Genomic DNA, 72,089 nt, shown 5'->3' on the forward strand with positions numbered 1-72,089 from the left:
CAATCTGAGAAGAACTGCGAATAGAATTTGGGATAGCCCATGAAACTCCGAACAATCCTAGAAAACTCACTCACACCTTTGAGGCAAACTGGGTAATGAAGGAAGAGATGATCAACTGATTCCTCATCCTGATAACACATCAAACACATATTTGGATATATGTTGTTTCTGTAAGTTATCAATTTTAAGAACCTTGTTCTTACCCACTAACCATGCAAAAAAACACTACCTTTTGGGGAGCCCCATAACACCAAACATAAGATGTATTACAGTCACGGATTCACCTATCTCGCTCATCCCCCCACTAATCATCTTATAGAAGGATTTTACCGAAAACTTGCCCGTCTTTTGTTTTAACCACACCATCAAATTTGCTTATGACTTATGAGCTTATAGGATGGACTCTAGAAAGCATTTCTAGAAGTCTGATTAGATCTTCCACCTCTTCGTCAAACAGATTCCGCCTACAAGGGGGAGCCCAAATTACTTCCTCCCCAATCATGGGAGAACAATGATCCACCGATATATTTATATCTATCGAGATGCAAGCTAATCGAGGAAACACACTACTCAAGATTGTAAACATTCTAAAGGAAATCCAAGAAATAGATTTGGAGGAACTAGTAGGGAGCTTTCAGAGAATAAGAGAGCTAAGAGGGTCAACCTTTCTAACAACTACATGAACTGATTAAAGGATTCAAATGGAGACAAAGATTCCGCACCATGCGGCCAGAGGAGGGAAATGGAACCACGGAATTCTTACACAGCATACCAAGTGCAAGGGCAAGGAATAATCAGATTTGTAATGTGATGGTGGAAGGTAAAAGAGTGAAGGAGAAATAGCGTATTTGTGAATCCATTGTGCAATTCTATAAGTTGTTGGAAGATGAACGGTGGAAGAGGCCCAGTTAGACAACCTAGAGTTTACCTAGATTTCCTCAGCAGAAGCGGTTGATATAGAGAGAGCAATTACCTTGATAGAACCTAAAGCAGGAATGGATTCCTTAGGGGAAGACAAGGCTCCGAGTCTAGACGGTTTTCCTTTTTCTTTTTACAAGGTATTCTAGGAGGTCTTAAAATCAGACCAGTTCAATTTGATCTTTGAGTTTAGTGAGAGAGGTTGGATCTCATCAGAGTTGGGTACTTCATCACTATCATTCCAAAGGTTGAAGGTGTTGGGAGTCTAGATGACTTTAGGCCTATAAGTTTGATTGGGAGCCCTTACAAGATTCTTGCTAAAATCCTAGCTACCAATCTTCTTGCAGTGATTAATGGGGTGATTTCTGAATTTTGAGTCTTAGGGTGCCTTCGTTGCCAAGAGGAAAATCTTGGAAAACGCTCTCATTGCTCACAAGTGTCTCAACACAACACAAGGAAAAGAAGAAGAAGAAGGGTATCATGTGCAAGCTGGATATTAAGAAGGCTTATGACCATGTGAGGTGGGATTTTCTTAACTATATGTTCAGAAGATTGGGATGTGGGCGCAAGTGGGGGAGAGGTAGATGTAAGAATATGTCCGATCAGAGAAATTCTTCACGCTCATTAACAGCACTCCAAAAGGTTACTTTAAGACATCAAGGGGTTTAAGGCAAGGGTATCCTCTCTCCCCTTTTCTTTTTATAGTGGTAGCTTGATGCAGGACAATTAACCACTTGCTCTAAAAGCTCGAACTATTAGAGTATGGCAAATTAATCCCTTTATCTCATAGCTCAGGCCCCACATCGCATGAGTTAGAACCTCGGCCGAACCCCCTTCGTGGGCCCCAAATCACATGGATTCCCAACCCCGAGTGTGTCCCCACATCCCATGGGCTACCCCACTCAAGTTTGGTGTGAAATGCGCATTAATCACCCCTGGTGAGGAGTCTCAAACACGAGACCTCCCCCGTGGGCCCCAAATCACATGGGTCACCCACCCCGAGAGTGTCCTTGCATCCTACAGGCGACCCCACTCGAGCCCGGTGTGAAAATGCCCCTGCATTAATCATCCCCAGTGAGGAGTCTCAAACACGAGACCTCCCGCTCTGATACTAATTTGATGCAGGACAATTAACTACTTACTTTAAAAGCTCAAACTGTTAGAGTATGGTTAATTAATCTCTTTATCTCATAGCCCAGGCCCCACATCCATGGTGTGCCAAAACGGTTACGTATCGGCCGTAACGGCCGATATGTAACGGTAACGATAGGAACCGTTACGCGTTTCGGGGTCGTATCGGCCATTACTCGATTTTGTACCCGTATCGGCCGAATAACGGTAACTTTTTTTTTCATTTTAAGCTCTGTTTTTGCTGTTTTTTTGAAACCTCTTGCTTCCAAACTGTTTCTCACTCTTTCTACTACTAATTTCGACCAACCTTGGCTAGGTATTTGAGATAAAAACATATTATATTACGGATTTTCTTAAATCAAAGCTCGGTGGGCCATTTTTCAGAAATTCATCAAAAATAGGTATTTATACTTTTTTTAATATGTTTTGTTGTTTTAATCATGTCGTATGATGTGTTAATCATAGTACAACATGTTAATGTGCATTTTATAGATTTAGGGTGCCATTTAATAATTTTTTTTATATTTTTTTCTATTTACACATGAATTTTGGCCCCTTTTTTCAAAATTTGAAAAATCAATTTTTAATGGTTGTTTTGCTATTTTAATCATGCCATTTGATGTGTTAATCATAGTAGAACATGTCAATGTGCATTTTACAGATTTGGGGTGCCATTTTATATTTTTTTCTATTTACGTATTTATTTTGGCCCTTTTTTTGAAAATTCGAAAAATCATTTTTTAATGATTCTTTTGTTGTTTTAATGATGTCATATGATGTGTTAATCATAATAGAACATGTTAGTGTACATTTTACAGATTTGGGGTGCCATTTTATATTTTTTTCTATTTACGCATTTATTTCGGCCCTTTTTTTGAAAATTCGAAAAATCATTTATCAATGATTCTTTTGCTGTTTTAATGGTGCCATTTGATGTGTTAATCATAGTAGAACATGTTAATGTACATTTTACATATTTGGGGTACCATTTTATTTTTATTTTTTTATATTTTTTTTTCTATTTACACATGAATTTTGGCCTTCAAAAATAATTGCAAACACCTAAATGTAAGATATTTTCATATTACATTCATTCTAATATATTTATCATTGATAGTAGATAGTTAGAAAATTAAATATATGAATTTTGTAGTCAAAGTCAGGTTATCTGGTTCATAAATTCATCAGACAGTTCGATACAACTTCTCACCAAAGAGTGGACCGTTACACTACCATAAACATGTTCCAATTTATAAATGAATGCATATTTGGAATGCTTAGAATATTCCGGATTTAATCCATATTTTTTCATATTTTTTTAGGGGAAAAAAATTGCACCGTTACGGGTCGTTACGCCCCCGTATCCGTATCAGTTTCGGAGGGCACCGTTACATCAACCGATACCGATACGGGACATCTTGCCCACATCGCATGGGTTAGGACATCGGCTAAACCCCTTTCGTGGGCCCCAGATCACTTGGACTGCCCACCCCGAGTGTGTCCCTGCATCCCACAGGCGACCCCGCTCGAGCCCGATGTGAAAATACTGCTGCATTATGGCTGAGGCGTTACGAAGAAGTTTTTTCAAGGTCAACCAATTGGGCTGATAAGTGGATTTAGGGCGGGTTGTGCAAGGCCCCAGATTTTGCATCTTTCAGTTTTCTTATGACACCATTTTATCTTAAGATGCTAAGATTGAAATGGTGGACAACTTGAGGAAACTAGTGATATATTTTGAAGCGGTATCTAGCCTAAAAAATGAACATTGCCAAGAGCAAAATGCAGGGAATGAATACCTCTAGGGAAGAGGTAAACAGGTTGGCAGGGGTATTTCCGTGTCGGTCTGGTTCGTTTCCGATCATTTCTCGAGCTCCTTTGCATTGGAAAACCCGCAGAGCACATGTAGGATAGAGTGATAGAAAAGGTAGAAAGGAAGTTGTCTAAGAGGAAAAGTTAGCATATATCTTTAGGAGGGAGGCTTACTATGATTAAGGTTGTTTTGTCAAACTACCTCTATAGTAGATCTCTCTTCAAATGCCCGGTGTCTATTCCAAGTAGTCTATAAAAATTGAGGGACTTTCTGTGGCAAGGGGATGAAGTACAGCAAAACTTTCATCTCCTAAAATGGGAAGAGGTGTGGAGGCTATATCACGAAGAGAGATTAGGCATTAGGAGTTCGGAAAAATTGAGTTGTGCACTTCTTGGGAAATGGTCATGGAGGTTCGCCATGGAGGAAGGTCGATTGTGGAGGGAGGTGATTGTGTGTAAATATGGAATTCAGGATGGGGATTGGTGGTAAAGAAGTCGTTGATGCACAGGGCGTCAAGTTTGTGGAGAGGGATAGCCAGGTTGATTAGTAAGGTTAAGGAGAGTGTTCGCTTCTCTTGTAGCGATGGTAAAAGGCTTTGGTTCTAGGACAATTTGTGGTTTAAGGATAAACCTCTTATGGAAGTCTTCCTAACACTAGCTAGTTTGGCCCTAGATTTAGAAGTATTCATTGACCAATGTTTTACCTCTATAGGCGAAACAGTGATATGTGCTCCTTATAGAAGGAATTTGTCAAATGTCGAAGTAGAAGAGTTTTCATAGGTGGTGGAGCTTCTTAGGGGCTTCACACCTTCTCAAGGGAGAGAGATTCAATGGTTTGGTCGTTGGACAAGTCTAGAAACTTCTCTGTTCATTGCTTATATGGCATGCTCAATAGTTTTGCATCGACTACTAGGGTGGCTTCTCGTTGTTCATGTGGTCTTTTAGGCCCTCCTAAGGTAAGCGGCCTTTGTCTGGTTGGTGGGTAGGAATAGTGTGTTAATGATCGACGATCTTCAAAAGAGATCGATGGTGCTACCTGATTGTTGCGTAATGTGCATATGGGATGCAGAGACGGTGGATCATCTATTTATTCATTGGAGGTGTGGGTGAAAGTTTTAGCTTCTTTTATTTGTCATGGGTAACGCTGGGGACCATTGCTAGTCCCTTGCTTGCATGGCATGAGAGAGAGTTTCGAATAAAGGAGAAAGTGGTGTGGAGATTAGCCCTCTTGGTGGTCATTTGGGTCATTTGGAAAGGAACAATTGGAGCTTTTGAGACAAGTGCAAGTTGGAAATGGATGTCTATAATAGAGTCAGGCTTGATGTAATTGATTGGGCATCTCGTTTTAGGGACTCTGGCCAAGATGATTGGCCTTTGCTCTCTGGGATTTAGTTCTTTAAAACTCTTTGCTCTTTGGCTCCTTTTGAATAGAATTTCGTCACCTTCCAAAAAAGAAGTAGAAGAAGAAGAAGAGGAGGAGGAGGAGGAGGAGGAGAGAAGTCTAGTGTCACATGCAAAGTTTATAAGAACAATAATGGGTTTATAAAAGACCCCTCTTCCTGCTTCGAAAAAATAACAAAGCTATCCTCTAACATGTGAGCGTGTGAAAAAATCAATTAAATGAGTGCATGTGAGCAATACTCATTCGTCATTCGTAGGGGGTGCAAATTCCAAGTTTGATAGACCCGTGTGGTCCTTAGCCTCACCCATACCCTTTCTCTTCTCATTATGTTCAATCTCCTTGCCAACATGGGCATAAAACATTGGTGTGAGTGAAAATCGGTGTAAGGAATCCTCGGCTTGTGCTTCTTTCACTCTCAATCTCCTTGTTGGTTTCCTTAGGCACTGAGAGGTGTGTTGGGTGAGAATTGGTGTTAGGATCCTCAGTTGTGCAAGCTGTGGGGTGTTGCACACTATCCCAGTGATAATGTGCTGATAACCTACACATTGACTAATTTATCAAGGGGATAAAGTGATTTCAAATATGTCAAAGGATGCAGTTGTCAAAATGTTATTCATGAACTGGGATGGATGCAAATAAGCAATAACTAGGAGGCTCATGAAAGGTCCGATTTGTTCAGCAGTACCACTGTGTATGACTCTTGGCACAAAATCAAGATGATTCAGTGTTGCCTACACTAGGTACTAGCAGCGGTATTCTTTTTTCCTGTTTTTCTTTTCTTTTTTTGGATAGTCCATTGGATCGCTAAAAAGACTCATTATACATGCATCCCAAGAGATTATCAAATGTCATTAATAAAGAGATAAATTGGGCAATTATTGAATTAAAGAAAAGTATATAAATAGAGAAATGGAATATGGACAACAATTTTCATGTTCTTCTATTTTTAGCTATATTCTTCATTCTAAGGATAGAAGAATCCTAGAAACTCATTTTTACTAGTTGCCTAATGCCATTGATGTGGTGACTAATATTTTTATTTTTTTAGCACGAGGAGAAAATGCAACTGGCCTCACTTCCTTAGTAAGTATCCTTTTCAGTAGAACAACTATTTTCATTGATAAAGAGCTAACATTAGGTGTTAGGAGTACATTAATCTCTCTCCGATTTTTATTCTAACTTCAATTGTAAATAGCTCATTGCCAAAAATGAATGGAATACTATACAAATTGAAATCACAATGGAAAATAGAATGTAGTACATACAACATGTATCCTTCAGTTTTATTTTATTTTAATATGTTCCAAGAGGCATTGCTCGTGGAAAGTGTTTGACATGACACTTGCAATTTTTTTTATTTATTTTTTTCCTTTTTTTGCCTTGTAAGAGGTCTATTTTGGCAGTCCTTTCAACTATGAACTACGCCAGCTTGACTAAGCGAAGTCATGCAGGGGTATTACTGCAAGTAATTAAGCATCACATGAGCAGAATGTGCATGGGAATGGAATCCACGTTGTCCATCAGATGCACTTCCTCATGATCACCATAGAAACATGAAACTGGATTGGTTCAAAACTCGAATAGGCAAACCATGAGGAAAAGTAGGGATAGTCCACCCACCTTTAGTTGTGTATGGGCTCATCAACTCACTGTGGTTATTATATGCCATCCAATCCATTCATATGACACTTCTAACCACGACTAAGGTACTCTCCAAAAATCATGTTATTATGACACTCAAGTGGACCACACCGCATGAATTTAGAGGTTTTCAGAAGATTTTGCAGTGTCTTGTTGTGAAGCTCACCTGAGTTTAGGATCAGTTCAGGATCAAGGCCAAACATGGGATGGCACACCCGACCTAATGGATCCGGTGGATTTCATCCATATGAAGTTGTCCATCCACATCAGCGAATTGTCATGCACAAGTTCATTCTTATGACATTATTACCTGACATGGGCCGCTTGGAGAGCACATAGAAACATACCCCAATATTTATGCATAATCAGGCAACAATTTTCCTTGAAGTACTTGTTTCTGACTTTGGCTTGATGGGGATTCACACAAATCATGTTGGGATTCAAATCATTCCAGGGTTGGTTCCCTTGATCTCTTCTAATGTGATATGGAGACTATTGCAGAGTTCGAGAACTGAACGGAGGATTTTGTTAGATCGATGGTCTAAATCCTTCAATCTTCGCTCATTCGCTATCCATGATCGCCAATTCACCTACAAGGCCAACACAACCTCCATCTCCATCACAAACAGCCCTAACCAAACCACCCCAACCTGCCAAATCCAATCCAATCTTCCTCTTTACCATCTCCTCCAAAACCAAGTAAGCATCACTTACCTTCCCACCTTCACATAACCCCACGACCAAGCTACTAAAAGTTTGTGTAAGGGGGCAATGCCCACTCACCAGCATCGCGCTCAACACCCTCAATGCTCTTTCAAACTCCCCAACTCGACAAAACCCATCAACCATCATCCTATATGTAGCTGCATTTGGCTCGCACCCTTCAAGCTGCATTTCAACCAAGACCTTATAAGCCTCCACAGCTCTGCCTTCCACACACAAGTAGTTCATCAAAATGTTATATGTAACAATATCTGGCTTATATCGCCTTCTTTTCATCTCGGCAAGCAATTCTCTCATTTCCTCAATCTTCCCTCTCTTCCCGCGATCGCTCATCAAAACACCAAAATTCACAGGACGGGGCTTACACCCTCGGTACTCCATATCAAACATCATCTTCTTTGCCACTGTATACTTCCCCATTGAACACAGACCACCCATCAGCAATGCATATGTGACCGCATTTGGATATTTTCCTTTCCTAAATATATCCTGAAGCAATTCCATCGCTTTATCCAATTCATGTTTCTTACAAAGAAACCCAATTAAGATATTGTAAGTAATGACTGATGGCTGGACTCCTCTCTCGAGCATTTCATCGAACATCTTGCATGCATCATCGAATATGCCAGCTTTGCAATACCCATTGATAACAATATTGAAGGAGACAGAATTTGGTCGGAAACCCAATTCCGAGGAGCGACGGAAGAAGTTAACAGCATCTGAAAGGCAGCCGGACTGGAAGAGAACGTCAAGGAGAGAGTTGAAAGACTGCAGAGTGCGAGTGCAATTGAAAGTAGGCATTCTATGGAAAAGATCGACTGCATCGTCGGGTGAATTCGACTTACCGTAGTGCTTGATGAGAGCGATGAACAGGGTCTCGCCACAGCGGATGTCAGCATCCCTGATGCGATCGAGAAGGCGATCTACAGCATCGAAGCGGCGGGCCCGGGCGAGCTTGTAGATGAGGGAGGAGTAGGAGGGGTAGTCGTGGCTGAATCCCATGTTTTCATGGTGGTTGAAGAGGTGTAAGGCTGCATCTGGATCGGCGGTTTGCTTGAGCTGGGTCAGGAAGGGGTGGGGCTCACGGGGCTTTGGGGGACGTTTCTGCGGACGTTGGTGGGTGGTTTGCGGAGTGGGGTTTGAAGGAAGCTTGAGGTAAGATTGAGATGGGGTTAGTTTGATGGAGTGATGAATACTGTCCCATGATTTTCGGTGGATCATCTCGTCCCTTAGTTTCTTGAGGGACGATGGTTCAGACGCGGAGGGAAGGTGTGGAATCAAACACGGAGTGCGGATCGTCCGTGTTGAAGGCAAAGGCAAATCCTGTTCCGTAGCTTCTCATTCGTCCGTGCCATCGAGAGGCAACCAGCTCACAAAACGCCGATTTTCTCACTCCCTAGTAGATTCCGTACTTTACTATACAACTTTGAACGTGTGAAACTTAATGTCGACCATGATTTACGTGTTAGATCTACATTTTTCATAAAAATTTTCATATCATTCCATACCATGATACCAAAAATAAGCCACATACATAGCTCAAGTGGACTGCATCATAAGCAACGGCGACAATTGAACAACTACATTTGAAACCTTCCTAAGTCAACTATGTGGTTTACCTGCCTTCTAACTTCTTCACAAAGTCACACAGTCCTTAGTGAAAGAAAAATATAAATATCAACTTGATTAGAGTCTTTTCCAAGCTCAAGAAGTATTTCTAATGTCACCAGTATGATCCTTAGATTTGCTTGGCTTTTTTGTCTCATGCGTGAACCAATATGGAAAAAATGGATGGACCCTGTAGATGTGATACATATATCATGATGGCCCACGGAAGTTCCACATGTTAACACTTTCCAGTTTCTTCTTTCTCTATCACACAACAAGCAACGAAATATCCTTACGTGTGAAATTTGCAATCCAGTTTTTCAAATCATTCTTTGATATGAGCTCAAAAATAAAGCAGAGCCATAGCTTAAGTGGACCACACCACAGGAAATGTTAAGAATTGAATGTCTACCATCAAAAATTTCTTAAGGCTTCTGATGATCCAATCAAGGTGATATTTATGTATTCCTTCCCTTTAGATTTGTGTTACCTTGTGAAGAGGTTAGATGACAAAGAAACCTCACCGTGGACCTAAAGAAGGTTTCAATTGTAGTCATTTAATCTCCGTTGCTTTATATGGTGTGGTCCACCTAAGTTTTGGATGTGCCTTATTTTTAGGATCATGCTCTAAAATAATTTGAAAAAATTGACATATCTTGGTGGGGCCAGCAAAGTTCAATACTTAAAAAAAGTTGTGCTATAGCATTCAATCCATTCGGTATAGAAAAAACTCATGTTTTGTGAGTGGGTGTCATCGGTAATGACGTTGTGGACGGACAAGAAGCAGCGGAACAGGAATTCCCTTGCCTTCGACATAAATGATCCAAACTCGTGATTGTATTGTGAAAAGAAAGGACATGTCAACTGCTCAGAGTTAGGTTGTTGCCACTTAACCCGGATATGCCACCAGTAATTGTACTGGGCCATTCGGGTTTAGATTCAGATGCCAAACACAAGTGCAAGATCCTTATCCAATCAGAGTAAGGGATCTCTCTAGTGTTTGATCGGGTTCTAATTTTATACAATTGGGCCCACCGTGCAGTAGCCTAGATCGTTGATAGAATGGATCGCATGTAAATTGTAAATTGCATTATTGAAATGGTTGTGCAGTGCATTGGATATAGAAATCGAAAAACCTAGACTGAAATTCGTACGTGGTTAGGATGCTATTACCGAAAACTGGATGTTGTAGTCTTCCACACCTTTTTTTTTTTTTTTTTTTAACAGATGCACGCACACCTCACACACTCACGCTAGTGGAATTTCACCACCTATGGATACTCGAACCCTTGACCGGGTGTTGAAACTCCAAAGAGTCTACCACCCGAGCAAGAGTAAGGATCCACACCTAGTCTTCCACACCTTACACCCTAATAGAAACACTGAAATGGAAATAAAAGACTTCAACATATGTAGGCTTAAGAACCCATCTCCGTTTTTATAGTTATTGAGGGTGAGGAGTTTTCAACGAAACTCCTCTTCCTCATACTCCCAACGAATTTAGCAATCCTAGTCTAACAAAAAAAATTTATGCGTGTAACAAAGTTATAGCGCACCACCCCTTACGCAATTATAAATCGATCATAACTTAAGCGAAGTCCACTGGTATGCCCGATCATTATATTCAACTCTTAGGGAGATCCAGACCATTGATCGATTAGGCCCATCTTATAGAATTCTTATATCACATTGATAACGCGTATGGTCATGCATAGAAAGTCTCTCATATGGGTAAAACTATTCAATTTGAGATGGCAATGGACAAACCCATGTAGCAATGGCTAAGGCCCAAAACTTGGCTGGAAGGTTGAATCTAGACCTAGTATTTGGATTAATGGCCCTACCTGCACTATTTTTCCAATTTGATCATCAAAGTGGGTCACTCTTATATGGAATGAATGGGCACTCATGAGATCCCATTCGACATGCATCGATAGTTTAAGGCCTATTTGTTTAAGTAATTAGGATGATAATGTAGAGAAATGTGTAATGATTACAAATTATTTTACCAGTCTCTTGACAACATTGGACCTCTGATTTGAATTTTTTTGGATTCGAGATTTTGACAAAAATGCTACGAAAAGGTGTAGTGATTATAAATTTCTTTACCTCTCTCCTTAATATATTAGTGCTCAGCCAATAATTCCCTTATTAGATTTGGTGGCGGTAAAATCATAGTGATAACACTTTAATTTTATATCATCAAGAAAATTGGAAAAGCAAACATACTCTAAAAACTCCTTGAGATTTGTGGTCATGTTTTTCTAAAATCCAATTCATTTATACAATTAACTAGCTTCATTGTAGATATGCCAAAATTTCTTAAGTCTAGGCTAGGTTCTTTATTTTGGTCCAGGTTTAAGGTCTTTTGTTGGATCAAGAACTACGTATTCTGGCCCATTGTGATTTAATAAGTAGTTAAAAAAGAAAACATAGCAACGGTTCTAATCAAGTAATATAAGGTAAAATATTTTATGGCTAGCATCTTTCAATTTAGAAGACTTTTAATCCATAGTTCCACACAATGTAAAAAGAAGTATAATAAAAGGTAGATCAATCTAACCTCCTTTTGTACAATGGTAGAGATGGGCGGGGCATGAAAAATATTGTGGATTTATTGTCTAACGGGTGTGATTGATGATATGCATCATAAAGAAATTGTACACTCACATGGATGTACTTAGATTAAACAGTTAATATAGTGATACAGGACTAAAATGAAAATGAGTAGATTATTGAGATCTCAGATTCATGAGAATTTTCTGTTAGATTACGATAGTTAAATATTTTTCATTTTAACAGTTCATTAAATATCTGCTGTCCACTGAACATATAGTTGGGATTATAATCCTGTGGTGTGTCGCACCTTAGTTTGGGATGGAGCTGACTTTCACTCTATATGGTGATGATGATGAATATAGGTGATGGCGCGGAGTGGATTTCAGAGACATCACCGTGAACCATGGAACATGAGCTCTGTGCAACCAAGGCCTGCATGCATAGGTTGTTGGTTAATCAGAAGTGTCCATCGTGTGAGAATAGTTTTAATAGATTCGATCTGATAGTAGGGATGCGGATTGCGCGGTGATCCTAGATCGAGTAGCTATGTGGTGTCGGGACTCAGTGGGACCATCGTGGCATTTGTGTTTTTTCCATGCTGTCCATTTATTTCGCCAACTCATTTTCCAGAAAAAAAAAAAAAAAAAACCTGGGACCATCACTGAGATTTATTAATGGAGTTTGACTGATGTAAAATGGGTTGTGGATGGTTTCATGGCCAAGATGGATCAGAAAAGGTCCAGTTGACAACAGAAGTGATCCGGATGAGTTATCGGATGCAAAATATATGATTTTGAGTAAAACGAGCGCAAGCCAGATTTGCAAAATACCACCAAATCGACAGTCATTTCCTTGTTTTAATTCCATTTTTACTATAAATAGTAAATTTTGATTCGATTATAACTTTTCATCATTGGGCTTTAGGAGTTGTGTCCAACATGAAAAGTACTTAGAATAATTAGGAGAACAGCGTGGTGAAGCCAAATGACACTTACTATTTTTGGCCGAAAACATTGCGCACTAGTAGGCATCAGGACCATCTATAAATAGTAAGTTTACTATTTATAGTAAATTGCGAATTCTAGGAGTTTTAGTTGTAGTTTGATTTTGAAATTTCCTCCATTACTTAGCATCCCTATTTAAAGGGTTGTGAACTTGTTTATTTCATTCATCAATCAAGTTATGAATTTTATAGAATTTATTTCTATTTTATTGCTTTATTTTCTTGTGGATTCGAGAAGTCTCTGTGAGGAGTCCAGAGAAGCTCCATGGATTCAGAGTAGTTATCCTTGAGGAAGACGATATTCTGTATACTGACCATCAAGCATTAAAGTTTATTAATAGTCAGACTAGCGTGAATCGTGTGCATGTTAGATTGGTTGCATTTCTGCAGGAATTCACATTCGTTCTGAAGCACAACTTAGGGCAGCAAAACAAGGTAGCTGATGCACTTAGCCGTCGTGCATCACTACTTGTTACAATGAGCAATGAGGTAGTTAGCTTCGACTGTTTCAAGAAGCTATACGCTAAGGACAAGGACTTTAGAGATTCTTGGATGAAGTGCCAGAAGGTCATCCTAATGACCTACATATACATGATGGTTTCCTCTTCAAAGAAAATCGATTGTGCATCCCCCAAAGTTCTTTGAGGGAGCAGATTATTCAGGAGCTACATGGAGGTGGCCTTGGTGGACACCCTTAGCGAGATAAGACGTGAGCTCTTGTGAAAAAGCGGTATTATTGGCCACAATTGGAACGTGAGGTGGAAAAAGCAGTACAATATTGTCATGTTTATCAGACCTCCAAAGAGCAATCTCAGAATACGAGTCTCTACAGCCAATTACTTGTGTTTAACGCCCCTTGGGAGGATTTATTTATGAACTTCGTACTTGGTCTCCCACAAACACAACATGGTATGGATTTGGTGTTCGTGGTGGTAGATCGTTTATTCAATATGACACACTTTATCCCATGCAAGAAGACCCTTGATGCAACACATGTGGTGAATCTATTCTTTAGAGAGGTTGTGCGGCTACACGGGGTCCCTAAGTGTAAGAACTGACCCGAGTTCCTGTGTGTGCATGTTTTTGTAGGTATACATTTCGTTTCTCTTGGTCCCGTGGTCCTACCAGTCGAAACCTGGCGACCCGCGACCCTCGGATAGTATTTGTGGTCATCCTTAAGTTTGGTCACGTTGACCCAACTCGGATCGGCCTGAAACCCATGCCATTTTGTTCGCATCGTCATTGCGGTTTCGATGACGGCCTTTCATTGTCTGACCCTTGATCATGTGGCCCACTTAGGTATAATGCATGTGGAACCCCACCCATGGCACAAGTTCAATTGCAACACCACTAAAATTTCCATAGCTAACACTACCCACCACATACACACCACCCAAAACCTACCCTAACTTATAACTTTGTGTAACATCTCGGAAAAATCCGTATAAAGACCCGAGTACCACCTTAGGCAGAAATCGCTAAAGACCGAATCCTTTAGAAATTGGACGAAAATTAATAAAGTATTAAACTAAGTTAATCGGCGAATTAGCTCGAATCACTTTCAATACGAACTGTAAGACCCAAAGCCAATAGAATCGCTAACTTTACATTACCTTAAAACTTAGGATCAATCTCAAAACTCAGTTGCTCTCGGGAGCATCTTGAAACTCCGTATCGGACCTGGACCGCGTGTCGAAAGTTCGATTACCACGAAACTATATGATTATAACCGCCTTACTGAGCTTGACAATCATCTCGGAAATCAAGTCCAAATAGTATCCAGAAATGCACAACTTGAGCCCGGTGTGAAGTGTGTGAGAAACGCAAATATCTTCAGGAAATAGACTCAAACTTAAGTGAATTGGGTTGTTCGCTTGCAGGCTAAGTTTAAGGTTTCAGACAGATTTTGACTCAACTAAACCCTTGAATTAGGAAAATTTCCCTACACATGTCAGTGCACTTATAGCTCTGATCGAGTGACGATGACCGTTGAAGTGAAACTAGTCCTCCATGGTCGATCTACAAACAACCTGGCGTAGATCTATTGCCAGGGAACTTTCACTGAACCATATGCAGAAAATGGACCTCCAGATGAGCTCCGTTGGCCCGAAACAGACGACTTTTGGCTATAACCTAAGTATACCATGGCCCTGGGGCCATTGACATCAGTTCTGGGCTTATATAAGGGCCTTAACCCACCCCTTTCTCATTCCATACGAATTTCCTAAACCCTAGGAGAGCGAAGAGAGAAAAGAGAAGGAAAGAGTGAGGTGAAGTGAGAGATAGTGAGAGAGAGTTCTTGGGATTCATTCCTACCGCTCCACGTGCCGAATCATCCTACTTGTATCGCTATACTGGCGATTTCGACTCCGTATTTCGGTAAAAAATCTTAACCCTAATCTATTTTAGGTATCCAAATATATAGATCGGCGAAATAGCTAACTTATTTCGTGATTCAGGTAGCCGTTGTGCTATAAACGAAGGTATAGTGTTCGAACTGAATTCGATACGAGTTTACTGACGGAAGGTACGGACTATAAATGTTTAGGTTATGGTTTTTAAGGCTTTCAATGTCGTTAATGATTTATGACTGACTTGATTGCAATCACATATGCTTAGATGCGATGTTTTCCACGTATTACACATATATATGAACTATGTTGAAAATAATGCATTCCATGTGTTTGTTTAAATGTTTGTATGAATATGAAATTATGATTTGTGCTTGCCATGATTGTTGTTTGGGAATACATGATTGTTGTACATGTAATAACTCCCTTGTGAAAGGATTTACTATAATATATGTTTTAACTAATTTATTACATGTATGTGATATGTGTAGTCTAAGTGTTTGATAAAATACCTGAATGAAAAAATGCTTGTTGAAATGTATTTAATGAGGGTGTTGAGATAGGATTCTCAATTCCCTTATCTATAGTTACAGTTTCCTTCATATAACCTATATTGCTACTAAGTGCTTTATGGTTAAAATGTCTATGCATGATAACATGTATACTATGTGTTTGTTAAAATGCTCAAATGAGATTTATATTTGGATTGATTGTCACATGCTGTCTTTAACTATCACATGTGAATGCTACTGTTTTGGAGTGTGATTGGGGCTACGATGTAGTCCAGGCAATCGGTAATGGTTTACAATCGGTGGTGAACTGTTTTAGCCATGATAGATATGTTCGATGAATCCGAGTCATACGGTAATTATCGGCAGTGCTTAGGCCATGAGGAGTGTGTATGCACTGCATGTCGATTAATTCAATGTGCACTCGTACTAGTCGAGCTTGTCTAGTAACTCGATTGGCTTAATGTATGTTCAGCATGTATGGACGCTACTGCTTGAATTTAAGGTACCAACTTACCAGCGCAAAGCCCATTTAACCTTGGTACCACAATCCACCAAGACTCATGAGCCAGGCATAGTGGTATGGGACACCGTGGTCGAGGTGTCGACCTACGTTGGGGTGACGAGCCTCCCCATAATGTCCAGTGAGCAAACCAAACTCGTGAACCGAATGCGATGGTATGGGACACTGTATTCAAGCTGTCGGCCTACAATCAAGTGACGAGCCTCTCGTAGTGACCTCGAGTATACACTAAGATTACGTTAAGGTGACGAGCCTTTCCGTAATGACTTCAAGTATAAACTAGGCCTGCGTTGAGGTGATGAGCCTCTCCGTAGCGACCTGAAACTGCCATCGTATGTGACTAAGTAGGATTGACAACTCTAGATGGATCATTATTTGGGTCAATGATATAAAGAGAGGTACCTTACCTTCCCAAACCTGCTGTATGAATAGGTCTAATTAAGAACTTAGCTAATCACGCTCATGCACCGCATTACATGTGCCTTTGGCGTTGGAGTTGAGCACAGCGGGAGTGTTGCATGCGTGACTGTGAGATGATGTCGCAGAGAGAGTACAGGCGAGGGCATACATCATTAATACATACCATCCTTGCATGAACCAGAGTACTTACAAATGCTTGTTGTATTGCTTTATCATTACTGCTTGACTGAATTGATAACATCTTAACCTTTGCCTTATAGCTCTACTGAGTTGATCACTCACTCCTACTCTAAGACGGTGTTTTAAAACACCAACTAGACTCTGTTGTAGTTTCAGGTGATATCGAGGCTTACGACACAGAGCCTGCCTTCTATGACGACGAGGAGGAGTTCTCCTACCTGCAACTCTCTGGAAGGTCTATGTAGACCTGGAGTTACGTCAACGGGACTACAGGGATATGGATTAGATGATATTACACTTTATCATTTTGTAAAATTTGAAATTATATATGTAATTATTTAACCTGGTGACATTCATATTCTGGGGACTTATAATTACTTATATGCTTTATATATTTATCATAGTCTTCCGCTTGCATAATTTAACTGTCTCTGGAGTATGATATGCTGATTTGGTACAATCTTACTCATCTTTAATACACTAATACAGATAACATTTAATCATCATTATCAATGTTGCATAAGTGATGCGTTGGAACTCGAGAGTTGAGCTTTTACTCGAACCCAGATTTTTAGGGCGTTACAAGTTGGTATTAGAGCATGATTTGGATTAAACTGGACCTAGGTTATGGACACACGATGCACACTGACATACTTTGACTTAGGAGGGAGCGATAAAACGTAGAAATGATCATAGGATCCCAAGTTTCGATCGTTGGTGATCATATGACCGTTGAAGCGAAACTGACCGTTGAAACAAAACCCGTACGCATCTGTGATCATGTGAGGTGATCCCAGTTCCTTTCTTGACCGTCAATTGATGGGTTTAAATGATAACTTAACATATCCCATGCTCAAATAACCCGAAAAACGTGAATGTGCGTGAGATCGGACCTAAAATAGCTTAAACAGACTCGGGGGCCTAAATGTTATAAATCGGGGGGAACCAAGGTGGACCCCGCACATTTTCGGCACCCCCGGAGGGGGATGCCATTGCCCCTGGGGCCAGCCATCTCCCCCATGTCCAGCGAACAGCGAGGCCTCGCCGTCCGCAGACAGCGGGCCTATCGGGCCGCATCGGGCCGACGGTGTGGACACATGTGGGGCCCATGAGAACGTTTAGGGACCCCTATAAGCCCTCCATTTGCTCCCTTTCCTTCATTCTTACCCCTCCAAGCTTTCCAATCTCCCAAAAAAATCTCATTTTTCTCTCTCAAATCCTTCCTCTATTCTCATATCTTCTTTATTTTCTTCATTCCATACACACCTCCCACTATTCCTTTCAAACCCACCTCCTATCTCCCTCATTTCCTCCCATTCCTTTGTGTCTCAAAGATCTCAAGGCCCAACAATCCATCTTATCCCTCCATCTTGTTTTACTCAAATGACTCTTTTCGAGCTCGTGGCAGCAATTTTTTCCCTTTCCACACTCCTTTCCCTCATGGGAAAGAAGAGGGCTTCCACGGATAAAGCCGGGCCTAGCCGCCTTACCCGTTCAAGGAGGCAAAAAGACGTCAAAGCAAGTTCAAGCATCGATCGAGAGATCAGGACGAAGCAGGATCTCGATCCCCAACTTCCACTCGAGAGGGCTTTACTGGCAGATATGACACATGGAAGATTTCAAGGCTATAAGGTTCTCTTTGAAGCACACGTGGACGAGAAACTATTTAGGATTTATCTAGCGATGGATCTCCTATTGGATGCCAGTTGGGGTCCCATATTTGAGGGTAAGTCTCGTGCGAATGAGGACATTGTCCGAGCCTTTTATGCCTATATACGAGAGTTGCTATTGGAGCCTTTATAGTTCTCTATCCCCGTGGGAAGGCGGGAAGCCATTGTCAACATGGACCTGATAGCTCGGATCATGGGGATGTCACGTGGAGAGGTTCATGCTAGCGAGAAGAACCTCAGGAGTGCATGTGAAAAAGATCGTTGCACATAATTTCTTTGTGGCCGACTGGTCCACTGGAATCTAGGCAATTGCCTCCTGGCATCCAGGATGACTCTTGACTTCCACCTACTCCACCACATCTTCACACATAACGTGTATCCTAGGTGGAGCAATCACAGCGAGTGTACGCGTCTGATGGTAGACTTCTTATACCGAGCTGGGCAAGGAGACAAGCTGTGCCTGCCTACATATGTGCTATTACAGATAGTTCAGACTACATGTTCTCCTAGGACAGACATTTCATTCCCATTCGACCGACTTATATGCAAGCTTGCTCGTGAATTCGGTTACAGACTTGGCTCAGAAAGGCTTGTGCCGATCCATTTCATCAACGACACTACTCTCAATAACATGAATATTGGGCCACGACAATGTCAACCCTGACTCGATGAGATTGAGGATGAGACGGGAAGTGAAGAGGAAGAGAGTGATGAAGAAGGCGGAGATGAGATAGAGGAAGAAAGAGAGGAAGAGGAAGAGAAAAAAGAGGAAGAAGATGAGGCCCAAGACTCTGATAGGGGCTCTCCACCTGCACCTCGATTTAGGCTGCTTCAGCGACCTATGGCACCGCAACCGAACCGTTCTCAACAAGATCGTGTGCACTCACTTTCAGCCGAGGCATCTGAGATTGCAGTTACAGCACCAATGGCTTTTGAAGTCACGACACATATCCAAGGTATACCCATCTTTTTATTGGTGGACACTAGGTCCACTGTCTCTATCATCTGATGCGCGGTGGTCAAGCGACTAGTGTTAGAAACAGCTCCTATGAAGGGGGTGAGAATCTTTATCACCACAGGGACCTTTTCGGACGTTACCAAGATTTATAAGGATTGTGCGATAGACTTAGGAAGCAGGACGGTACTCATTGACCTGATTGTTGCCCCACTATACCATTACGATGTTATCCTTGGTACAAATTGGCTTACTGAGATGAAGGCAGAGATCGATTGTGATATCAGAGTGGTGACAGCCCACGCACCAAAGGGCACAACCTTTACTTTTTCAGTTTAGGTCAGATTTCCCTATCGCATGAGTTGTTATGCTTTCTTACTAGAGAACGTTGATGGTCCGACACTTGGAAACACACATGTAGTTCAGGATTTTACGGACGTATTCAGGAAGATACCTGGATTACCTCCTTAGCGCGAGATCAATTTTACCATTGATCTTGTGCCTGGTGCGACTCCCATTTCACTACCGACTTATCGCATGCCTCCTTGTGAGATGGAGGAACTGAGGAGATAGATCGATGATCTATTAGAGGCGGGCTTTATACGACCGAGTGTATCTCCTTGGGGAGTGCCCGTGTTGTTCATGAAGAAGAAGGATGGTTTGTTGCGATTGTGTATTGATTATCGCAGGTTGAACCGAGTGACGGTGAAGAATAAGTATCCTTTGCCCAGGATAGACGATCTGTTCGACCAGTTGAAGAGGGCGCAGTATTTCACTAAGATCGACTTGCAGTCAAGGTATCACCAGTTGCGTGTCAAGGATAAGGACGTACAGAAGACAGTGTTTAGAACCAGTTTTGGGCACTACGAGTTCCTTGTGATGTCATTTGGACTTATGAATGCACCAGCCGTGTTCATGGATTTGATGAACTGGGTGTTTCGGCCGTATCTGTACCGATTCGTCATCGTATTCATAGATAACATTCTGATATACTCTAAGAGTCGGGAGGATCACGAGGAGCACCTGTGGGCAGTCTTTGATACTCTCAGGAAGAACTAGTTTTTTGCACAGTACAAGACGTGCGACTTCTGGAAAAAAGAAGTCAAGTTCTTAGGACATGTGGTGTATAAGGAAGGAATAGTCGTGGGCCTTAGTAAGGTGACCGCAGTCCAGGACTGGGAGTAACCCGGTTCAGTTACAAAAGTGAGGAGTTTTCTTGGCCTGACAGGCTATTACCGTCGATTTATTAGAGACTTTTCCAAGATAGTCAGACCGTTGTTACAGCTGACTCGGAAGATCTTAAGTTTGCCTGGCGTGAGAAGGCAGAAACAGCTTTCCAAGAACTGAAGGACAAGTTGACGTCCGCCCCTGTGCTAGTATTGTCAGAGAAAGGAGTCAAGTATACGATATACACTGACGCATCTTGTGTTGGTTTGGTTTGTATTCTGATGCAGAAGAACAGGGTTATTGCCTATGCATCATGATAGTTGAGGAAATACGAGGAAAACCACCCTACACACGACCTAGAGTTGGCAGCCGTCATATTTGCATTGAAGCTCTAGAGATATTACCTTTATGGAGAGGAGTTCGAGCTCTTTTGCGACCACAAGAGCCTTAGGTACATATTCACGCAGAGGGACCTGAATATGAGGCAGCGGCGATGGATGGAAACCTTGAAAGACTTCAAGTTCAAGGTCTCCTACCATCCTAGCAAGGATAACCTTGTGGCAGATGCGTTGGGCAACAAGAAGACTATAGCATTTGTGACTCCACTGATGATCGATGAGTGGAAGATGATTGAGTTTTTGCGAGACTTCGAGCAGAGGCTTACGGTAGAGGAGCCGTTCAAGAGCATCGCACACGTTCGTGTGTAGCCACTTATTGATGAAAGGATTATTGCGGCTCAGAAAGACGATGAACTATTGACAAAGATGAGAGAGCAGGTGAGCGACAGTGAAGACTCGGAATGGAGAGTTGGTACGAATGGGGGTTTATGTTATCGTGGCCGCCTATGCGTCCCAAATCTTCATGACTTGAGAAGGGAAGTTCTCGAAGCTGCTCACGATTCGAAGATGGCGATGCATCCTGATAGTACGAAGATGTATCGAGACATGAAGAGGTTGTACTGGTGGGACAACATGAAGACCCACATAGCAGACTATGTATCCCATTGTCTCACGTGCCAGTAGGTCAAGGCCGAACATCGCCGACCTCCTGGTTTGCTTTAGCCCATGCCCATAACAGAATGGAAATGTGATTTCATCTCTATGAACTTCATTTCGAGGTTGCCGAAGATGAGGAAGGGGCATGACTCCATTTGGGTGATCGTGGACCGATTGAGGAAATTGGCTCATTTTCTCCCTATTAGAGTTTCGAACTCTGTAAATGATTTGGCCAGGCTGTACATCAAGGAGATAGTGTGTCTGCATGGAGTTCCTATGGAGATCGTCTTAGACCGAGACACGCGATTCACATCTATCTTCTAGACTCGTATCTAGGAAGCAATGGGAGTGAAACTGAAGTTCAGTACCGCGTTCCACCCACAGACAGAACGGGTAAATCACGTGTTAAAGGATATGCTGGGAGCTTATGTGCTTGATTTCAAGGACAGTTGGGATGACTATCTTCCTTATGCTGAGTTCACTTATAACAACAGCTTTCAGGTGAGTATTAGCATGGCCCCCTACGAAGCGTTGTATGGGAGTCTGGGTAGAGCACCGCATTGCTGAGCAGAGGTTGGCGAGAAGACTTTGGTTGGCCCAGAGTTAGTACAGGTGACCTAAAAAAAGATCGACATTATCAGGCATTGGCTCCTGGCGGCACGGAGCAGACAGAAGAGTTACGTCGATACGAGGCGGCGACCGCAAGAATTTGAAGTTGGGGACCATGTATTCTTGAAGGTTTCTCCAATGAAGGGAGTCCTCCGGTTTGAAAAGAAAGGGAAGCTGTCACGCCCCAAACTCGGAAACCGGGCTCACAAAATTTTTGATCGCCGAATCCGGTGCCGACAGCCTCCGTAGAACCCCATTCTCGGCTCCCAGCGCCCATTCGCCAGGTTCCGATCCTGGGATGCTACGAGGAGGATTTTTCAACATCAGTTTGATTCGTAATAAGCATAACCAAAGGCATAACCCACAAACAACAACCAAAAACTCCATCACATTTCCATTATGATAAAAAACTTTACAGGTACAATGAGCATAAAGGAAAATACAATGATGATGAACAAAAACTCCAAAATAATCTGCCACGTGCTCAAGCCTCAGCATTGCTGCGATCCAACGTCACCTGCACGCAACGGTCGTGCATAAGCTTATAAAAAGCTTAAAGGGTGGTGAAAGTGTGTGCTCAAGGTAGTAATGCAGTTATGCAGTATTAGAGTAATGCGGAACATACTGATGAAAGCCAAGAATACCATAGCCGTACCAAGGCCATGCAGTGTAAAGTATGAATGATGTCGGCTATACCAAGACCATACAATGCGAAATGCAACTCAAGCATACAAATCCTCATCTAAGTCCACATGTCAATATGGCTCAAATTTGAAATATCACCGGGGTCTAGTACACTTCAACCAGATTGCCGCCCCATCGCGCACAATAAGGTGAGTGGAAGAGACCTCACTATCCGCCTGCCAATATCGGGCTTGACTCGTCAATAGCGGACTCATTCCTCGAGCTGGTCAGACTCAGCCTAGCATTGTCCCCTACTCTCGGGCGGGTAAGGCCGCACCCCCTTCCAATAGACCACGACACAGTGGAAAGCGCAACCGTCTGGTAATCGGCACTCGGCGCTCATGCACCCAATCGGTCTAGACGTTGGAGTAACCTCTTGGTACTATAAGGGTTTAGAGACTTTCACCTAGGGATATCTATAGCACCTCATGTAGAATAATATTTTCGATATCCAATCCTACCAACCACGATACGTCTGTGGAGGTTACGACCCTGATGTCGCTAGGGCGTACAGTAACCATATCACTCAATGCGAATGCATGAATCACACTATCCAGTCATACAGCAATCCTGCGCATATCGTGCGCTCATGTAGGGCAACACCCCCTATCCGGGAGCCCCTAAACAATCTGCCCGAAGGCATATGCTATGATCAGTCATTTCTCATATCAAGCATACGTATGATGTATATGATCATGAATCATGGAACTAAACATGTTATATGAAATAGATGATGTTCATAATGACGATGGGCCTAGACGGCCTACACATTACACGTACGAGCCTAACAATGAGCCCTAGGGAAAGTCATAATGCAGACATTTAACCAACACTATACTTGCAATGTGGACGTCAAACAACCATTACTCCTAAGGCATAGCCCGTCGTAAACATCATTACATGAACCATGTTGGGATAACACATTACAATGGACCTTAAGTACATCCCACTAGGCCTTAAATATATCAAATGGGCTAAATCACATGGGCCTTATATTCATCAAGTGGCCCACATCAATGGGCCGCACCAATAGGCCTTATGTACATTGCAATGGGCCATAACTTGTGGGCCTTAGAATGCATCAAATGGGCCTAATCTCATAGGTCTTATGTGTATCAAATGGGCCACACCAATTGGGCCCCATATGTTCATCAAATGGGCCTCAACCCATAAGCCCCAATACATCTTAATGGGCCTTAAACCATGGGCCCCTAATACATCAAATAGGCCTCACAACATGCTAAGGTGGGGTCCACTTGGACTATGGATCTGGCTCACTCTTTATGCCCATGCCATAAAATAAGCTTTTTAAAATGGATGAACAGATTGGATGCAACACCTGCCTCATGGTGGGGGGTCCACATGAAGCCCAACCATCACATATTATATATATATATATATATATATATATATATATTATAACATATAAATCTATATAATATATATATATATATATGTATATATATATACATACATATGCACACCCACCGTCCCACACGTGGGGGATGGGTCCCACCGTCCAGTGTAGACGGTGTGGATAGAACACATCACGGTGGAGCCTGACCGCTGGGCCAGGCGTGTATAAAACACACTGCAGGTGGGTTCCATCGTCCATAGCTATGGACGGCAGGAAAAAAAATACATACATCACTGTGGGCTCCACGTGGGGCCCACCATAATGTTTACTTAGCATCCAGTCCGTTGATAAGGTCCCGCGGACCCAAATGAATAGGAAGAACAAATCTCAGCTGGATCCAAAACTTCTGTGGCCCAGAAAAGGGTTCCCAAGGGCAGACGTTTATTCCCACTGTTTCCTACGGTGTGGGCCACCTGAGCTTTAGATCATGCTGATTTTTGGAGTGGACCCACTTCAGAGAGTGGGCCACCCAATGAACGGGTTAGATGACAGATATACGTCATGGTGGGGCCTACGGCTAAAGTCGTGGGTTGCTGTCGTCCGCCTGTCCGCCCGCCGTACGTGCGTAGGCAGCGCCTGCTGTCAGAAGGTAGCAGTAGCAGCTGCTGCTTATTATTATTATTTTTTTAAAAAGCATTTTCTTGCAGTTTTTCGGGTGTGCGGCCCGCATCATGTAAATCCACCCTAGCCATTGGTCTTTACTGCTCAAGACAGACCCAATGAGTCCAATATTCAATATTTTTTTGGCACATCAAAACTCCAGGATAGATTTTAATGGTAAAAACTACCATTTGCTATGGTATGGCCTGCCTGAAGGTCTGATTGGTCCCATCTTTCGGCTCAACACCTAAAATGAGCCTGGGAAAGGAATGGATGGCGTGGATCGAATACATACATCAAGGTGGGGCCTATATAAGTGGGCCACCCCACAAACTTGGAAAGAAGCTAATATTTGTGCCTTTCCTTTTTGTCCAGCGTCCAGGGACGCTAGACGGTTTGGCCCGTCACATGCATTTGAAGTGGGCCCTGCTTAGGTGGGCCACCTTATGGAGGATGGTGTGGGTACTACACACACAAAGTGGGCCCCACTTGTAGATGGTTTGGATAGAATACATGCCTCATGGTGGGGTTCATTTAAGTGGGCCATACAACCATGTTATGATCACACATAAAAAAAAAGAAAAAGAGAGGGAGAGAGAGAGATAGAGAGTGGGACACGTGTGATGGAGGGACACCGGCACTATGGGCCCTCCCTTACACTAAATCATACATCAAGTGGGTCCCATTACATATGGGCCCATTAAATCAAATCCAACGGTGGAGATCCCTTCTCCACTAGATTAGACAGTCTAGATGACCCTAAGTATGCAAGGAAAATAAACATCATGATGGGGTCCATGGAGAATGGCCCCATCATGGAATGATCATGATGATCTAAGTGGGCCATCGGCCACATCTTAGGGTTCAAAGTGAGATCCCAACCATTGATCGGTTGGCCTCACTTGATCCACCTTAAAAACATTAAAACTACCCTATCAAAGCACCCACCACTTGATCTTCTTGCTCCCTTGGCTTCCTTAGCTCCTTGTGCTTTTCTTTGATGGAGGAAGATGAGAAATGGATGGCTAGGATGGGAGATCTAGGGATGGAAAGGTGGGCTACATTTGTTGCTTGGAAGAGTTGGAGAGGCTCATACGTATGGATTTTCTCTTGCTTGGGAGAGTTTGAGAATGGGAGAGAGAGTTGTAAAGGGAGAGAGAGGGATGGGTGATGGATGTGTTAATGTGGTGAGTGATGGGTGTAAGAGCCCTTTTTTGACTTTTGTGGCTAATGGTATAAGAAAGGTATGGGCTTGTGTAAGAACTTTTTGACTTTGGTGCTTGCTTGGGAAAGGGTGAAAGGTGATGTGTACTTGACATGTACTTGATATGATGGGATTGATTGATGTGACAAGTTGTAGAGATTCTCTCAGATTTTGCAACGCGCGGCGTTTTCCTCGTACTGAACGTTGGCCCACATCTCCCGACTAAGGTATCGCCTCGGCATGCGAGTCGCGGCATCGGAACTGTGGCGACGATGCGGTCGCTATGGTAAAGGTCTTGAGTTGAGTTAACTCGGGTTGATGACATGTAAATCAGGGTCGCACGCAAATACCGGTTAAGGGTCGAAGGTTGCCGGAATTCGATTGGAAAGACCGTGGAAGTCTATGGAACGGTACGGTCTAGGATACGGGGCTTATAGAAGCTCACGCCATGATTCATTGGCCCATTCCAAATACTAGACCGAGTGGGTGTGGTAGCGTACCGCCTTGCTTTGCCCACACCACTCGTAAGCATGCACAACGTATTTTACATATCTATGTTAAAGAAATACGTTCTTGATCCTTCCCACATTATCAAATGAGAGTAGGTACAGTTGAGTAAGAATGCTACTTATGTACTATGACAGACGCGTATCCTAGATAGGAAGGAGCAGGTGTTGCGTAGTAAGGTTATCCCGCTTGTGAAGGTGCTATAGACACACCACATTGAGAAAGAGGCTACTTGGGAAATAGAAGCCGAGGTCCGTAAGAATTACCCTTAGATTCTCGAGGAGTACGAAAAAGTATTAATTTCGAGGATGAAATTTTTCTTTAAGGGTGTAGATTATAACGTCTCGAAAAAATCCGTACAAAGACCCAAGTACCACCTCAGGCAGAAATCGCTAAGGACTGAATCCTTTAGAAATTAGACGAAAATTGATTAAGTACTAAACTAAGTTAATCGGTGAATTAGCTCAAATCACTTTCAATACGAACTGTAAGACTCGAAACCAGTAGAATCACTAACTCTACATTACCTTAAAACCTAAGATCAATCTCAAAACCCAGTTGCTCTTGGGAGCATCTTGAAACTCCGTAGCGGACCTGGACCGCGTGTCGAAAGTTCGATTACCACGAAACTATACGATTATGACCGCTTTACTAGGCTTAAGAACCATCTCGAAAATCAAGTTCAAATAGTCTTCAGAAATGCACAATTTGAGCTCGGATGAAGTGTGTGAGAAACACAAATATCTTCAGGGAATAGACTCAAACTTAAGTGAATTGGGCCGTTCGCTTTCAGGCTAAGTTTAAGGTTTCAGACCGTCAAATTTTGACTCAATTAAACCTTTAGATTAGGAAAATTTTCCTACACATGTCAATGCACTTGTGGCCCTGATCGAGTGACGATGACCGTTGAAGTGAAATTGGTCCTCCACGATCGACCTACAAACCCGATCGGACCGAAAACTTAACCTGGTATAGATCTATTACCAGGAAACTTTCACCAAACCGTATGCAGGAAATGGACCTCCAGATGAGCTCCGTTGGCCCGAAACAAACGACTTTTGGCTATAACCTAAGTATACCATGGGTCTTGGGCCATTGACATCAGTTCTGGGCCTATATAAGGGCCTTAACCCACCCCTTTCTCATTCCATACGAATTCCCTAAACCCTAGGAGAGCGAAGAGAGAAAAGAGAAGGAAAGAGTGAAGTGAAGTGAGAGAAAGTGAGAGAGAGTTCCTGGGATTCATTCTCACCGCTCCATGTGCTGAATTATCCTACTTGTATCGCTATACCAGCAATTTCAACTCCATTTTTGGGTAATAAATCTTAACCCTAATCTGTTTTAAGTATCTAAATAGATAGATCGGTGAAATAGCTAACCTATTTCATAATTCAGGTAGCCTTTGTGCTGTAGACGAAGGCATAATGTTCGAACTAAGTTTGATACGAGTTTACCGACGGAAGGTGCGGATTATAAACATTTAGGTTATGGTTAAGGCTTTCAATGTCAGTTAATGATTTATGACTGACTTGATTGCCATCACATATGCTTAGATTTAATGTTTTCCACGTATTACATATATATATGAACTATGTTGAAAATAATGCATTCCATGTGTTTGTTTAAATTTTTGTATGAATATGAAATTATGATTTGTGTTTGTCATAATTGTTGTTTGGGAATACATGATTGTTGTACATGTGGTAACTCCCTTGTGAAAGGATTTTCTATAATATATGTTTTAACTAATTTATTACATATATGTGATACGTATAGTCTAAGTGTTTGATAAAATGCCTGAATGAAAAAATGCTTGTTGAAATGTATTTAATGAGGATGTTGAGATAGGATTCTCAATTCTCTTATCTATAGTTACAGTTTCCTTCATGTAACCTATATTGCTACTACATGCTTTATGGTTGAAATGCCTATGCATGATAACATGTACACTATGTGTTTGTTAAAATGCTCAAATGAGATTTATATTTAGATTCGTTGTCACATGTTATCTTTGACTATCATATGTGATTGCTACTGTCTTGGAGTGTGATTGGAGCTACGATGTAGTCCAGGCAACCGGTAATGGTTTATGATCGGTGGTCAAACTGTTTCAGCCACGACCGATACGTTCGATGAATCTGAGTCGTACGGTAATTATCGACAGTGGTTAGGCCACAAGGAGTGCATATGACATGTCAATTAATTCAACGTGAGCTCGTACCAGTCGAGCTTGTCTAATAACCCGATTGGCCTAATGTATGTTCACCATGTATGGACGCTACTACTTGAATCTGAGGTAACAACTTACCAGTGAAAACCCCGTTTAACCTTGGTACCACGATCCGCCAAGACTCATAAGTCGGCATGGTGGTATGGGATACCGTGGTCAAGATGTCGGCCTACGCTGGGGTGACGAGCTTCCCCGTAGTGTCTAGTAAGCAAACCAAACTCGTGGGCCGAATGCGATGGGATGAGACATTGTATTCAAGTTGTCGGCCTACGATTAGGTGATGAGCATCTCGTAGTGACCTCATGTATACACTAAGACTACGCTAAGGTGATGAGCCTTTCTATAGTGACTTCGAGTATAAACTAGGTCTATGCTGAGGTGACGAGTATCTTTGTAGCGACCTGAAACTGCTATTGTATACGACTAACTAGGATTGATGACCTTAGATGGATTATTGTTTGGGTCAATGATATAAAGGGAGGTACCTTAGCTTTCCAAACCTGATGTATGAATAGGTCTAATTAAGAACTTGGCTAATCATGCTCATGCACCGCATTGCATGTGCCTTTGGCATTGGAGTTGAGCACAGCGGGAGTGTTGCATGCGCGACCGTGAGATGATGTGGCAGAGGGAGTGCAGGCGAGGGCATACATCATTAATACATACCATCCTTTCATTAACCAGAGTACTTACGAATGCTTGTTGTGTTGCTTTATCATTACTGCTTGACTAAATTTAATAACATGTTAACCTTTGCCTTATAGCTCCACTAAGTTGATCACTCACTCCTACTCTAGGACAGTGTTTTAAAACACCAACTGGACTCTGTTGTAGTTTCAGGTGATGTCAAGGCTTACGAGACAGAGCCTGCCTTCTATGACGACAAGGAGTTCTCTTACCTACAATTCTCTGGTGGGTCTATGTAGACCTGGAGTTACATCACCAGGGCTATAGGGATATGGATTAGATGACATTAAACTTTATCATTTTGTAAATTTTAGAATTATACATGTAATTATTTAATCTAGTGACATTCGTACTCTGGGGACTTACAATCACTTATATGCTCTATATATTTATCACAGTCTTCTGCTTGCGTAATTTAACTATATCTGGAGTATAATATGCTGATTTGGTACAATCCCACTCATGTTTAATGCACTAATATGGACAACATTTAATCATCATTATCTATTTTGCATAAGTGATGCGTTGGAACTCGGGAGTTGAGCTTCTGCTCGACCCCCGATTTTCAGGGCGTTACACTTTGGTTTCTCCTCCCTATGGTAATCATTGCTCTCTCTCTCTCTCTATCTCTCTCCCTCCTTCTCATTTTCTCCATGCTACCAAACCCCTCTCCCAATGTCTCATATTCCTCCATTTCTCTAGCCCCTGAAAGTACCAAAATTCCTCAATCCCACCCTTAAAAACACATCCTAGCCATTAAACCCTCTTCATTGGTCCAAGATTTACATTGTGTGGAAGGTTGAGAGCTTGACTTGAATATGGGTGACTATAACTTGCTGATCTCTTTTCTATCCCTTGATCCTCTTATTTCTTTATGAATGGAACATGTGGGACCCACCAATCCATGGTGGGGATCCCATTTGATCCCTTGGATGTGGCCCTTGCCCCATTCTACATGTATGCATTGTTCCATGATAGGGCCATTCTCCATGGACCCCATCATGATGTATCTCATGATCTAATCCATTCTAAGGTCATCTAGACCTTAACATCATGTTGGGATGGCATCCCAACCATCCATTGTGATTATAGACCATGCACGTGTTAGTTTTATGTTGTAGGTACAAATCAATGAGGATGTTGGATGTGATTGTTCTTGGGAGGGCTCATTAGTGGCGGAGCCCTTTCCCTATGGCCGGATTGTTCTCATACCTTCCTTTTTCTCTTATTTTCTTTGATGATATGTGTGGTCCACTTGGTGTGCCTGGGATGTCCAGAAAATCCAGCAATGGTGGGACGCTCCCACCACCCATTTCATGATGTTGGGTGTCCTATTTACTACCTTATTTGATGCATGCAAGTGTTTTGACTTGAGTTCTTGATTTAGACATGTGTGGGGCCCGCTAAGGAAAGCTACACCTCTCTTTATTTGCTGCATTTGTCTAGTTATGGGCTGGTATGTCCAGCCATATATGGTTGTCCAGAATTCTAGGCTATTGTATGGACTATTGTAGTTGATGTTTGGCATGAGATTGGTCCATGATTTCCACTCTTTTTCTTCTTGTTGTGGGGTGAATTTTGAAGGAATGGACCCCACCTTGAAGTGTGATGGTCCACACCTCAGATTTGTCCATGCAATGACACCCAAAAAGGAGGCCCATAGGGGTGGGCAGTCCACCTTGCTGGACCATCTAGCCTTGATGAATGGAGGGGAAACACAAAAATCAGCTTGATTCTTGGAATGGTGGGCCACTTTTGTGGACCCCACCTTGCTGTATTTTATGGGAAAATATTAACCATTCATCCCTTCCCTCCTAGACAAATTTTGGGCCCACCTTATTGGGTGAACATTGTATGGACAACAACATTTTTGTACAACAGAATTTTAATTCCTACCTTACTGTCCATGAAATTCCTTCATGAATTGCTTGGGTTTATGGCTTCCCTAGTAGCCCCCATCTTGTGGCCCATCATGTTGGGACCCATCTTGGGGATGTGAGCCACCAATTTCACCTCCGAAAAATGATGAACGACTGCTGGAATGGTAGCCCATAACTGGACGTTCCAGCAGGGTTGGCGTCCAGCCATGGGCTGACCGTCCATCCTCCTAAGGCCCACTATGATGTATGTTTTATCCACGCCACCCTCCACATTGTGGACCCCATGTGTGTGGCCCATCTCCCATGTGGGACGTCCACATGTGGGACTCACTTTGATGTGCTTAACGGGCAGCCATCCCAACCCCTTGGACCATCCACCAAAGACACCCAGCTTATGGGCTGCTGCTAGACGTCCAGTCCAGTAGCTGGCGCACCTGATTTATGTATTTTATCTACTCCTTTCATCTGGTGGGACCCTCTGTGACATTTGTGAGTCACCAAGGATTAAAATAATTATATAAATTAATTATTATTGAGTTTTCAGATAGTGGGTGGACTGGAATTTTAGCAATAGGCCCAAAGTTGCTGCCCATAAATGTATGTTTTGGGGCAGCATGGCCCACCATATTTGGGGATATTTTTATACATATCTTGACCTATTTCTAATCAGGTTTTGGGCTTAATTAGTTCACTCTTAAGGCCCACTTCAATTGGGTTTTTATTGGACCACTATTCATAGTTATTTGTTGGATTTCCTAGGCCCATTGTTTTGGAACTTTGTTGATAGGCCCCTGACCTTTGGATATATATTTTACATGCTATTGTGATGGGTTTTATGGGCCAAAATACTCAAGTAGTTGGGCCCTTGGTTGCCCATTAAATTAACCCCATACTTGGGCCAAGATGTGAGGCCCAACTCACTTGTTTCAATCATATGAATTTGCCCATATGGTTAGAATAACGGGCTGCCCATTAGGCCCACCACAATATGTGGGCTCATGATCTTTATGGTTGAGCCCAAACCTTGCTTGAGGGCCAACCATGTTGCCTATGTGTTGGGCTTCGTGTATAGCCCACTAGGCCATGGATTGCTTAGCCCTTGGGCCTTGTTTCATATTTGTGTAGTAGCGGACTACCTTTTGGGACCCAGTTGAGGTTGGATGTCCTCCTTGGTGGCCCTAAGGTAGGCCTATAGGGTTGTTATAAATGGTTGAGGGCCCACTTTGGACCCTTGTTAGGATCACTTCTTCCTTGGATTTTTATGACTATCTTAACTTATGGGCTATCCCAAGGTATTGAGCCCCCACTAGAGGACTTCTCCTTAAAGTACCTGTTTATATATCTAGACCTTATCCCTCCTTGGGAAGGAGGAATATGTTCCACGTCATCATCACCGAGTAGCGCACTTACACCCTTATGACTCATATGCATCATTTGTGTGAATGGATGTAAATGAATTATATTATGTGTAGTTATTGGGTTGATATGATAAAGGGATAGAGTTTCTTCCCTTGTGCACATCGAGTGTTTAGAATTAGTGCATGATCTGTATGCGTGACTCACGCATTGACATTAAATTTTATGATAATACTGCCCTTGCTTCATCAGGGCCTTGCCTCCACATGGACATTCATCGATGGTCGTATGTGTGGACACCAGAAATGATACTTGAGCATATAGGGTGCATAGGATGCCTATTGGTGAAATTTTCAAAACTTCCATGGTACCAAGGATCTACCCCAACGCCTTGATCAAGTGAAAACTATGAGCGCACGAGGGCCTTATATCACTAGGACGTAACTGCCACTATCGTGTAGTCGGTTGGGTAGGGGTGTGGCCTTACCCCCTGGTGTAAGAAGACATTGCTAAGCTAAGTCTAACCAGCTTGTAAATGGGTCCGCTGCCGTCGAGCCTTGTTGGTGATTGACTGTCTGCATGCGGGTAGTGAGGTCTCTTATGCTCGTTTGACCATGCCGGTCTGGAGAGCGGCAGTCATCCAGCAGTGTACTTGACCCTGGTGATTTCCTTATGATGGAAATGTATTGATATATGGATTAGATATGAGGACTGACATCACTTCACATTGCATTTGTATCAGTTGTATAAGCCCCTTTATGCATCGCCTTGGTATGACACCCAATACTCATTACATTATATTCATGATAAGCCTCGGTAAGGCTAGTGATATGTCATTGATCATGTTCCCTTCGTGTATCTCCTATTATTCTTATGTGCACCATTGTCACACACTTTCACCACCCTCTAAGCTTCTATAAGCTTATGCACGATTGATGCATGCAAGAGACCCTAGGTCAGCGTCGAAGCGGCAGAGCTTGGATTAGAGTTGAGCCGAGGACCCCTAGTGTTGCAGATCTTCTTCCTTATTCTTTTGTTATCAGATGTATTTCCTTTCTGCTATGTACTTGTAAAAGTTCAAATTGATAGTGGATTTTGTAATGTGTCCCTTAGTTATTTTCGAGATTTACTTGTTATGAGCTTGGGTATGCTCTCAATTGGAATGAATATACGTTTATGAAAATCCTCCTTGTAGGATCACAAGATCGGAACCTGCTTCAGAAGCTGAGAATGGGGTACTAGGGAGGCTATTGCTGCCAGAACCAGCTATCGGGTTCCTTGTGAGTTCGATTACCGAGTCTGGGGCGTGACACTAAGACTATTACTTCTGATCGTGACATGAAGTTCATTAGCCACTTTTGGTGGACTTTGTGGACTTAATTTGATACAAAACTTTAATTCAGCAACGCCTACTACCCACAGACTGATGGGCAGACTGAGGTTGCGAATTTCATGTTAAAAAACTTCCTTCGATGTATTTCAGGAGAAAAATTGAAGTAGTGAGATTTGGCCTTGTATCAAGCAGAGTTTGCATTCAACATCATGGTAAACCGCTCGACAAGAAAATCACCGTTCCAGATTATTTAAGGATGAGTACCTCGCCACGCACTTGACTTGGTCCCTCTACTTAAGCTCCCAGGCATGAGTATTGCAACAGAACATATGGCAAACAAAATCATGGGCATCCATGCAGAGGTGCAGACCAAACTACATGCCTCGAACGAGAAGTATAAAGAGCAAGCAGACAAGCATCAGCGATAAAAAGTATTCGAGGTGGGCGACCACGTTCTGGTCCATCTGCATAAAGAGAGATTTCAGACCGAGATGTACAACAAATTGAAGAATAAGAAGATTGGACTGGTACCAATCATTCGAAAGATCAATGACAATGCTTACGTTGTTGATCTTCTAGATGACATGGCGATCTCAGGAACTTTCAAGGTCGTGAACCTGACTGAGTATCATGAACCAGAGCAGGACAAGAACTGAAGGACGAGTTCGTTTAAAGTGAAGGGGACTGATGTAAAGTGGGTTATGGACAGTTTCATGTCCAAGATGGATCAAAAAAGGCTCGGTCGATGACAGAAGTGATCCAGACCGTCAAACCTTAAATCAGGCGTATCTCGCAATCCGGAATGAGTTATCGGAACTAAAATATATGGTTTTGAGGTAGAACAAGCTACTTTAGCCACCCAACCCCACCACACTGGGTTGCACAAGTCAGATTTGTGAAATACCACCAGATCAACGGTCATTTCCCTATTTTAATTTTGTTTTTACTATAAATAGTAAGTTTTAGTTTGATTATAACTCTTCCTTTGTTGGGCTTTAGGAGTTGCATCCAACGTGAAAAGTACTTAGAATAATTAGGAGAATAGCGTGGTGAAGTGAAATAGGACACTTACTATTTTTGGCCGAAAACCTTGCACAGTAGTAGACATCATGACCGTCTATAAATAGTAAGTTTACTATTTATAGTAAGTTACGAATTCTAGGAGTTTTAGTTGTACTTTGATTCTGAAATTTCTTCCATTGCTTAGTATCCTATTTAAATGGTTCTGAACTCGTTTATTTCATTCATCAATCAAGTTACAAATTTTATAGAATTTATTTCTATTTTCTAGCTTTCTTTTCTCATGGATTCAAGAAGTCTCTATGAGGAGTCCAGAGAAGCTCCATGGATTCGAAGTAGCTATCCTTGAGGAAGATGGTGATCAACCTCATCACGCTGATCCTTGTGTCATTGACCCATCACATGCTGGCAAAGGGGTGACGGCTCAGCTGGGTCACCCTAATTCACCTTAGGGCCTGTTTGGCCAGCTGCATTAGGGAGGATTACATGGGATTAAATTAGAAAAATCAATGGTCCAAACTTCATGCATGTTTGGTTATTAGCTTTGGTGGTATTGGTTCAAGACTTTGGAAACTGAATCGGATAGAAATTTGAATTCTCCCGGTCCCACTGGATTTGCAACTACCGTAGTGAATCCCGCATGGATTTAAGGAGAAGAAAAAATTGGTATTTTGCACAGTGGTATCTCGTTGTTACCAAGTTTCATGGGGTCCACTATGATATATGTATTATATCCATACCGTTCATCCTTTTTGAGAGATCATATGCAGCCGTAAACCCAAAAATGAGATAGATACAAAGATCAAGTGGACCACACCGTATAAAGTAGCGAGGATAATGATTCCCGTCGTCGAAACCTTCCTGAGGCCCATCATGATGTTTATTTGTTATCTAAGATGTTCATAAGGGCACACAGACCTGGGTAAAGGTAAAAAAACAAATATCAGACTGATTCTAAACTTCTGTGGCCTACTAGAAGTTTTCAATGGTAGGTGTTGAATCTTACTAGTTTATGTAAGACCCGTATCCTATACTGTATCGCTTTGCAGGTTTTCGGGGTCCTTCCGGTCGAATTCCGGTGACCTGCGATCTTTTATTGGCATTTACACGCGATCTTGAGTCATAGCCAGTATATCTGAGCCGGCTCGACTCGAAACTTGTATCGTCATGACCGCATTGTCGCCGCGGTTCTAATGCCGCATCTCGTGCGTCAAAGTGACGCTTAGATCAGAAGTTGTGGCCCGCGCATTATAATGACTGTGGACCGCACATTGTGGGACCTACCTATCCCTATGACACCATTCCTTAGGTGTCATATCCTTACACAAGTAATAATGGCCCATCCTCTTAAGTCAACACCTCCCCTTACCTCCTTACCTAGGCATTTATGATGGCCATCATTATGACAAGCAATGACTCCTCTCTCTCTTATCTCTCTCTCCCTCTTTTTCTTCCCATTCCATCAAGGAGAACTCCTAAACGTCCATGGAAGCCCTCCCATTTCCATCCACAATCACCTTAGATCACCTTCAATCCAACCATTAGAAGCCCATCTCCACCATTGAAGGAGCTTCATTGGAGCTTTGGAACACTACGGAGAAAAAAAAAAGGAAAGAAGGTGGGTGCTTCTCTTTCTCCCTCTCTCTCTCTCTCTTTGAATAGGAATGATGATGAAGGGGTGAGTGTGACCCACCATGAATCATATTTTTCATGTGGGACCCATTGGATGAATGTGTTGGATCTATACCATCCAGCCCATTAGTGGACCAAGATGAAGGAAAAACATAAGTATCAGATTGATCCAAATCATGTGGGCCACGTTTATGTGGGACCCACCTTGACTAAAATGTGGGCCACGTGCATGTGGGGCCCACCATGATGCTGTGTATATCCATGTCGTCCAGCGTCCCTGGACGCTGGACGTGAGGCAGCATGGTTGGTTAACACGGAGTGTATGTACTGACATGGGTGTGTACTAATAAAGCTAACAAAACAAGTTTTGCTTTTGGGATAGGCTTTCCATGTAGGCTCCATCTTGATGTATGGGGCTGATCCACGCCGTCCATTCCATTCTTCAGCTCATTTTAGGCGTTGAGCCGAAAAATGAAGCTGATCCCATTTTCTGGTGGGCCACACCATAGGGAATAGTGGTATTACCATTGAAACTCACTTTGATCCTTCTAATCGCCAAAAATAGGCCGCATATTAGACTCATTTGGTCGGTCTTGGACCATGGAATCCAATGGTTGGAGTGGATTCATTTGATGTGAGCCTTATAGGAGAAAAACTGTAAATTTACACATTAAAAAAAAATTAAGTATCAAAGGCAGCAGCACCTGCTGCTGCCGTTGTCAGTGGGCGGGTAGACGGCCTGTCACGGTCCTCACGGTCCCAATTGTGGGCCCCACCGTGATGCTTTTCGAACATCAACACCGTGCATTTGTTGAGTCCCATTTGGGAGAGTGGGCCCTCCAAAGATCGGCCGTATACACGGCTCAGATGGCCCACATGGCAGGAAAAGGTTTGATTGAACGTCTGCCTTTGAAACCCTTATGGGTATCACCGAAGTTTTAGATCACTCTGAAATTCGTCTACCCTCTTCATCACGGTCCGTGTGACCTTGTTAATGGCTGGGATGGAAGATAAACATTATGGTAGGCCCCACATGGGACCCACTTTATGCGTGGATTGTATGTCCAATCCGTCCTCCAGAGAACGTCCAGAGCCTGGACGATTTAAAAAAAAAGTGTAACGTATATTATTATATAATATAATATAATATAATAAAGTATAATATATATATATATATATATATATATATGTGATGGTGGGTCTACGTGGGACCCACTTGTAGCCTTGAATGCAGTCCATCCAGACCGTCCATCAACGGGCGTCTAGGGCTGGGCGTTAGTATACATACATTATGTATGTATATTTATATAATAAACAATATATATGGTGGACCCACCCGACGTGGGAACCTGATTGGCTGGTGTATCCCACATCAGCCATATAGCTGACTGGATTGACGTCAGCAATGCCTGCATGCCTCCACCATGAGGTACTGTTATATCCAAACTGTCCATCATCTGGACGTTGATGTCAGCAAGCTAGGCGGGGCCTTCTTTGATAAAGGGTCCTGTCCAGCAGCTGCTAGACGGTAGGGCCACCTTAACATATGTATTGTTGGGGAATGTGTGACCCATTGGCAAATATGGTGCCCACGTTGTCCAGAAGATGGGACAGTGAGACCCACACCTTCATACGTGATCTACGTGGCTTATATCACACCGTCCAATGATACATACGGTGGGGACTACCTTGATGCATGCGTTTCATCCATATTGCCCACTGTCCAGACCTTGGATGGTGGGGCTAACCGCGATGTACATGTTTTATCCACTGTCCATGTGGATGTGTGGACACCACTGTGATGTATTTGTTATATCCACACCGTCCAGATTGTGTTGGACGGTGCTGGTAAAATGTTTGGATGGTGCTGGACAATGTTTGAATGGTGTTGATTTACATAAACAATGTTTGAATGATGTTGATTTATATAGATGATGTTTGGACGGTGCTGATTTACATGGATAATGTTTGGATGGTGCTGTTTTACCCGGGCAATGTTTGGACAGTGCTGATCACTGTTAGTGGGCCATGTGCCCCATGGAATGATAGTCTACAGTGATACACATGTTCACCTACAACTACTATTGAAATGATTTTTGGTGTGGCCCAAGCCCACTTGAGGCCCATTGGTGTAGTCCGTTGATACGGATCACTTGATGTATTTGAGGCCTGTGTGCAGGGCCCACCTATTGTGTATTTAAAGCCCATGTATTGCGGTCCATGGATGCGGCCCACCTGATGTATACGATGCCCATTGGTGCGACCCATGGATGCGGCCCACTTGATGTATACGATGCCCATTGGTGCGACCCATGGATGCGGCCCACTTGATGTATACGATGCCCATTGGTGCGACCCATGGATGCGGCCCACTTGATGTATATGATGCCCATTGGTGTGACCCATGGATGCGGCCCACCTGATGTATACGATGCCCATTGGTGTGACCCATGGATGCGGCCCACTTGATATATATGATGCCCATGGGTTGAGACCCATTGTGATGTATTAGGGCCTATTTTTAAAGCCCATTGTGATGTATATAGGGCCCATGTATTGCGGCCCATTGTGATATATTTGGGGGCCCATGTATTGCGGCCCATTGTGATGTATTAGGGCCCATTTGGTAAAGCCCATTGTGATGTATATAGGGCCCATGTATTGCGGCCCATTGTGATATATTTGGGGCCCATGGGTTGACCCATTGTGATGTATTAGGGCCCATTTGGTAAAGCCCATTGTGATGTATATAGGGCCCATGTATTGCGGCCTATTGTGATATATTTGGGGCCTATGGGTTGAGACCCATCGTGATGTATTAGGGCCCATTTGGTAGAGCCCATTATGGTGTGTTAGGGCCCGTGGGTTGAGGCTCATTGTGATATATTTAGGGCCCATGGGTTAGGCCCATTGTGATGTATAAAGGCCCATGGGCGTGGCCCATTGTGATGTATATGTAACCCATGTAATGCGATCCACTTGATGTATATGAGGCCCAATGTAACGTATCTATGGCCATCCATTAAGGCCCATCTTGATGTGATGCATAGTGGACCGTGTGAGAGGCCCATTGCGATGTACTTGAGACCCATGGGTTGTGGCCCATTGTGATGTGTGCAGGGCCCATGGGACTTGGCCCATCCGATGCATATAGGCCCATGTGATGTAGCCCATGGGATGCGTATTAGCCCCATGTGATGCGGCCCATTATGATTGTACGAGGCCCATTATGGTGCATTTGATGGCTAGGCTATGGAGCCCATTGTGATGTATGTTAGGCCCATTTGAAAGGCCCACCGTGATATGTATTAAGCTCTTAAGTGAGGCCCATAATTTTATATATTTGTCCCTTGTGTGAGGTCATGGGTCCACTATATATTAGGATCTATGTGGGGCTATTCCTTGGGGGCAATGTCGGTTAAATGTCCACATTGTCGAGGTCGATTGTCGATGCCGGTTATTGATACCGATTATGAGTATGTAAAGCATAACATCATGATACATGCCCATACGCATCATTTGCATGTTTGTTATGAGATGTGGTTGATCATTGCATATATCATTGAGCGTGTTGTTATGAGACTCCCTGATAGGCGAAGGTTATCTCGCATAAGCGCACGGTATGCGCAGGATTGATGCATGACTAGATTGTATGACGCATGCATCTTGCATTATGATTACTTGGTGCCCTAGCGACATCAGGGCTGTAGCCTCCACAGGCATATCATGGATGGCCAGATGGGACACCAAAAATGTTTGGTTCTAGCATACGGGTGCCATAGATGTCCCTGGGTGAAAATATCTAAACCTCCGAGGCCAGGAGACGCCCAACATCGAGACCGAGTGGATACATGAGTACCTGAGTGCCGAATAGCAGGAGGCCGCGTCTCCCACTGTGTCGTGGTCGGTTGGGAGGGGGTGTGGCCTTACCCGCCCGAGGGTAGGGGGCATCACTAGGCTGAGTTTGACCAGCTTGTGAATGGGTCCACTATCGACGTGCCGGATAGGTATTGGCAGACTATTGGCCAGGCGGATAGTGAGGTTTCTTACGCTCACTTGGACTGTGCTGTTGGGAGAGAGACAGTGCTATTTGGAGTGTACTAAACCCCGGTGATGATCCCAAAGAAGAACCGTACTAATTTGTGGACTTATTGAGTAGGAGTTGCATACTCATGCATTCATTTCATTCACTACCCACTTGGGCTGGTGGTGCACAACTAATCGCTGTGTACCTTTGCATGGCCAAGATTTCGGTTGGGCGCGCGACTAACCTGAGGTCAGGAGTTTACCACATTCGGTTTGACTATCCAAATTTAGGTATGAGACTGGTTTGGATAGAAGTCCCTTATGATGGACCCCATAGCCTACGATACTACGTACTATCATCCCGACTTCACACTCCAGCATGGTCGTTCCATTTGCACCGCATATGGCATTACATTCATGGCATAGGACATTTTGGGTTATCGTGCCCCTGCATTTATATGGTCTAGGTACGGCCGACGTTATTTGTGTTACTCATCAGGAATGTATATTGTATTGCATCCTCTACATCTGATATTTGGCTATCTATGATTCCTCATTCGCATAGTTGTTCTACATTGCATATTCTGACATTGATTGACTCATGGACTTGTCCATATTTTCGCTTACTCTGTTATCATATGATTTATGATCTTGTCAATATTCTGTTTACTATGATAATTCATGCTCTTATCAGTATTTCTGCTTATTTCGACATTATACAATTTATAGATTTCCAGTACTTTCAATAATGTGTGATTTATGACACTATATCCTCGGCATTTAATATTTGGCTCGCTTTGACTCCTCATTTGCATAGTTGATTTGTGTTGTGTACTCTGATATTGTATGATCCATGGACTTGTCAGTACTTCTGCTTAATTTGATTACTCTGATATGGAATACTTGGCACTTACCTTGTGCACACACTTACACCACTCTCTAAGCTTTCTATAAGCTTATGCACGATAGATGCGTGCATGTAATGTTAGGTTGCCGCAATGTTGAGCATGAAGCGTGCGGCGGTCTTCTAGAGCTTAGTTTTTATTTATATATTTCCTTCCAGCATTGTACTCAACTGATTATATTAGTGGATATGTGATGATGATGTTGCCTTTGTGAATTGGGTAATCTTGTGGTTATGCTTATTGCGAGTTAAACACAAAAAAAAATAAAAAATCCTCCTTGTAGGATCCCAGGATTGGAATCTGGCATATAGACGCTGGGGGCCAAGAATGGAGTACTACGGAGGCTGTTAGCTCCAGATTTGGCGATCGGGATTCCTGTGAATTCGATTTCCAGATTTGAGGCATGACAGTTTATGTGGTGTGGTCCACTTAAGATTCTGATATGCTTCATTTTTGGGCCTGTGCCCTAAAATGATCTCGTAAAATGGATAGACAGTGTAGATGTAATACATACATCACTATGAAACCCATAGAATGTGGTGACGTAAACATAAACGCAGTGCATCTTTGTCACCATCCATAACATCCCATCCACCGCAGTTGGTGGGTTTTCACCATTGCTAGCCAAACACGATAACCATTGTCATCCCGGGATATTCCAACTTATCCAAATAGATCGTTAAAAGTGTCCTGGGATATTGCAATACCATGGAACTCCAACCCATCCATCGACAACATCATCATTACCTTAAAACTAGTTCCATCCCTTCTAATCCCACCTAATGCAACTGGCCAAACATGCCCTTAATGTTCAGGTGAAATCCACCTTGAGAGAACTATATATGTCACTCACTAGAATTAGCAAATAAGATCTTATTAGTAGAGATACGAAATAGGCCCTTAAGTGAGATATCACGGACTTAAATTGAAAGTTCTTGATCAAGGAAAAACAAAACTCATTAGAAGGATGAACCCATCACTTTACAAATCATTCGATTTTTCACAATCAGTGGATGGATGGTTGACTGAGTTCACCTGAACTGGTCTCTCGGTCTACTTGGCGCCTAGGTTCACAAGGCTTTCGGTTCGAGTTTAGCCAATATTGGCTCTAGCAAGTGAGTGCACGTGCTCGAAAACACACACACACACACACACACACACACACACACACACATATATATATGTATATCTATATATATGTGTGTATGTGTGTGTGTGTGTGTATTTATATATGTATGTATGTATGTATATGTGTGTGTAACCGAATTCAAAACCACAGATACAACATATATTTATTTACATTTGCATACAAAATTTTCTTCCCTCTATATAATGTCCCAAACATATGACTCACGCGCGTGTTTGCACTACAAGAAAATGGCCTTTTACCGATGGCCAAAACCGCTGGTAAAGGGTCCCAAAACTACCGGCATTTCCCTTTACTGGTGCTAGCCAAGCGCCGGTAAAGAGGTATGTCGGCAAAACTTCTACTGGTGCTAAGTCTCTTTTACCGGCGCTTGGCTAAGCGCCAGTACAAGCGCTGGTAAAAGTCTTTGTAAAAATTTGAGAGGCCCTAGCGTAGGCCAGTAAATTTTTTATTGTATATAATTCAATTTCAACCTGTATTTTTTAAAAAATTTGAAACATAAAAAATGTTGCAATACAATTTTAACTGAATATTAAACAAAATTTATATTACTTCACAATAAAAAAAAATATTTATTATAATAAATTGAAAATGGTCTTTAAAAAAAATCCTCTGTATGGTCTACTCCTAGCATGAGTGGCGTCAAAAGGCTGAAGTGCTTGTAGGCCTAAATTTAGGCATATTGATTAAAATCCTGCACACAAGGGAAAAAAAAGACAAAAAGTAGCATTCAACAAAGATAGAATAAATGAATTAAAAAATAAGCCATTAATTACAAGGTTGAAACAATATTACAGAGTTATCAATGGCTAGATGGGCCATTCAACAGACAACATTCAACAATTTAACCAGCCAGTTTTTTTTTTTCCATAACAAATTGAACCGACTAGTTTTAATGCTATGAAATATTTTTTGTAGTTATTGATATGCTACAAAACTTAGAAACGACCATAAATGTCAGTGTTAAAAAACAAACAAGGTATCAAATGATAGTGTTTTGGTCAGTCGTCCATGTTTTGGCAATCCCAGACCATTGATATGATGGTCAATTGTGTATAGACCATGCTCAACGTCTCCTTCATTGGAAGGTCCTAGTCATGCATGCAATCATTGGCCTTTCTGAATTGAATGTGAACTGTTGATGTATTTTCTTAAAACCACGTCTATCTGATGATCATCAATGGAAGAATTAGCTCTCGTGGGGGAGGATTTTTTTGACATGGTCTATCCACTATGGGACTATCAGACTCTAGATGAGCAAACCGTTGTGGTGAACAAATATGGAACAGAGACAGGGTATTGTACAATTATGCTGTAATGGATAGTGAGAAAGAATCCTTGTGGTGAACAAATATTAAAACTTATGAAACTGTTCAATCCCATTTTCTTCAGAAAATGGGAAGTTCTTTGCTTAATTGTTTGGTTTAGACTTGAAATTTTCTCTGTTTCTTTTCTTTTTTCTGTCACACGTGTGCGCCATCAATAAATATGCATTTTGAATGTGATTTGTCCACAGGCACTCCTTGCCTCCATGAGTACATGCCTACATAACATTCTAACAGTAGTGTGCCACAATATTTTAAGAAAAAAGAAAATAATGTCTCAAAAGCGAAATTAATTGCATCAAATAATTAAAAGCGCAAAGTTCAATTCTAATAACGGAACAGATTGACCAGTTTAAAGTATATTTCAAAAATTGGTACACAGAGAAAGATATATATTTCAATTAGTAATCATAAAAGAGAAAAAAATCATTACTGGTAGGAAAAAAAATATATATCGTTGAACCTTACCCTCATACAGCGTGCTAGTAATCCAAGTTTTCTTTGACCACTACCTGCATTTTTAAGATAGATTTCCCAATCCAATCAGAGGTCACATGAGTCATGAAATAAAAATAAACAGAAAAGGTGGCCATCTGATGAACATGTGTTTGATGCTGCTCAGGAATCATACACAAGAAACCCATGGAACCAATGCCATGTTTTTTTTGAGTTTCATGTTTTAGTTTCCTACAACATAATTCTTCTTCATCAGTACTGTTTATCTTGCATTCTGACTTGTGGACTGTGAGATTCTCATCTAGTCTTTATCTATTTTGCTGATTACTGCATCTACATGTTGGCTGCAATTTTTGGTACAGTAGCGAGTTCCAATCCTTGGGTGCTTCAGATTGATGTTTCCAAATCTACATTGCACATGATTCTTTTGCACCTTTACACCAATTTTCAGATTGGCAATGTCGATCAACTCCGCATGCTCATCAGACTTGATCACTGTTATATTTTCATATCCGAATTCTAGCTTCTATGTTTATCTGCAATTAGAAGAATTTTCTTAGGAATTGAATTCCGGATCTACTATAAATGTCACGCCCCAAACTTAGAAAACGGGCTCACAGAATTCCCAATCGCCGAATCTGGCGCCGACAGCCTCCGTAGTGCCCTATTCTCGGATCCCAGTACTCATGTGCCAGATTCTGATCCTAGGATCCTATAAGGAGGATTTTCAGTATGATTTTTTTTTTTTTTTTTTTTGTAATAGAGCATAACTTGGGAATACCTAAGGATCACATCACATATCTACTATGAATTTAGAACGAATAGGTCCTGAGTCCGAATGACTTAGCGATTTTCTGATGTAGACCCTTAATGTTTATGCCTTCGAGAATTTTCAAGGCTGATAGACCCTTGTTCCTCCCTGTAGGACATGCTGCCTAGGAGTGTGACCCGAGCAACTCCCGCTCCCCCGTGTGAGCCTTGCATAGCGCCGTCAGCACCCGTGACCACGAGATCAGCTTCAGAAGATGCCGCAGACGATGACCGTTATCTTTCAGGGGCAGGACGGGTGCCCGTTGTTACTCCAGCCTAGGCAGAGCAGAAGCGCGCGAGCGCCCTTCTTAGAGACTTCCGATGGCATGATCCGCCGCGCTTCCAAGGCATGCCAGACCCTACTGCAGCAGAGATATGGCGCTCCGAGTTGGAGAAGATTTTTGACACTATGAGGTGTACGACCCAGCAGTGGGTCCCGTTAGCTATATTTCTTCTCCAGGGTAAGGCTCAGCACTGGTGGGCATCAGTTACCCGAGCGGCAGTGGCCGATTTCGAGTGGACCTGGGAGGACTTTGTAGACCGGTTCGACCAGAAGTTCTTTCTTGAGCACATTCAACAGCAGCGCACATCGGATTATTTTGGAGCCTTTTGATCACTTTGTATTTCCCCTTCCGCATTATACTTAAAGTTTTTGATATAGTGGATATGTGGTGATGTTGTTTTGTGACTTGGTTATGCTTGTGGTTATGCTCCATTACAAAAAAAAAATTATACTAAAAATCCTCATTGTAGGATCCCAGGATCGGAATCTGGCACATGAGTGTTGGGATCCGAGAATGGGGCACTATGGAGGCTGTCACGCCGGATTCGGCGATTGAGAATTCTGTGAGCCCGTTTTCCAAGTTTGGGGCATGACAGCAAAGAGTTCCTAATTCAGGTGTAATAAACTTTCCTGTTTCTACATACGATTCCCCATTGGAGTTTGGGTTCAGCTTCCCTGTGAACAGGATATCCAGTCTCCTGTTTCTTCTCCCTCTTTCCCTGATCTATTGTTGGGAGTGTTGGGCAAAAATATTAGGATCTCACCTCCCAAAAATACTAGAATTATGGGATATAATAAAGCAATAAAATAAATCAAAGTATAAACCACACGACACAAGAGATTTTATGTGGAAAACCCTCGAAGAGGTAAAAACCACGGGACCTAGTCCAGAGCAACAATTCATTGTGAAGTAGAACATTACGACCGATCGCAAGCACACCCTACTTGGATCAAACCTTCTTCACTCATGCAGGAGTGGACGAACAATAAGAGAATAAAAAAATGAAGTGATCTCACCGATCACGAGGACATAGAAGCGCTGAGACGTCAACTACGTAGTAGATCACCTCTACGAGCAGAATCCTCCCTTCCACAAGCTTCCTCTCTCTCTTTTCCCTCTCTCTCTCTCTCTCCCTCTCTCTTCCTCTAAAATCACTTTAGGAAGCCTTAACATATCTTAGAATAGCCCTAAGGACCCCTATTTATAGTTTAGGCAACTCTCCTCCCACACCTCTGCAAATCCGCCTCAAATTTACGCAGTCCGCATAAAATCCATGGAGAATCTACGTAACCCTCGACTAGTCGAGCTGGGTCCTCGACTGGTCGAAGGACCCCTTCGACAGGTCGAGCCTGACCCTCGACTGGTCAAGCCTAAAAAATACTGCTTGCTGGACTTTGAGTAGAGCGAGCCTCGATTGGTCGAGCAGCTCCCTTTAACCGGTCGAGCGGCCCACTTGACTGGTCAAGCAGCGCGGTAATGCCAAGATCTGAGTCATCCAATTTGCACTACCACTCCTCTGAACTGAGGAGGAAAACCCCATCATCTACTACCATCCCCCAGACATGATAAAAGCCATCCAGTTTTCTGTTTCTTTTACCTATTCCTCCCGAGACAAATTAACAGCCCCATAGACTTAGAACTAGTCCCTAATTCCCAACCATTGGATGTATTGTTGGGGCCCGACATAGAGATCCCAACATAGAGAGAGGAAATTATACAAAAGACAAGGAAGAAATAAAAAAGATGAAAGCATAAGCAAAAGGATCTAGAGAAGCAGAGCTTACCCAGGTTTAGATGAAGATACACTCCCCGGAGCAAACAAGTAAAAACAATTAAGCAGGCTTCTCAAATCCATCACAATCATCCCTCCTTCCAGAAAGACTCACACATGCTTTCAGAGGGAAATCTTCTGAAGAAACCAACTATATTATGTTAAATAGCTACATTGATCAATACAAGAAGCTATTCATATGGCATCTTATTCCTTCCATTAAAGATAAAAGGGTCTGTTAAAGTATCAAAGTTTAATTTCTCTAATCACATGGGAACATAATCCTAACTACACATACAAAAATTGGATATAGCATTATCAAAGATGGATTTCCTTACCTACGTTTGCTTTCGTAACTTCACATTTGGATTCCGTATGGGCTTGAGCCACATATCCGCCATCACCTGCGCTGAAATGCTCCAAAGGAAAACATGGGAAATAATAACAAAAATAATAGTAATCAGTTTACTGAATTTAGAATACAAAGGAAACAGTTTACTGAATTTCTTTTTCAAAAATAATAACTCAATGCACAGGTGAGATTAGAGGAACATGTATGAAACTCTTGGCGAGGTATCTATGGTTAGAACATGAGAATTCTTTCAAATGCACTAATAGTAATCAAAAAGCTCTGTACCCATCCATAGTTCCATGCTGGAAAAAATCATAGATGCCTCTGGACTATGGTCACAAGAAGTGTGAAGTGAAGCAACGAAAGATACAGGTGCAGGAGTGGCAAATTGTCCGTTTCAAAATGTTACCAAGTGTCAATAGGAGTGACCAATCGCAAGCAACAAATTGTATTCATATCATGATGTTCATATCTGTTTTCTAATTGATGGATGTGGATGGGGAACGGATGGTGAAAAAATATCATGCTTTGACTGATTTTTCTACATATTTTAGTGATTTAGTACAATGGCAAAGTACAAAGGCAAGCATCCATATCTATCTCTGAAGCCAAAAGGATGCAAAATAAAAAGAGGAAAAAATGAAAATAATAATAAGTAGCAATTAACAACTATCAAGTGGGAAAATCATGAAACGAAATAAAGAAAATTGGTAGAAATTAATACATATTTTGCATAAATCACATGCAAAAAGAAAAAAGAAAAGAAAGAAAAAGAAATTATGAATTGATCTTTGTTTGAAATTTTAGAAAAAGGTGAAATTGCGGTAATGACCGCTTTAGTTGAAGTAGGAATATGCCAATATGTCCTAGAGGGGGGTGAATAAGACTTTTTAATATTTTATGGTAATTTAAAATCCTATCACTATAATCTTAAAAGTAAGCATACATTAGGATTATTGAAGAGTAACTCTACTGGCTTCCAAGCCCGGTAGAGGATCCAACCATAAAACTATTTGAGAGATAAACAATATGCAAATCAGTTTATGATAGATATGACTGTGTGTGTGAGGCGTGATCTCAAATAATCAAGTATGAAAGTATTTAAGAAAATCACATAAGTAATGGAAGACAATAGCAATCTCAAACACAGTCATTTTTTTAGTGGTTTGACTACTTGTCTACTCCACTTCCGGTAAACGCACTCAACCCTTGAGTGTACCGGATCTCACTAAGGAGGTTTCACAACAGGTTCACCTCAAACTGGAGGTTTTAAATTAGGTTCACCTCTAACCAGTACAACCTCCACTTAGGCTAACACAATGTGTCTACACGACACTGTTTATGCTCCCATGAGCATGGGTCAACACATAACACCTGACTTTTAGGCCACACTAGCTAAGGACCTTCACAAGGACCTAAAAGTTTATGCTCTCCACAGAGCAAGGGTCAACACAAAGCACCCCTGTAAGACCCGTGTCCTAGTCCGTACCGTTCTGTTAGCTTCCGCAGTCCTTCCGGTCGAATTCCGGCAACCTTCGCACTATATCCGAGGTTTGCGTGCGAACCTAAGCCGGGTCCCGCACACCATCTCGGCACGATCCAAAACTTATATCTTAGCGATCGCGCCATCACCGCGGTTCCAACACCGCGACTCGCGCACCGAACCGATGCCCAGGCTAAGAGATGTGGGCTAGCGTTCTTTTCGAAGAAAACACCACGCGTTACTAATATCGAGGGAATCTCTACGATATGTCCCATCAATCAATGTCAAGTACACACCATGCCCTAGGTACAAGCAATCCATCCCTGCTTTTTTCAAAATTCCACTCTCTCCACCTCACCATTCCCCTTTACACAATTTCAACTACAACCATACCTTTTTACAATTTTCAAACAAACCCATCCCCTTTTTAAAAAAAAAATCAAACTCACCCATACCTCCCATTCCATTCCTTACATCATCCCATCCCTTTTATTATTTTTCCTCTCTCATTCCATCTCTTCACTCCCAACAACAAAACTTCACATGTCCAACACTTTCTCCCAAATGCCAAGTGTGGCCCACTTTCCCTACTCTCTCATCTCCCATCTCAACCATTCATCTTTCATCAACCACCATTAAAAGTAGAGGCAATGAGCTAAGGAGGCTAAGGGAGCAAGAATGAGGCCTAGAGGTGGGTTATTTACCGTTGTTTTCGATTTTAGGGCCCACTTGTTGGTGGGACCCATTTTGATGTATGTGATTTAATCAAGAGGGGCCCATAGTGGCGGAGTCCCTCATCTCACCGTGTCTCTCTCTCTCTCTGTCTCTCTTTCTCTCTTTCTTTTGTTATGGGTGTGGTCCACTAGATCCACACCGATCGTGGACCCACCATGATGGATGTATTCTATCAACGCCATCCATCTGCCTTATCCATCCCATCCAGTGGGCCTGACCTGGATGATGGAAAACACAAATATTAGACCATTAGGTGGGTCACGTTCATGTGGGACCCACCTTGATGACACGTGGGCCACCTACATGTGGGATCCACCATGATGATTGTGTTATATCCATGCTGCCCAGCATCCAGGAGAAGCTGGACAGTGGCTAACATAGAGTGTGTATACTGACGTGGGTGTATTTTAACAAAAAAAATAATATTTACTTTTGAGGTGGGCTGTCCATGTAGGCCCCACCTTGATGTATGTATACAATCCAAGTCATCCATCCTTCTGCTCAGATCATTTTAGGCGTTGAGCCAAAATTTGAAGCCAATCTGATCATCGGGCCGACCATAGTATAGTAAATTGTGTTTCTACCATTAAAATACCGCCGGATGTTTGGGTATACCAAAACCTGTCCAATATTGGACTCGTTGGGATTGTATCGAGCCATAGGGACCAATTGCTGGGTTAGATTCATTCGACGTGGGCCCCACCAATCAAAAACCACCAAATTTTTAGTTTTCAAAAAAAAAGGTAAAACAGTAGCAGCGCCTGCGGTTGTGGGTGGGCGGACGGATGAGCTGCCCTCACGGCCCTAGTTGTGGGCCCCACCGTGATGCGTTTCAAAAATCAACACCATGAATTTGATGGGTCCCCACAGACCAAGTGTTCACCCCAAAAATCAGCCTTATACGAAACTCAGGTGGGCCACACCATCTAAAATCATGTGAAGACATGCCTAAACATATAAAAACACTTGGTGGGGCCTACCTGAAATTTTGATGCGGCTAAAACTTGGTTTGAACCCTCAGCCAAGTGGGACACACCTAATGAGTGGGCTGGATTTCTGAACCACATCACGGTGGGCTCCCTGTCCACGTGATAAAAATAATAAAAATATCATGATGGGCTCCTTGACCTGACCATGTGACCCTGTTAAAGGGTTGCATGGCAAATAAACGTTAAGATGGGCCCCAGTCCCACCCTGGTCCACGTGGCCTTGTGAACAAGTTGGATGTAAATAAACAATATGGTGGGCCCTAGTCCACGTGATCTTATGTACAGGTTGGATGTAAATAAACATTATGGTGGGCCCTGGTCCATGTGTCCTTATGCAAAGATTGGATGTAAACAAACATTACTGTGGGCCAGGTCACGTATGACCTTATCAAAGGGTTGGATGGAAAATAACTATTACAGTGGGCCCAGGTTGTGTAGCAAATAAACATTACTATGGGCCCCAGGCCTGAGTGACCTTATCAATGGGTTGGATGGAAAATAAACATTATGGTAGGTCCCACATGAGACCCACTTGTGTATGTATTGTGATCCACACCCTCCATTAGTGTGGGCTCCACAATGATGCATGTGTTTCATCCAAACCATCCAATCATTTTGGAAATTATTTTAAGGCCATATGTTGAGGCCCATCTTGGTGTATTTGTGGGCCGTCCATTGAGGCCCACCTTGATTTGTATAAGGCCCATATTATGAGGTCCATTGTGATGTATGCAAGGCCCATGTGACTAGGCCCACCTTGATATATATACGAGACCCATGTATGAGGCCCATTTGATGTATTGGAGGCCCATGGGTTGAGGCCCAATGAGATGTACATGAGGCCCATTATAACGTGATTCCACCATGATTTATGTGTTGACTCTTATAGCGGCAGTGCCTTGGGAGCAATGTTGGTTAGATGCCCACATCGTACGGATGATGTCGGTTAAATGTCCGCATTGTCACTCTCCCTAGGGCCCATTAATAGGCCCATACTTATAGTGTGTAGGCCGTTTAGGCCCATCTTCGTTTTGATCAGAGCCCATCACCACATAACATGTATAGTATAGATTCATGATTCATGATCATAGGCATCATATGTATGCCTGATGTAAGGATTGACTGATCATTGTACATGCCTTCGGGTAGATGGTTTATGGACTCCCTGATAGGCGGAGTTGCCCTACATAAGCGCGCGGTACGTGCAAGATTATTGCATGTCTGATGGTATGATTCATATACTTACATTCGTGTGATTATGCTTATTGTATGCCCTAGTGACATCAGGGCCATAGCCTCCACAGAAACATTGTGGGTGGCTGGATTGAATATCGAAAATGTTTGGTTCTAGCATACAGGCGTCATAGATGTCTCTGGGTGAAAATTCCTAAACCCGATGGTACCAGAGGATGACTCCAACGTCGAGACCAAGTGGATATATGAGCGCACGAGGGCCGAATACCAGGAGGTCGCGTCTCCCACTGTGTCGTGGTCGGTTGGAAAGGGGTGTGGCCTTACTCGCTCGAGGGTAGGGGGCAATACTAGGCTGAGTTTGACCAGCTCGTGAATGGGTCCGCTATCAACATGCCAGATAGGTATTGGCAGACTATTGGCCAGGCGGATAGTGAGGTTTCTTACGCTCACTTGGACTATGCGGCTTGGAGAGCGGCAGTGCCTCTTGGAGTGTACTAAACCCCGGTGATTATCCAAAATGAGAATTGTACTGAAATCTGATGAGGATTGGCATGCTTGAGTTGCATCTCCAATCGCATGGCCGTGTTATGGCCAATAGCATTCATATCTTGCACCGCATAGCCTTAGTACGGCTGATTACATTCATGTACTCATCACCATGATTTTACATTACTCTAACCATGCATTCTGAGCATGCTTATATTATGCACACACTTACACCACCCTCTAAGCTTTCTATAAGCTTATACACGATTGATGCATGTAGGTGACGCCAGGACGCAGCCGTAGCATAGTAGTAGCAGGAGCGTGCGATGAGCTTCTAGAGTTTTGTTGCTTTCGTTATATTGTATTTCCCTTTCATACGCACTGTATCCAAAAGTTTTTTATCATAGTGGATTTTGTGATGGTGTTCTTGTAGTTATTGTTCATGGGTTATGCTTTTGGTTATGCTCATTATGAATCAGACTGATGATTATAAATCCTCCTTATAGTATCTTAGGATCAGAACCTGGTAAATGGGTGCCGGGAGCCGAGAATGGGGTTCTATGGAGGCTGTCGACGCTGGATTCGGCGATCGGAAATTTTATGAGCCCGGTTTCCAAGTTCGGGGCGTGACAACCCCCCACGTACACTCTCGCTAGAGGCCTCTTATGAGGACTTGCAATGGGTGAGAAACACCTTTGACCTAATCCTAAGAAGGAATGATCATAAGGGTCTTCTGGACTCTAATGACTAACAGATAAGTAGATGAGCCCTGTTGAGTGCGTTGTTGAAGATCGCCTCCTTTGATGAAGAAGAATCTTCTGCTTCCTTGAACCGCAACTTAGAAGATATATCAATATATGGTGACGGGTTAGGTCAAGGTTATAATGGAATCTTACTCTATTAAATGTTTTCATATAAGGGAGATAGAACGATTCCAATCATCTATGCATTCAAGGCATCCTAGCTTAATGATTTTCCATTAAGGTGGTAGCTGCAGGATCCTTGAATGCGGAAGTTCATTCCCCAATCCACTCTATTGAATGTCAATGATGAGGGTGGATTGGAGGATGAACTCCCATGAGAGAAAAAGGCTTAGGGTATATGATCTAGGGTTAAACACACAAAAGCACTCTCTCTTTTTCCCTATCTAACAACCAAGGGCAAGCTCTCATTAAATAGGCAAAAGGTTCCAACGGATATAAAATGGTCATATTTTTTACAGAGTTCAATATCATCGAGAGTATACTCTCGATAGCATCGACTTGCCGCTCGATGACACGAACTCAAATGTCAAACGCTTTTGAAACCTTTTGCCAGCTGGTCGAGGAAATAGAACATGCGTCGATGTTATCGAATTGCGAACTTTGATTTCATCGACATGAGGTTTGATTCCTCGACATTTGAAAATGTGAGAGACTTGTCTTTAAAGATTTTCAGGAAATAGATATGATCGAGCTTCACTCGATATCATCAGAATTTGAATATCGATGATATCGAGGGCAGAGTCGATTCATCGATAATTCCAAGGAATTTTCCTATAAGCTTGTTGGACAGTTTCTGTCCACTTTCGATGACATCGACCATGCCTCGATATGATCGATATTTGAATATCGATTTTATCGAGTGACCCTCGATCCGAGAAAAAATATCCTGAAAAACTTGTTAGATGTAAATGTGTCCTAATCCGATATCATCGAAGGGCTTCCAATATCATCGAGATTTGAATTCCGAGGATATCGAGAAGCTCTTCGATAAATCGAAGATTTCATGATTTGCTATAGTAGAACTTTGGACACTACAGACCTAATGTCGATTTTATTGAGTCTAGTTAATGGACTCTAGATTCAAATTTTGATGATATCGAACCCTCTATCGATACATCAATAATTCCATCCAGATATCTTTGTGGTTGCTGGACATCTTATGTCCTCATTTCAATAATATCTAGTGAGCTTCGAGGACATCGACAACAAGGTTCGATTTCATCGAACCACTTGTCGATAAATCGACAGAGGCAGAAAACTTAGAGATTTTTTTGAGTTTGAAAAAAGTTTTCTAACCATAATCCCTTAGGGTGTTCTAACCGATTTTAAAGGGTTTTAAATACTTGGTGTTTTTATTAGAAACAAAAGTTCATTGAAGGGGGGAAAATACAATCAAGTTCAAAATCATGGCCTAGACTGCTATATGCATGTTCCACATTTTTATCCAACATGAACGCAGTATAAATGTTTCTCAATCCAAACTGTCCAAATAATGGATAAAGCATATCCCAAAAATCACAAATTAGAGTATCAAATGTGTGAAGACCACCTTCCTACGTCAGACTAGAGAATTTGGACTATGCATCTAGATAAGCCAAAAGGGATTCTGTAACAAGAAAAGCATCTCTTAAATATGATAACGAATCTTTCCCTTAACCTGCAGTGAAGATTAAAAATAGAAAACAAACAAAAGTACCCTAAGACTGGAAGAGAGAAATTGGCAGTGACTTTTGATACTCTGTTGTGTCCTGCAAGGATATAGTCAATACTGAGAAACATTAGCAGATGATTCAGAGAGAAATTGCATTATTTATTCAAAGAGAAAAGCCACTTACAGAGCTCAGATGGTGAATAGAGCTTCCTCTGCTATTGACTTTGTGACGCTTAAGCCCTTCTCCCTCCTTGAATAAATTAAAAACCAAATCTTCCATGTGGTCCACTCCTAGCACCAGTGGCATCAAAAGGATACACAATATGTAGTTGGGAGATCAAACTAATATAGGCTGCCCCTTTACCATGCCAGGAAAATGACCCATAAAACCTGAACTCCAGACGAAGGAGCAGAGTAAATAGGGCCCCTGCTAAGATACACAAAAGAAAAACACACACACACACACACACACACACACACACACACACACAGAGAGTTACGCAGCACTCCAACAATGCTAATGAACCGAGATTCAATCTCCGGTCTCACCCACAAACGATAAACAAGAAGAAATAGAATCTAGAAATAGAATCGAAGCATTCTAACAAACCACAAGATAGAATATACGTGGAAAAACCTCAATAAGGGTAAAAAACCATAGGTGCAAACTTCCACTATGAAGAAAAATGAGATTACAAGCAATATACTAACCTTTTGCCCTTGGATATATAGAAAAAACCTTTTGCATATACTTTAGAATACCTTAGAATAGCCCTAAGAACCCCTATTTATTATTTAGGCAACTTCCCTTCTGCACTCTTGCGAAACTGCCTCAAATTTACGCAGTTCGCACTAAATCCGCGCAGAATCTGCGTAACCTCAACTAGTCGAGCAAGGGCCTCGACTGGTCAAGCACCATGGACCAAAAATAAATTTTACACACTGGACTTTGAGTCGAGCGAACCCTCGACTAGTCGAGTAGGCCACTCGACCGGTCAAGCAGCCCTATCCAGATGTGGCTCCACATCTCAACAATCTCTCACTTGGAGACACATCGCCATAAACCTTCGTCTTCTACATCTTGAGTGCACCACCTCCCCGTCTTCAAGCCTGAAGACCAATCAAAGCTGAACAAAGCTTCAGCTTCTCCCGTGTGACTGCCTTGGTCAGCATATCTACAGGATTCTCACTTGTATGAATCTTCTCCAAAGCAATAGATCCATCTTGTAGTAACGAACATATGAAGTGATATCTGATGTCAATATGCTTGGTCTTTGAATGAAAGACTTAGTTCTTAGCCAAGTGTATTGCACTTTGACTGTCACTGTACAGCTTGCAATCTGCTTGCTTCTTTCCCAACTTTCCATGAAACCTTGCATCCACACCATTTCCTATCACGCTTCTATAGCTGCAACATATTTCGCTTCCGTTGTACTGATAGATACTATCTCTATAACTGAGAGACCCAACTGACTGCAGCACTACTCAGAGTAAACACATCCTGTAGTGCTTCTTCTACTATCGATATCTCCTGCCAAATCTGAATCTGCGTAGCCTTGTAGCTTGATTTTTGATCCTCCATAACATAGCCTTACATCCATAGTACCTACCAAGTATCTAAGGATCCACTTCACAGCTTCTCAATGTTCCTTCTTAGGGTTGTTCATGAACATGCTAATAACTCCCACTGCTTGAGCAATGTCTGGCCTTGTGCTTAGCATAACATACATGAGACTCCCAATAGCTAACATGTATGACACTTTAGCCATGTAGTCCCGTTCCTCTTACGTCTTTGCACCTTGCTCCTTAGAAAGCTTGAAGTGGTTGGCTAATGGAGTGCTAACCGGCTTAGCACCTCTCATACTGAATCGATCAAGTAGCTTGGCTATGTACTCTTCCTGTGACAAGACTAGTTTCTTATTTTCTCTGTCATGCTTTATCCTTATGCCTAGGATTTATTTTACAGCTCCTAAATCCTTCATAGCAAATTCTCTAGACAATTGTCTTTTGAGATCTGAGATGTCCTTCACGTTTGATCCAGCCACAAGCATATCATCAACATACAGAAGAAGGATGATGTATATCAAATTTCTTCAAATAGCAACAGTGGTCTGCATGACATCTTCTAAAACCGTTTCTTGACTTGAAACTGTCGAACTTCTTATACCACTGCCTTGGGGCTTGCTTAAGGCCATATCGATTCTTCTTCAGTCTACACACCTTGTTCTCCTTTCTTGATGCCACGTACCCTATCGGCTGATGCATGTATATCTCTTCTTCAAGGTCCCTATGAAGAAAGGTTGTCTTAACATCTAGCTGCTCTATATGTAAGTCCTCTGTAGCCACTATACTCAAGACCATGCGAATCATAGACATTTTCACTACTGGTGAAAATATTTTAGTGAAGTCGATACCTGCCTTTTGTTGGAATCCTTTTACAACCAATATGGCCTTGTACCGTTTTGAACCATCATGCTCCTCCTTTAGTCTATAAACCCACTTGTTATGAAGAGGTTTCTTACCCTTAGGTAGAGTGACTAGCTCCCACGTACGATTGGACTCAAGAGAGTACATCTCATCATCTATGGCCTGCTCCCACTTAACTCGTGTATCTAACTATAATGCCTTTTCAAAACACTTTGGTTTACTATTATTTGTTAGAAGTAGATAATGTAAGGAGGGTGAGTATCGGACCTTGGGTCTCCTCTCCCGAGTAAACCTCCTCACAACCGGTGTCTGCATTTCTGCCTCATTATGCTCCTGTACATGCTCATCCTGTGGCAATGTAACACCCGTGTCTGGTAACTCTTCTAACTCTACGAATTCTTTCTCATTACCCTTATTTTGTTGCACACTGTCCTTATGCATCACTTTTTCATTAAAGACTACATCTTTCCTTCTGATGATTTTCGGTTCTTTGTATCCCAAAAACGGTAGCCAAAATCATGTTATCGTAACCTATAAACGTGCACTTCGTGGACTTCGTATCCAGCTTATTTTTATGCTCTACATCAGTGTGAACATATGAAGTGCAACCTAATACTTTGAGATGTGCAAGGTTCACTTCTTTCCTAGTTTATGTTTCTTCTGGTAGCCCACCATCTAATGGTGCTGAGGGACTTCTATTGATGAGATATGCAGCAGTATTCACAGCATCTGCCTAAAACATCTTAGGCAATCCTGCATATAACCTCATGCTCCTGGCGCACTCAAGGATGGTCCTGTTAATACACTCAGCCACATCGTTCTACTACGGTGTCCTTGGAATCATTTTCTGATGTTTGATTTCATTTGCTGCATAATACTCCTCAAACCTTTTATCACAGTATTCTCTCCCATTATCTGATCTGAGACATTTTACTGTTTTACCTGTCTCATTTTCTACCATTACTTTTCACTTCTTAAATACATCAAATACATCAGATTTGTGCTTTAAGAAATAGACCCATAGTTTTCTACTAGCATCATCAATAAAAGAAATAAAATAACGTGATCCACCAAGAGATGATACCTGTGCCGGTCCCCACACATCAGTGTGTACAAGCTCCAACAGATGTGTCTTTGGAGTGCGACCTATTTTCTTGAAGCTTACCCTCTTCTATTTGCCATACATACAGTCCTCGCATAATTTCAAGTCGATAGACTTCAACCCTGGTAGTTTTTCTTTTGTTAATAACACTTTCATCCCTTTCTCACTTATATGTCTTAACCTCTGATGCCATAGCTGCCTATTCACTCCAGTTGATGCGACTGCGAGTGAATTATACGATCCTGAAGTTACGTACATAGTGCTTTCTTTCTTGTCTCCAGATATTACTAAGGCACTTTTTATGATCTTCAAGGAATCACTAGTGAATGTCATCACATATCCGGTATCGACCAATGCCCTACTAAGATTAAGTTCTGTTTCAACATGTCTAACATCCTTCAATTTCAAAACAGTTCCGTCTTTCTGACTTATATAAACGTCTCCCTTTCCAACAATACTGCACGGCTCATCATCACCTAGGTATACTCTCCCGAAGTCACCTGACATATAATCACACAGAACTTCCTTACACGAAGTGACATGAAACGAAGCACTCGAGTTTATGACCCAAGACTCATTCCTTGCATTAAGAGATAAGATCAACGCCTCTATGTCACTCTCCTTAGATAGATTCACTGAATCCTTCCCACCTTGAGAGCTTTCTTCTTATTTCTTAAACACCCTGCAGTCGCATTTCATGTGCCCTTTCTTCTCGCAATGCCAGCACCCGTCTTTATCTTTTAGTCCCTTGGACTTCTTCCTCAACTTGGAACGTCCATGTTTATTGCCTCCTTTATTCAGTGATCTTCCTCTTCCTTTAATGTTTAGAGCATTCCCTGAATGCCCTGAAACTCCTGATGTCTTTCTTCTAGATTCTTCGCTGAGAATTAGACCGACCACATCATAAAATTTCAATTTTTTCGACCTTGAAGCATTGCTCAAGGCAATCACCAAACCATCCCAACTGTCTGGTAAACTGGACAAGATCAATAATGCCCTGACCTTGTCATCAAAAGTGATGCTAACGGATTCCAATTGGCTCGTGACTGTATTGAACTCGTTTAGATGTTCAGCCACGCTTCCACCATCTGACATCTTCATGTTGAATAGCTGTTTCATAAGATGAACCTTATTGGACGCTGAGGGTTTCTCATACATCGTAGCTAGAGCCTGCATTAATTCTTTTGTGGTCTTCACCTTGGATATATTAAAGGTGACACTCTTAAACAAAGAGAGTCGAATTGTTCCTGAAGTCTTCCGATCTAATAAAAACCATTCATCATTTGTCATCTTCTCTGGTTTCTTCTCTTTTCCTTCTAAAGGAATATAGAGGTCTTTTTAATACAGATAATCCTCCATCTATATCTTCTAGAAGGCAAAGTTTGAACCATCAAACTTCTCAATTCTAGTCTTCCCTTCTTCCTTCATCGCTCCCACTTGAACTAAACTAATATCTCTGATACCAGTTGCTGTGCATCACGCCAACAACGCTAGTGAACCGAGATTCAATCTTCGGTCTCATCCACAAACAATAAACAAGAAGAAATATAATCTAGAAATAAAATCAAAGCATTCTAACAAACCACAAGATAGAATATACGTGGAAAAACCTCAACAAGGGTAAAAAAACTACAGGTGCAAACTTCCACTATGAAGAAAAATGAGATTACAAGCAATATACTAACCTTTTGCCTTTAGATGTATAGAAAAAACCCTTTGCATACACCTTAGAATACCTTAGAATAGCCTTAGGAAACCCTATTTATAGTTTAGGCTACTTCCTTCCGCACTCTTGCGAAACCGCCTCAAATTTACGCAATCCGCACTAAATCCACACAGAATCTGCATAACCTCGACTAGTCGAGCAAGGGCCTTGACTAGTTGAGCGGCCACTCGATCGGTCAAGCAAAAGCCTTGACTGGTCGAGCACTACAGACCTAAAATAAATTTTGCATGTTGGACTTTGAGTCGAGCGAACCCTCGATTGGTCGAGTGGGCCACTCGACCGGTTGAGCAGCTCACTCGACTATTCGAACAGCACTGTCAAGATGTGGCTCCACATCTCAACACATGCACACACACCATCAAAATGCTACTGTTTGAAAACATCAACCCAAATATCTCACATAATTCAGACATGAGGAAGTCAACAGATAAATAATAAAAGGGAAATAAAAACTTCCATTCATGACCATACTCTACATCAAGTCCAGTCGCCTCACATGTGCAAGTAGCTCCTTCTCCTTTAAAACAAGAGCTTATATATGAAAATTTCTTTAATTCACATGTGCCAAGTAGCTTCTTCTCCTTTAAAACAAGAGCTTATATATGAAATTTTCTTTAATTAAGAGAGAAATTCACATGTGCCAAGTAGCTTCTACTCCTTTAAAACTCCAATTCGACAATGGATTCATTTGTCATCAATACATTACGGTGGAGCCCACACAAGTCATTTGTACCTAAGTTTGTGGTATTGAAAATGTTTGCACCTGATGAATTTCAATATACATGTGTGTAAATGATGACATCCAATCATAAGTTACCATCCACCTGATAGATAGCTTTCAACATGCGTCATAGGTGTGTGACATCCTACCTCATATATAGGCCCTACCACAAGGATCACCTTATGCAAAAATCAGCTGTCATTGCATAGACCACATTTACAATGAATTTCAGTCCTTGGCACTAAACAGAACCTAATAGCATATTCAAAATGCAGTTCAGGAAATAAGATATGACTTATAGTCAATGCTCTCCCAGCAAGAAGAAAAAGGAATGAGAAGTAACCAACAGATGCACCAACAAAGGGCTTATCTTCACACACCAAAATATAAATATCAGCTTGATCAGATCCTTATATAACCCTAAGAAGTTTTCAATAGTAGCAATAACTCTTATATCTTCAGGATAAGAATTATGTAAGGATTCTTTTCTATAGTTTTTCTAATGTGTGACATTTTCCTTTCCTCATCTACTTTTTAGTTTCCACCAATCCAAACAGGTGGCTCCTATGATTCCCTCCCAGAAAATGTTTTCTGCATCCATGGTTCGAATCATCAAATCCCTATTAGGATTAAATTTACATACTTTGCAAACTAAATACATGATGTACCAATGCTCAGCCAGAACCTTGAAACATCAGTTTCATTCAACTCATTGCCTCTTCTTGTAATGAACTCAATGACAGCCTGAATTGCACCTTCTGGTGACTGCTTCACTTTATCACATATAGCAACAGTGCATCCATGCATGGTGATTACAAGCTGCACAAAATTGATAAAAGATGTAGAGCTGCTCAAACTGAACTTCATGTAAATCAACGGAAATAAAAATAAAATAAAATAAGATAAAATGAAATAAATCCTTACTTCGTCTTTGGTTAGCAAAATGCAAACAGAAGAAACAACCCTGTTGAAGACCTCCAACTGATCAATAAAAGCATCCTACAAAAGAAATTTTGAAAGATATTTTCATGCATGATAATGTTTCTCTGTAACATTAGTAGAATAAGCTTATTCTACAACTAGGCAGACTCCTCAGTGACATTTGTAGAATAAGCTTATTCTACAATATGTGTGGAGCGCATCATGATCTGTGCAAGGTTCCACTGTCCATCATGTGTGTCCCCCTCATTTTCCTTTTGGAGGACAAAAATCAGGCTGACCTAAAACTCGGTATTAGACATGCTAAGTAACATCAAGTGCCCTACCACTTAATGCACATTGGGATAGAACTCAAGTGTCCCACAATCTGATGCACGTTGGGAAAGAATGCGTCGATCCACCACAAATCCGAAACACTCAAACACACCAATTCATAATATTTTTCTCAAAATTATATTGATTAATCGTTAAATATCATGACATTTCTTAATGATAAAGATTTTGAAAGGAAAAAGACTTACCAAAAAATGAAGAAATTCTGATTCTTCTTTCCTACTCCCTCCAAATAACGAGAACTGAAAAAAAAAAAAAAAAAAAAAAGAGGGAGTGCATATGGATCCCACACATAGATGTAAAATAAGCTTATTCTACAATAGTTGTAAAGGAACAAGCCGCAATGAAAAATGGAACTAAATCAATCAAAACATTATCTTCAAAATAGATAGTTATACTTTGTACTCAATGCCCTTGACCTACACACAAACATAGATTTATGCCTAATTGAGAAGGTAATGTCATCAATTAGTTGTAAAAACAAATCAAATCATGACAGAATAAGGACATATGCAAATATACAAAAGTAAATAAATGTTGATTTATTCAGTTCTTTTCCCTATCAAAGTCATTTAGAGAACTTTATTACCCTAATGCAGGGCCTACTATCAGATGGTAATATAATTGCAATGAAGCAGCTTTCTTCTAACACTACAAGAAATTGGCCTTTTACCGACGAACTTATTTTCGACAAAATTAATTTCGTCGGTAAACATGACTTTCCTTGAAGAAATCATATTTCGTCGGCAAAAGATTCCCACTATAACCAAATATGTTCTCCCCACCATTTACAACGACAGTCTGGAAACTTTTCCCGACAACATTATGTATCGTTGGTGAAAACTATTTTCCCGATGATTAGTTCGTCGGTAAATGTAATTTTTTCCAACGAACCAAATAGTTCGTCGGCAAAAGATCGAAGAGGCTATTTTTACCGACATTATACAATATCGTCGGTAAAAGAACTTTTTACCGATGAAAACATTCGTTAGTAAACATGACTTTCCCTGACGAAATCATATTTTGTCGGCAAAAGATTCCCGCTACGACCAAATATGTTCCCACCACCATATACAATGACGGCATGGAAACTATTCCCGATGACATTATATATCGTCGGTGAAAACTATTTTTCCGATGATTATTTCGTCAGTAAATGTAATTTTTCCCGATGAACCAAATAGTTTGTCGGTAAAAGATCGTTTGGTGTCCTTTCCGATGAAGGAGAGGCTATTTTTACTAACATTATACAATATCATCAATAAAGGTACTTTTTACCGATGAAAACATTCGTCAGTAAAGTATTTGTACCGACGTAGACAGTCGTCAGTAAAGTATTTGTACCAATGAAATAGATACATTGTCGGCAAAAATCGGCATTTTGAAATTTTTGGTAAAAATAAAATAAAATTTGATAAAATTTTTAAGATTTTGATAATAAAAATTTAGAATTTGTATTTTATTTTATTTTTAAATATTTGATAATAAATATGATATTTTGTTAAAATTTTTGAAAGAAAAATTAGGAGTAAAAAAATATACATTTTAAAAAAGGAAAATACAAATTTGTTTATTTATTTATTTTTATTTATTTTATCCACTCTGTTCATCCATGTTAATAGATAATTTGAGGTTTAGAGAACAAAAAGGAAGCATATCCAAAGCTCAAGTGGACCACACCACAGGAAATAGTGTGATTGAACCTCTACCATTGAAAGTTTCTTGGAGGCCATAAAAGTTTTGGATCAAGCCGATGTTTGTGTTTTCTCTTTATTCATATCTTTTTGATATTATGAATAACCTTTAACCATTTTTGGCAATCTGATCAGTCTAGATTGAAGACTAAATAACTTCAGATGTTTAAATCCGAATTCACTGAAATTGTTGATCAATCTTGTATGCCCAATATCTTTCTCATATGTAGCATGATCGGGGCAGGTAACTAGTTAAATTGATGGTAGTGATCAGTAAAATAGAGTGAATGGACCAGACATGTAAAATGGGCCAAATATTTTGGTCAAAATTGTGACCCAACTTATTGACCCCGTGAGAACCTAAGAATTAATGTTAGTAAGTTTTGTGGGGCCCATCATGATGTGTGTCGAACATCAACACCATGCATTTGATGTGTCCCATTTACGTTATGAGATATCTCAAAAATCATCTGTATACGAAACTCAGGTGGGCCATACCATCTAAAACTATATGAAGACATATTAAAATATATAAAAGCACTTGGTGGGGCCCACATAAGTTTTGGATGCGGCTGAAACTTGGTCTGACCCCTCATCCAAGCGGGACACACATAATGAATGGGCTAGATATGTGAATCACATCTAGGTGGGCCTAATATATGATTATGAATGAGATAGGTCCAAGGCTTAAGTGGAGCACAAAGTGGGGATTGAACATCCACCATTAAAAACTTCTTAGGAGTTGGAGAAGTTTCAAATGAAGCTGATATTTGTGTTTTCACTTCATCCACATCTACATGACATTATGAATGGTTTGGATGGTAAAAAAACATCACGGTGGCCCTTGGAAAGGTTTCAATGGTGGGTGTCATTATCACTGCAGCTTCCTTTGGTGTGGTCCATAGGAGCTGTGAACCTGCTTCATTTTTAGAAGCATACCTTAAAATGATCTAAGAAAAGTGATGAATGGAGTGGATAAAACAGTTACATTACAGTGGGCCCCACTGAGCCCTGCAACTTGTATCCAACGAACTTATTTTCGACGAAATTGATTTCGTCGATAAACATGACTTTCCCTGACGAAAATTTTCGTCGGTAATAATGTTATATTTTAAGTCGAAATGACTCCAGCGCCCAGCTCTCTCTCTCTCTCTCTCTCTCTCTCTCTCCTGCCGTTACCATCGTCCGGCCGCCACCCAAGTCAAGTCTGGCCGCATTGCCTTATGCCACACGCCGCACATTGCATGTCTAGCCGTAATCACCTCCGGTAACCCCCCTCTCTCTCTCTCTCGTTGTCCATTGCTTGTGGGGCCCACCGCTGAAATCCATTACCTAAATGTCCCACCGTCGCTGTCCATTGCTTGTGGGGCCCACTGTTGATGTCCAGTGCTTGTGGGGCCCACTGTCGATATACAATGCTAGTGGGGCCCACTGATTTAGTAAATCGCTAATTAGGGATTTTGAAATTAAAATCCTTAATTAGGGATTTTAATTTTGAAATCCCTAATTTGGGATTTTCAATTTAAAGGGCTAAAATACTTAATTGTGGGGCCCACCGTCGTTGTCCACTGCCTGTGGGGCCCACCGTTGATGTCCACTGCTTATGGGGCCCTTCCTTTATGTCTTTAAGTTGGATCGCTTGTGGTCAGATGATGCTAACCATCTGATGCATCATCGGATACATGGGTATGGATTAATTTATGTACAACATTTGGATGGTTTGGATTTTCCAATTATTTTATTTTTTTTGTACCATTGCCCAAAAGCGCCTGCTAGAAATGAATGGGCGGTCAGGATCATTGATTGGATAGTCTACGTATTAAATGTGACTAGTTAAGGGTTTAAGAATAATCATAAAAATATTTGTATATATGGGTGTATGTTATTTACCAAACATATTAATCTTCTTAATAAGTAGAAACTAAGATAAATTACTTGTGGCATAAGTAGCTTATCTTATACAAATTACAATCCAAACACCCTCTAAGTGAGAAACATTTGTAACAACTAACCTTCCCGATGAGATATGAAATAAACATTAAGATGCAAGTAAAGAAAGTCTTGTCTCTCTTCTTCTTATCTATATCTCTCTGCTTTTTTATTTTTTAGGTATTAGATCCAACAAACAAAACCATAGGTAGATTTCTTTGATTGAAATCCCATTCAAATAAGTTACTTTTTCTACTTACAACAACAAATAAGTAACTTATTTGAGATAAGTAGGTTTGGTTTATAATCAATTATAAATAATTTTTTTTATTTAAAGTTTCTTAATCACTTCAATTTAATAAATAGAAATTAAGATGAATTACTTAAGGCATAAGTAGCTTATCTTAAATAACTTACGATCCAAACGCCCCCTTAGATTTACCAAATTACCGTAATAAACAAGTGATAGGGCCTGTTTGGTAAACACTTATAAATGAGTTCATCTCATTTAGTTAATAATAATTATGATATGGAGATCTTGATCCCTAGTATATAATGAGCTCATGCAAAAACTAACAACATATTAAAGACTAAGATTTCTATTCCAGAATCATTGCTAACTAAAATAAGTGTGTAACGCCCTGAAAATCGGGGGTCGAGCATAGAATCAACTCTCGAGTTCCAACGCATCAGTTATGCAACATAAAAAAATGATGATTTAATGTTGTCCGTATTAGTGCATTAAACATGAGTGGGATTAAGCTAAAACAGCATGTCATACTCCAAAGGCATTTAAATAACGCAAGCGGAAGACTGTGATATGTATATAGATCATATAAGTGAGTGTAGGTCTCCAGAGTATGAACGTCACTAAGTTAAGTAATTACAAGTGTATTTTCAAAATAAACAAAATAATGAAGTGTCGTGTCATCTATCCATGCCCCTGTAGCCCCCTCTACGTAAATCCAGGCCTACATAAACCCGCCTGCCAGCTGCATATAGGAGAACGCCTCCTCATCATCCCCGAAGTCTGGCTCCGCCTCGTAAGTCGAGTCATCCTCTAAAACTACAACAGAGTCTGGTGGGTGTTTAAAACACCGTCCCAGAATGTGGGAGTGAGTGATCAACTCAGTGGAGCTATAAGGCAAAGGTTAACATGTTATCAATTCAATCAAGCAGTAATGATAAAGCAGTACAACAATCAAGTCCTAAATACTATTGTTAATGCAAGAATGGTATGCGATAATGATGCATGCCCTCGCCTACACTCCCTCAGCGTCTTTATCTCACTGCGCGCATGACAACCTTTCGAAAGTGCTCTTCCTTGCCAAAGCACATGCAGTGCGGTGCATGCTCATGTTAGCCAATACTTATTTAAATTGATTCATACAGCAGTGTTGGGAAGCCAAGGTACCTCCCTTGTATCATTTACCCAAACAATGATCCATTCTAGGGTCGTCAGTCCTAGTTAGTCTCATACAATATTACGGTTTCAAGTAGCTACAAAGGATTCGTCACCTTGATGCAGGCCTAGCTTATACTCTAGTTACTGCGGAAAGGCTTGTCGCCTCAACGTAAGCTCAAAGTATGCTCAAGGTCACTAGGTTGCTCACTGGTCACTATGGGTGGGCTTGTCACCCCGGCGTAGGCCGACAGCTCGACCACGGTATCCCATACCACCATGTCCGGCTCATGAGTCTTAGCGGATCGAGGTACCAAGGTTAACGGGACTTCTCACTGGTAAGCTTAGTACCTTAGATTCAAGCAGTAGCGTCCATACATGGTGAACATACATTGGGTCAATCGGGTTACTTGATGAGCTCGACTGGTACGAGTGCACATCGAGTTAATTGACATGAAGTACGTAAGCACTCCGTGTGACCTAACCACTGCCGACAACCAAAGTACGGCTTGGATTCATCGGCCACGTCTCGTGTGGTGAAGCAACCTCAGCCACCAAAACAGGACCGGTTAGCGATTGCCTGAACTATATCATAGTCCCAACCACGCTCAATTCCAACAAGTAATCATATGAGATAGTCAAGGCAGTAATGATCAAGTAATTCAAATCCTACACCCATTTGGGCATTTTATGAAATACAACATAAACATAAATTTACACATATGCATTCCATAAGTAAAACAGACAATATAATATAAATTGCATGGAGGGAATCATACACATAGTTGAGGTAGTTGAGGATCTTATCTCAACACCCCTGCAAAATACAATTTACCAACTACTTGCTCGTTCGGATGTTTGTACAAACACTTAGGCTGCATATTCCAATATACATCACGTATATTGATTTCAACATACAATAGGGCAAATCCTTTCACTGAGGAGTTGTCTAATACACATCAATCATGTTCTTACATTCAATACACATGGTAGGCACAAATCATAAATCTATATTCATACAGTCATTTCAACAAACACTTAGACTACACACTATAACAAATATGACGTATGTTGGCTATAACATGTATTAAGACAAGTCTTTTCGCCAAGGGGTTATCGCACATACAACAACCCTATATCCACAATGGATAATTATGTCAAGCACGAATCCAAATTCTATACGCATGCAATCATTTCAACTAACACATGGGATACACTATATTCAACATAGTTCATATATATCTATAAAGCGAAGGATACATTGCATTTAGCATGTGAAATAGCACCCAAATCAATTATAAATTATTAACCAACATTGAAAGCCTTGAAAGCCATAACCTAAACATTTATAGTCTGCACCTCTCGTTGGTAAACAAGTATCGAACTCAGTTTGTATACCGAGTCTTTGTCTGTGGCACAACGACAACCTACAGTATGAAATAGGTTAGCTATTTCATCACTTACACTATTTGAAACCCTGAAACAAATTAGGGTTAGGCTTTTCTTACCTAAGAACAGCGTCGAAATCGCTGGAATTGCGATACATAAGTGGCAGTTAGGTACGTGGAGCGGTGGGATTGAATTCCAAGAACGATCTCCCACTTTCTCTCTCACTCTCTCTTTCCTTCTCTTTTTCTCTCTCTCCTCTTCCTAGGGTTTAGAAATTCGTATGGGAGAGAGAGAGAGAGGTGGGTTTAAGACCCTTATATAGGCACAGAAGTGATGGGAATGGCCCCAGGGCCAAGGTATCTTAGGTTACAGCCAAATAGTGTCTGTTCTGATCCAATAGAGCACTTCTGGAGGCCCCTTTGCTGAATGCGGTTGGACTTAAGCTCCCTAACCATGGATCTAGGTCAGGCGAAGTTTTTGATCCAATCGGGTTTGCAGATCGACTGTGGTGAACTAGTTTCAGTTCAACGGTCACCGGTGCTCGATCAGGGTCATAAGCACACTGACCTGTGTTGGAAATTTTCTCTGATTCGAGGGTGTAATTGGGTCAGATTCCAACCGTTAGAATTCTTAGATTTGGCCAGCAAGCGAACCGACTCAATTCACTTAAGTTTCAGTTCATTTCTTAAAAATATTCGCGTTTCTCACACCCTTCGCTCCGGGCTCAAGTTGTACGTTTTTGGGTACTATTAGGACTTGATTTTCGAGATGGTTGTCAAGTCCAACAAGGTGGTCATAATTGTATAGGTTCGGGGTAATCGAACTTTCAACGTGCGGTCCAGGTCCGATACGGAGTTTCATGATGCTCCCGAGAGCAACTAGGTTTAGAGATTGATCCTAGATTTCAGGGTAATGTAGCGTTAATGATTCTACAAGTTTTGGCTCTTGCAGATCATATTTAAAGTGATTAGTGCTAATTTCACAGCTAATCTAGTTTAGCACTTAGTTAACTTTATCTAATTTCTAAAGGATTCGGTCCCAAGTGATATCTGCCTGAGGTAGTATTCAGGTCTTTGTATGGATTTTTTCGAGACGTTACAAAGTCGAACTCATTTTTAGGCGTCTACCAATCAAGGTCCTAGACTTAAAACAAGACTTAAGCTTAAAATAAGCCCTTGATGTGGTTTGAAGCTTCCCATGGGAAATAGATTAAAATAATGGCAATTTATATCGAGAGTGGCTTTTGTTTATAACATGAAATACTGTTATGGGATTATCATGCATCGCACATTATTAACGCACAAAATTAAATTCTTCTCTCTTATTTATTTATGTTTGCTTGGAGTTTGATTCACTTAATTTGAACAAAACAAGCCACTTGCACTGAGCATATTGTCATTTTTAATTACTACATTTACGACTGGAACCATAATACGATACAGAAATGTAAAGGTTGGAGATTTGAACTTGTAGATGAGATCATGGCTATTCATCATGTGGGCACCACATGTATAGGTCTTTGTCGAGATGAGGCTTAATATGCTTAATATGGGCAGTATGCTTAATATGTATTACATTTTTTTTTCTTAAATTATTATTGTGACTTGTTAGTTTATAATTGTGATTTGTGATTGTGATTTATAAGTTAGATAATTAGTTACCCGTTTGAGGATTTCTATGTGGCCATACATAAATATGGTGTGTTTTTGGTGGCATAGAAATTGCTCAAATTGTCTCATTTTGGACAGATGGATAGTATGCTTTCATATAATCTATTTAAATATTCATACCTAATCCGTGGTCCTTCTCTCGTTTCTCTCTGGATATGTTTCTTCTGTTCCATATTCAATGCCAAATATCTTTACATTGCTTTAGATATTTAGCATCGGAATGTAACGTATGATCAACTTATCTGGAGAGGCATGGGGAGATGCTGTCGGATTTTTGACGTGGATGTTTAAATGGGAATATGAAAGTATTACAATCTATCCAAGCTTTGATGGGTAACTAATTTAGGATTTAATTGTATTAGCTCGAAATTGATGGAGCAGATCCGGATGTATGCCGGAGCTATCCGGATGTTGAACAGGGGTCCCTGAAAGGTGGGAACCACTGTTATAACCATGATGAAGTTGTCCATTTCCTATAGACAGCAATATGGGTGGCTTAGCCATTTAGATAGGCCCGTGTTTATATATTAGCTCGAAATTGATGGAGCAGACCCGGATGTGTGTCAGAGCTATCCAGATATTAGGCGGGGGTCCCTAGAAGGTGGGGACCACGGATATTTATTTTTTCCCTTTATCAATATTTGTGTGATCTTGTGAACAGGTTGGATGATAAATAAACATTACTACAGGCCCTAAAAAGGTTTCAAGTGGAAAACCATTAAGATTGTAAATCCTACAATTAAAATCTTCTAAATTGTGAATAGGTAAGTATGTTATGAATATGCCATCCGACCCTTCATTTAAGAATGTATAAATTTTCTGAAATTCGGTATATTCAAAGACTAATGTGTGCCATAGTATGTGAATCTAAAAGATTTTATTTAAAATTTTTTTCAAAGACTAATGTGTGCCATAGTAAATTCAAATAAAACTTTTAAATTCACATATTGTGGCACACATTAGTCTTTGAATATACTGAATTTCAAAAAATTTACACATTCTTAAATGAAGGGTAGGATGACATATTCATAACATACTTACCTATTCACAATTTAGAAGATTTTAATGGTAGGATTTACAATCTTAATTGCTTTCCATAATGTAGCTTACTTAACCACTAAATCATCCTCATCTTTGGGTCTCAATCTGAATTTTTATGAGAATGAGATCCACACGTCAATTAGATCCCGAACCCGAACTTGAACCCGAATTCCTAAACCTAAACCTATTCTCAAATCCCTAAACCTAAACCTACACCTAAACTTAAACCGTAACCTAAACTCAAAAACCTAAACCTAAACATAAACATAAACCTAAACCTATTCTCAAATCCCTAAACCTAAACCCGAACCCGAACCTGAATTCCTAAACTTAAACCTAAACTGAAACTCAAATCCCTAAACCAAAACCTACACCTAATCCTAATCTCAACTCCCTAACCTAAACCTAAACCTAAACTTGAAAACCCAAACCTAAACCCGATCCCGAACCCGAACCCGAATCTGAATCCCTAAACCCTAAGCCCAAGCCCAAACCTAATCCTATTCTCAAATCCCTAAACCTAAACCTACACCTAAACCCAAACCTATAACCCTAACCTAAACCTAAACCTAAACTCAAAAACCTAAACCTAAAACCAAACCTATAACCCTAACC

The 72,089-nt window shown here is 41.4% G+C and overlaps 1 protein-coding gene and 1 long non-coding RNA gene across 3 annotated transcripts; both read right to left on the minus strand.

Annotated features, from left to right (window-relative positions):
* Positions 1-6,504: 6,504 nt before the first annotated feature.
* LOC131258200 (pentatricopeptide repeat-containing protein At1g07740, mitochondrial) lies at positions 6,505-9,050 on the minus strand. 2 transcript variants are annotated; one of them, XM_058259335.1, is made up of 2 exons: positions 8,470-8,598; positions 6,505-8,359 (listed from the first exon to the last, which is right to left on the minus strand). In XM_058259335.1, the coding sequence occupies exons 1-2, from the start codon at positions 8,521-8,523 to the stop codon at positions 7,463-7,465; spliced, it is 951 nt and encodes a 316-aa protein (XP_058115318.1). In that variant the 5' UTR covers positions 8,524-8,598; the 3' UTR covers positions 6,505-7,462. The 2 variants fall into 2 exon arrangements, with proteins under 2 accessions (XP_058115318.1, XP_058115317.1); XM_058259334.1 differs by having other exon boundaries at positions 6,505-9,050.
* Positions 9,051-43,481: 34,431 nt separating this feature from the next.
* Positions 43,482-47,779, minus strand: LOC131257400 (uncharacterized). Its single transcript, XR_009177362.1, has 3 exons — positions 47,461-47,779; positions 44,595-44,638; positions 43,482-43,495 (listed from the first exon to the last, which is right to left on the minus strand). It is a non-coding gene; the product is annotated as an uncharacterized LOC131257400 (long non-coding RNA).
* Positions 47,780-72,089: the final 24,310 nt, after the last annotated feature.

The sequence above is a fragment of the Magnolia sinica genome, chromosome 10 (assembly GCF_029962835.1).
Source record: "Magnolia sinica isolate HGM2019 chromosome 10, MsV1, whole genome shotgun sequence".
In the NCBI taxonomy this organism is placed as follows: domain Eukaryota; kingdom Viridiplantae; phylum Streptophyta; class Magnoliopsida; order Magnoliales; family Magnoliaceae; genus Magnolia; species Magnolia sinica.

Coding starts and splice junctions, on each gene's coding strand:
- LOC131258200 (XM_058259334.1), bottom strand. CDS start 8,845: ATGATCCACCGAAAATCATGGGACAGTATTCATCACTCCATCAAACTA.